The sequence below is a fragment of the Hibiscus syriacus genome, unplaced genomic scaffold, assembly GCF_006381635.1.
Source record: "Hibiscus syriacus cultivar Baekdansim isolate YM2019G1 unplaced genomic scaffold, ASM638163v2 tig00010533_pilon, whole genome shotgun sequence".
NCBI lineage: Eukaryota > Viridiplantae > Streptophyta > Magnoliopsida > Malvales > Malvaceae > Hibiscus > Hibiscus syriacus.
The window spans coordinates 607,904-674,227 of NW_024062223.1; the positions used below are offsets into that span (position 1 = coordinate 607,904).

The following is a 66,324-nucleotide window of genomic DNA, read 5'->3' on the forward strand; positions in this document are numbered from 1 at the left end:
TATTAAAATAAGAATATTATTATAATATTAAAAATTATAGTATTAAAATAGAAATGTTATATTTTAACTATTTAATAATTTAATAATATTATATTTATGATATTAGTAAAATATTAGTTTTATTAATAGTTTTATATATTATCAAAATGAGAGTATAATATCATATATTGTTATAATATATTATTTTAAGATAATAGAATATTATATTATTAAAATTATTAATAAATAAATTTTAATAATCAATATTTTTATTAAATTTAATAAAATATTATATTAATATTAAATAAATCAAATAATTTTGTTTTGAGTATTTATGTTTTTAAACGAAAAATTTAGAAAATGACTTATAGAAAATCAATTCATAAGTATTTTTTAAAAAAAAATTAAAGGAAATTATTTCGTCAACCAAACACTAGAAATGAGGAAATGTTTTCAAAAAATCAATTACAGTGAAACAAACGAACCCTCAATATTTTTTCATAATTTTCTTATTTAATTTACAATGAATGCACACACACTACATACATATTTACTTGAATTTGAGACTTTTAAAGAGAACAACACTCTATTTTATCATTGAGATTGTTCAGTCAAAGTGAAAATGTCATTGTACTACTTGAGCAGTTTTTTTTTTTGCCCAAGAGGGCAAACGAGCTAAAATATTAGCTTTATATTGTTTGGAGAATATTATTTAGGGATCTACGATAAATGCTACAGTGTTCGTGGAACTCATCACGCTGACATGAAGAGTTCCACAAGAAAAATATTTTATTGGATCCAACGTCTAGGTCCAATATTTTAATATTTCTCATGGAATTCGTCTTGTCGACGTGACAAGATCCTTTAAAATATTATTTTTAATTTAGAGTGTTTTTTCAAAATATAGAAAAAAATATTATAACTCCTCATGCTGACATGACGAGTTCGAGCAATCATATTTATATTTTTATTGAATACAAAGTATTAAGTTACACACATATTACAAACATTAACTCCTACATTACATTACATTACATTACAATACAATAGAAACATTAAGTTACCCACACATCTTAGTCTTCATACTCTGCTGACTCGTCATATGTTAAGTTAAGTTCTTCAATCCTCCATTCTTTCTCTCTTTTTTTTCTTCTATATATAGTTTAAGTTCTTTAAGTTCATCTTCTATATTGTCAAATACTTCAAGAGATTTTGTTTTTGATGTGGAAGAAGTTGCGGCTTGCTTGTGATACTCGACAAATAAGCCAACATTACTCTCAGAATTGGTAATGTATGTGTCAATCATTGTTCGAAGAGCATCATCATTGTTCAAATAACCCATTGATGAATTTTGTGGAACCAAAGAGATTGGAAACTTGAAGTGCAGTAAAGAAAGTATTGAATCTTCAGTAGCTCCAATCTTTTTTGAAATTTTCGTCATCAAGTCGAATATGCGAATGTCTCCCTCGAAAGAGATAGTGGAAGATTTTCCCTCACAATAAATTGTTGTTGAAATTGTTGCCATGGAAATTTTTGGAATATGAACTTGAATAATGAAAAAGTAATGGTTATATATAGCACTCAAAAAGTAATGGTGAATTATGATAGGGTATGATGAGTTATTAAATATGGGTAAAAATATCATTCAATTGTTTGATATATTATTGAAATGAAGTCATATATCACTAAAATGTTTCTAAAGTAAAGTGATTGGACACTGAAAAGTTTTTGTTATTGTGTATTAAATGGTTTATGAGAAAATAATGTTTTTTTAATGAAATGATATATCATTGAAAAGTTTATGAAATAAACTGATATATATATCACTGAAAAGGAAATCGATGACACTATTGTACAGTGATTGTGATCAGTCGTATAATGAGTTTCCACATATATTTCACGCAATGGAATTTTTCATCCCTGGAACCATTGTACGATCTTTTACTCGTCCTAAGACCACATTTGATGGGGAAGTTATCTCAAGGAAGAGAGTTTCCATAGGTTTGTTCTAGGATTTCAAGTTATATATTGGAGGTTTTCGCTATTGCAAATATATAGTTCAAGTGGATATGACTTTTCTGTATAACATATACAAACACGTCCTGGTGATAGTTGTTGCACAAGATAGTGACAAAAATATTTTCCTCATTGCCTTCTCCATTTTTAAAAATAAATCGGAGGAAATATGGAATTTCTTTCTCTCCAACTTGCATTCTCATTTTGTCACTCAAAATGGGATATATATGATATAAGACCATGCACTTGGGTTGTTAGTCACGATTGATAAACTAAGAAGTAGGTGGTCGCCTCTCTATGCATATCTGACGTATTACATACGTCATATTGCTTTCAATGGTATGACGAGGTTTAAGAACAAAAAGATTAAAAAAAAGAGATTATCAACATGAGTAACTTATTCTTTTTTCGTTCATGATTTTTTGCTTCATTTATGTTCTTCATTTATTATTATTCTGAAATCCAATTTTTTCAGGATATGTTTTACTACAACCGAACTTCAGTGCAATGATTGAAAATTTGAGAAAATATGGAGAAGATCTTTATAAATTTGTAGTTGAAATATCTCAGGAAAGCTGGTCCTAGGCATATGATGATCAGGGTCGACGTTATAACCATATTACAACCAATCTTGTCAAATGTATCAATTCAATGTTTAAAGGAACTAGTCATTTTCTGTAGCAAGTATTTTTTAGGGAGACTTACTTTAGATTAGGTAAAGTTTGGACAGACAAAGATGCATAAATAGAGGCAATGATCAACGATGACAAAAATTGGGCTCCATACTTAGAGAAGACAATGAACAAATATCAAACACACGTAACATTAATGTTTGTTCATAATTTCATCAAACTTGATTCTGATAACGTTTTCCAAGCATTTGTTTGACCACGTGAGGGTGGTAATCCTACCAAATACACCAGTAATCTCAATAGAAGATTGTGTGATTGTAATCGATTTTAAGATTTTAGATACCAATGCGCTCACGCTATTGTTGCATGTATGCATGTTAATGTAGACTCATACTAATATGCTAATGATTATTATAGCCTACATATTATGCGCAACATATACAGTTGTGAGTTTAAGTATCTCCTAAACGATGCTTATTGGCTAAAACAGTTTCTAAAGAATGGTTGTCAAATCCACAATTACGAAGGAAGTTGAAGGGTCAACTTGAATTTAGTTGAATTCGTACTGATATGGATTATCCTCAACAAGAGCAATATCTACCAAAGCTTTGTGGCCATTGCAAAGGTGAAGGCCACAATAGGAAGCACTGTCTACATCTTCCAAAATATCGGTCAGGTAGATTAAACCTTTGTAATTCTATTCCCATGTTGTTTATTGTACCTTTTTTTTGGATTTTTTTAATATCATTAGCCATCTTTATTTTTAACTTTTCATATATAATTGTAAACTATTCATAAATAACTTTTAACTAAACACAAATTCATACATATATTTAAAATATTTTTTCAACATAAAAATCAATTTTTCGTCTTTTTCTTAATTTCTACACTATTATTTTTCTTTTTTTACATTCATATCTGTAAGTCATTTGCTATGTCGGATTGGCAAGTCTTCATTCTTCTTCTTCTCCTTCTTCTTCTCGATTTTCATCTCATTATTCCTTTCTTCAAGTTTACTTCTCTCTTTGTTTTGATCAAGTATCGACTTTATTGCCTCTTTTTCCCACTCCCCATCTAAAGACGAGCTTGAATACGAATTGTTGAAGTCAGAGTAATCAAACCCAAATAGACCGTTCGAAAAGTTTTTGCAATATTCTTCCCACAAATGCTAGATTTGATTCTCATATAAACTCTATCAACTCACCTCACTCCTATTTATATTGAAAAATTATCGAAATGACCATTGGAACTCGTCATGCCCACAAGACGAGTTCCATCAATTCAAAATTATGTCATTAGCCAACAACTATAAACGACTAGTTATTTAAACCCAGGGGAGCTCGTCACCACGAAATGACGAGTTCCTTTATTTTTAAAAAAATTCAAAATAAACATGCTAACATTAAAAAATATTATTTTAATAGAACTCATCACCTTGACATGACGAGTTCCAAGAAAAAGAATTAAATATAAATCAGACGAATCAATCGAATAAAATACATTTTTCATTTAAACTCATCACATCGACGTGACGAGTTCCATGCGTACTATAATAAATACCGTAGATCTTAAAATAAACTTTTATATGCCTTATTTAACTAATTATTTCTTCCATTTATCCTATTGGGCAAAAAAAACCCTACTTGAGCCGTTTTAGGTATTAAGCCTTCTTTTAAGATTAGCAATAAAAAAAATCCACCAAAATCCAAACTACAATAATTTGCATAGTTCAGGCATATGAAACAGATTTTTTTAGATTTTGATCTAAAATTTTATGGACTAAAATAGTAAAATTAAATATTTTATCTTACTTAAAATTTTATCCTAACTTTACTTTAGAATAACCCGAATTTTACATTAAAATATGATATATATATAGTGGCGGATTTAAAATTTTAATATTAGAGTTTAAAATTTTTATAATATTATTTAAAAAAATGAATATGTAATTTTTTAATTTAGTTTTCTTTCCTTCAACATATTAAACTAAATTTAATAATTTTCCAAAAAAATAGGGTATATAATTGAGCACTCCAAGATTTCATGCATCCGCCATGAATTTGGACCAAGTATTGTCATCAACAGAAACCCCATATCTGACCAAATACAACACTGTGATGTCCATGATTGATCGAAGCATCGAAAAGTTTGAGAGCTGAATATAATGCCTACGTCCGGGTGCAGGTTGTGTGTACTTGTTGACTGATTTGATTGATGAGTTTGAGTATCCAACAGTCAAAACCCTCACAATTCATTGCACTATAAATAATGACAGGGAAGCACTGAATGGAAGCCAATAAAGCTGATTTAATGACTTCTCTTCAGATAATACAATCAAAACATCATTTGCATTCAAGTACAGAGCTTTGCTTGGATTTTAGCAAAAAATTGAACCAAGGAAGGTGTCTATGAAGTCCCCCCATGTTATGGTATTAAAGACTTTGCCTTTAGTTCTGCATTGGGTATCTTGCACCAGCAGCTAGCACTCTTTGCTGCTGTATCTGATTCATTTATGATGATTGAAAAATGGTTAGTGACCTATTAATGGTCATGAAATTGGTTTTTTTTTCAGAAATGGTACCTGGAAGAGTTCATGCAATTTATTCTTGAGGAAACAATACTCATGTTCTAGCAGCTCTAATGCTTTCAGGCACCTGCATCCAATGCCAAAACATCTAGTTAGCACACAATTGTCGCTAAATCGGGACTTACATGATGGTTTATATACAAACATTTAATGACGGTGTAAAAAGATATGATTATCGAACTATAGATTTAACTCTGACATATCAAATTAACGTGACGTGGTTATGTAATGGATTATTGCCTGTGGGGAGATATAAAGCTTTAAAAAATTTAAGAAACTCCGAAGATCTCGAAAGAGAGGATTAATATAACACTAGAGTAGGGGTAGGGGGGCCTAGAAGGCACAAAAGTAGAGGAGTAAGGGTGTAATGCAGCATGCATACCCAGCACGGTTGTTCTGCTCAGAAGCGGCTCGAAACGCGACGCAGACATTTCTTATCCTTTTAGCACCAATGCTCGAGCTGCTCCCCATGAACTGATTCAAATGGATTCCCATCTTACTGTAATCCGAGAACTCTCTATCCATCCTACACCATACATTGTCGAAATCAACAAATCATCCCAAAAAGAAAAGAAATGAAATAATTCCTTTTCGTTGAGAAAATTAAACAAGCATTTACAGCAATGATCTGAGGTTCCTCAGGAGCTTCTCCGATTCGTGGAAATAAATGTTGACGACTTCCGACACGAAGTTTGGCGACGATTCATCTTGCAGTTGTTGGAGCCGCAAGAATTGCTCGTCGAGTATCCCCTGGTGGAAGAGGAATGCGAGCAGACGGTTCGCGTCTGCTAGCAACCGATCGGCGGCCAACCCCAACATCCACACCGGCAGACCCGTTTTGGCTGCTGGGATCGTTGAAATTGTTCCAGTTTGAGTAAAATTTGACTCGAGAACGAAGATGGGTCGGATTTTGTTATAGGAGAAGATACTTCTCTTTCTCTGTTTGTAGGCCTCGAACTTGCCAGGGTTTAGGGTTTTCCTTTGTTTTTCTGGGCTTAAGCAAGAATGTCAAGTTCAACAGCTATTTAAAGTGTGAGAGGTTGGACACCAACTCCAACACTCAAAACCATAAAATACCAGTTGTGGACCCTAGTTATTAGAGGTGGGTAAAATTCGATTCGACTCGAAAAATTCGAATTGATTCGTAAAAGTTTTAAGTTCAAATCGAGTTGTAAAATACGAGTTGATTAACTCGAAATTTTTAATAATTAATATATTTATTTCCAAGTTTGAGTCGAAGTTTGAGTTGAGTATCTCGACTTTGTATGGTATATATAAATCACATATGAAAAAATACGAACAAATATATGTATTGTATATGTTTATAAAATATAATTTAAATTGGAATCAAATAATGTCATAATATTGTAAATATTTACAATTAAATTTAAATAGAAACTTAAAAATTTGACTCGACTCGACTCGACTCAATATTTTATAAACTCGACTCAACTCGAGAAAATTTCAAGTCAACCCCGACTAATTAAATAAGACTCGTCAACTCGAATAACTCAATTTTTTTACTCTATTTGACTAGATCAAACACTCACCCCTACTTGCTATATTTTAAAAAAATATGATACAATGAATGATAAGAACGAGTAGAATTTAGGATGAAAAATATATGATCCGGTACAATAGTATAACTGTCCATGTATATTTAGAGATCATTACTATAACACCCCTTTCTTAATCATCGACAACATATATTCAATAGATATAGTTTGAATTCAAATCTTTAAAAAGAACAACATTATCTTCTACGACTGAGAACGATCGAAAGTTAGATGTGATTATTGGCAAAACTTTCGAGATAATGTTCTGGAAGAAATTAATTCACGAGATAATGCACTCCCCAGATTAATTGCTCAAATAGGATGAAATCCACAGTGTTGATCGTAGGTCCCCATGCCTTCCGGGCGACATACTACGTGGCCAGCTTCCCGACAAACTCACAGAGAGAATGAACTTATTGCATGACACATGCACATCCCAACACATAGGTCGTCATGCCCTCCGGACGACCTTATAGGTCGCCATGCCCTCCGGGCGACCTTATAGGTCGCCATGCACTCCGGGCGACCTACCCTTGCTCGCTCGCTCGCTCGGATGCCCTCACATAGCTCACTCGGTTGCCCTCGGATTCCCTCGCATAGCTCGCTCGGATGGCCTCGGATGCTCTTGCATAGCTCGGTCGGATGACCTCGAATGCTCAGCGTGTTGGGACGTGCATGGCACATGCAATCTCTCGTAGCTCGCCGGGAAGACATGGCGACTTACGGCCAACACTGTGAATTTCACCATATTTGAGCAATTAATCTTGAGAGTACATTATCTCGTGAATTAATTTCTTCCAAAACATTATATCGAAAGTTTTGCCTGCTATTATTGGATATCAAGGAATTTTAAACAATAAAAAAAAGGGAGTGTGAGGTTGTGGCAGCTCGCGTGCACTGGTGCCTGTGTGGCCATGCTATGGCAAATGCGGCTTGGCCGACAACTGTCTGCACCCGCCTCGCCGACAACTGTCTGCACCCGCCTCGCCAACAACAAAACTAAACAAAAGGAAACCAAAAGGCTAAATAAAACGAAGCCCAACTTTTTAACCTACGGATAAATTTATTTCACCTTTTTCCCACACATGCTGCCAAAAATCAACAGATAAAACAGCGCACACACTGGTTTCCTGCTGCACTTTTCTCATCTCCTTTCTCGAGAGAATGGTTTGAGGTTTACATTGAGATAATTACTGCAGACTGCGTTGTTTTTTTTTAAATTTACTGCAGACTGCATTGAAGAATGGGGGAGAGGGTTAAAGGAAAAGAAAACGCCCGCTAAACAAGGCAAAGAAAAAAATTGGAAGAGAGGACACGTGGCGAAATGGGTATGTTTCGGGGTTTTTTTTATGTATGTTATGGATGATGATCATGATATACTTTCCAAAGAGAGTGGATGGTAATCAATGGAACCTGAAAAGTGTGTTTATATTTACTCAATAATGAAAAGCTCAAAAATATAGGTGGTGATTCTCTCATTCTTATATGGGACCATGATCAATTAATCTCTACTTATTTGGTTAACCCTCTAATATTTTCTCGTTTATTTTTTAATATCATTGATAATTGATTTATCGATCGATTATTTGGATTGAGTTATACAAAAATTTATCATGTCTGAGTTATATGATCCAAATTCTTTCTTGATGGAACAAGAGGTGATTAAGAAGAAATTCACTTAAATAGAGGTTAAAACGAAGATATACGATGGTAGGAGAAGTTCAATCTGTATATAATCTTACTTTCTTTCTTCCATTTACAAGCTGACGAAGAATAAAAAACTCAGTTTGAGTAGATTTATTTCTATGCAAATTTCTTTTGTAAACAAGAAACGCATCCCTATAAATAGATACTAGAGATTAGAGTTTAAAGATAATTTGGGTAAATTCTAAATTTTGTTTAGACGTTCATCTTCTTATATATTTTTGCTATAATAAATCCTTTCTCTTCTTCTGCCAATGATTTTTCGGAAGGATTTTTCATGTTAAATCTTGGTGTTCTTTATTTTGTGACGGTTTTACATTCGTTATTATCATACTATCATTATTACAAGAACGATTCTCTCGATTTGATTTTCTCTATTCGCAATGTCGGGATTTAAACTTAGGGCAATTTCATAAGGGACTTAAGGTATCATTCTACTATATAGTTGATAGCCAATATGTTCAAATTAAGGTTTACTAGTGAGATTTTGTATTATCTTTTACATAGATAGCTCAAAAATTACTCTGAAACTTGGACTTCAATTCCTACCTTTTTTTTCTCATGAGCAGAGGAATTCTAACATTCGGTTTTTTGATCTAATAATAATTTAGATTCTTATAAGTTAAATATTAAATAAATTAATACTTACCCTCAAAATTTAAATTTAAATACCTAATTATTGTGTTTTTTAAATTAAATAATTTCTCTTCCAATATTTAATTTCAATTCGGTCCTTAATCAAGTTTGTCAGTTAAACCCTAATCTAAGATTCAAACTTTGGATAACTCTCACATATACTAGAGAGCGATCAAAGACTGAGTTTATGTACTAGTGACTAATAATAGGATTAAAGAATAAGTACCAACGAGGTTGGTACAAGTGGTAAGTAATTTGATATCAGTTAAACTTGTCTCGACTTCGAGTCATTCTGTATGCACAAAATTCTCGCTAAGAGACTCACCACCAAAACCAGGTGTGCAATGTGACAACAACAACAACAACAACAACAAAACCCTGATTCCCATATGCAATGGGGTAAGGGGGAGGTAGGGTAGTAGGCTGACCCCAACGCCAGGTTGAGAGCAGCTTCTGTGGAAGACCTCTGGCAGTCAGAAAATTAAAAATAAAGATAAGATGCAAATGCGTTTATAAATAAATAAATAAATACATAGATGATCAGTCTTCATATGCAGTCTTGATATGTGCGTCCGTAATGGGGAGTAATCCCTGTAAATAATTCCCTGCAAAATAATTCCCTACATAGAAATCTCTGCATATAGACTGAAAATGTAAGCCCCAGCTAAATTTAAAAAGAGGAAACATGAATAGAAATGATACACATAAGTCAATAATAGCAAGCTACGAGAAGGAATAAATTCAAATGAGTTAATTCTTAAACTAAGGCAACACTACTCCGATACCCTAGTTCTAAGTCTTCATACATTTCAATGACAGAAACATATATAAAGTAGAAGTCATGGGAAGTACTACAAAGACATTAAAAAGAAGACAGAGATGTTACACCCTATGGCTGTGAACCGCACTACTCAACTACCCTGGTCTTAAGTCTCCATACTTTCCTATCAGAGGTCATGTCATCGGTAAGGGCTAATTCCTTCAAATCAGATCTCAAGCAGTCTTCCCACTTCCGTCTTGGTCATCCTCTCCTTTTGACACCGTCGACTGTAATCGACTCTACCCTCCTGACCGCATCCGACGGTTGTCGCCTAAGGACATGCCCAAACCACCGTAGTCTTCCCTCCCTCAATTTTTCAGATACAGGCACCACCCCCAAGTACATCCTAATAGCAGAGTTATGTGTCATGTCCCACAGGTGTGCAATGTGAGTCGGTTTGAATTAATCAACCACAAAACCCCGCAGAAAATCGGAAGGGAAAAAAATTAAAGAATAAGTGACTTTGTCTGATAAATCAGAGAAACCGTGGGGGCAAAAACCAAAGAAACACATTTACATTGGAGAAGATGAAGTGAGTAATTAATGGCAGCTATGGAAATATAAAATAAATATGGTTGAGGGATGAATTATGGCAGCCTCCAAGTCAGGAGTGTGATGGGTTTAAGCATTATTTTATCTGGTTTTAATTGTAGAAACAAAGCATGTTCTTTTCTTTACATAAACCCTAGACAGTCGACATTGCATGCTCACTTGAAAACCATGCTTTCTTTTGACGTAAGCAAATGTCTTCTGTCTTTGTCTCCTAATTAACTATTACTTTTAGTTCTAAACCCTTGAATCCAACATTGTTGCGAGTTTAAGTATACTAAGACGTCGTGCAACTTTTTAAATATTAGGGTAAATTACGCGATCAGTATCTAAACTATCAGTTTTGGTCTGTTTTAGTACCTAAACTTTCAATTTTTTCAAAACCATGCCTAACGTTTATTTTTGTTTCGTTTTAGTACGTACATGTCGTTAAAAACTTAACGAATGAGCTGACGGGGTATAGCTCTGGTGAACGAACGACCAATCCGAACGGTGAACCACGAGAGAATGACGAGTCGACCAACATAGTCCAATTTTAGGCCCATCAGAAAGTTGACGAGGGAGACCAATGACTGTAGACGCGGCGATTGGCTTTAAGTTTTTAACTACGAGTACTAAAATAAAACAAAAACTAAATATTATGTATAGTTTTGAAAAAAAAAATTAAGTACTAAAACAAACTGAAGTTGATAGTTTAGGTACTACACACATAATTTACCCTAAATATTATAACAATAATGAGATGAAATTCGATCGATTAATTTATGAATTATTTGTTCTTAGTTTAATGGTAAAAGTAGTTATTTATCAACTTATTAAATAATTTCAATGATTAAATGAAATGTTATTTTATCTAGAAGTTCTTTATTTAAACAACAACGTCTATGTATACAGTTATTGTCAATTAGTGCGGGTCACATCCATAGGGTGTATCATCTCTTTATTCTTTTAATGCCTTTGTAGTAATTTACATGACTTCTACTTTTTATACGTTTCTGTCATTGGAATTTATGAAGGCTTAGAACTAGGGTAGCGGAATAGTGTTGTCTTAGTTTAGGTTTTAACTCATTTGACTTTATTCCTTCTCGCAGCTTGCTATCGTTGACTTCTGTGTATCATTTTCTTCATGTTTCCTCTTTTAAATTTAGTCGAGTCTTACGTTTCTGTCTATATGCAGATTTTTTACGCAGGGATTTATTTGCAGGGATTACTTCCCATTACAGACGCGCATATGAAAACTGCATATGAAGACTGTTCAACTATGTATTTATTTATTTATTTATACATGCATTGCATTTTATCTTTATTTCTAATTTTCTGGCTGTCGAAGGTCTCCCACGGAAGCTCTCTAAACCTGGCGTTGGGGACAGCCTACTACCCTATCTCCCCCTTACCCCATTGCATATGGGAATAGGGTCTTGTTGTTGTTGTTGTTGTTGTTGTTGTAGTTAAGAGAATTTTGAACACATGTTATATTATAATTATCTCATACTAATATCATTCTGAAAATATAATATTTTTTATTAACATGGGATGATTATAAGTGATAGCTTTTATTTTGAATATTATCAATTATCTAACAATGAACGCTTAAATACCTTACTATTACTGATGCTCGAATATGAGATCTCATAACAATCGTCTATTTAACCACTGAGATCGTTTAGTTCATACTCTCTAAAAATATAATCTTTTATCGTTAAAGATTTTAATTGATTATATAATCAAAAGATTTTTCAATAAATTTAATATAAAAGGTTCAAAAAAGAATGTTAGTGGACCCGAGAATAAAAGAACATGTTTTTTAACTTTTAATGTAACTTTTTTTCTTGTAAATGTTAATTTACGACAGCGTTGCATGCGTAAAATTGGCACGTGTGTCGTTTCTAATAAGAGAAATAAATGTTTAGGAAAGGAAATGTAAAAGGAAAGCATGCTGATTAATTAATTAATTAATATAAGAGATATATTATTGAATAATGAACCTAAAAACTTGTGTTTAAAGGAAACACTTTTCAAGTAGCTTATAGCAATATTTAAGTTATTTATTTTTTTAAAATATAAATTTGAACTCATTGAGCGATGTTAATGGTTGTAAGTAGGTGTATATTCGGCTCGGTTTGGTTCGGTTTTTTAATAAAAGTTATACCGAACCACAATAAATGATTTTTTAAAATTAAAACTGAAATTGAATGGTATAAAAACCGAAATATGTGAAACCGAATTTTTCGGTTCGGCTCGGTAATGCGGTTTTTGATATACCGAAAATATTTTTGTATTTACTTTAATTGGGCTAAATATTAGGCCATTAGGGGTAAGTGGGTAACCGGCTGGTCCTCCGACTATAGGACATTACTTTGTTGAGCCCTCGAATATTAAAAGTTACAAAATGGTCACCCAACTATTCATATATTCTAAACTTATACTTTTATGTTAAAAAATTGAAGGCCTTCTGGGGTTGGACGTTGACTTATTGACTGAGATATGATAAAATATGATCTCAGAACCATTTGAGGTATAGGTTTTGGATCGAGTCTCCTTTTATATTATGTCGTCGAGTCAGCGCTTAAAACATTATATCGTCACGCCAGTTCTTGAAAGCAACAACGATGCTAGTAGACATTAATAATATATTTTTTTCATATCCCAATCAACAAGTTGATGCCCAACTTAAACGACAATCTATCTTTCAATAAAAAAAGGACGAGTTTAGAACATATAAATAGTCGATTGACTATTTTATAACTTTTTAATAGTCGAGGGACTCAACAAAGTAACACCCTATAATCGGATGACCATTTGTGTACTTTACCCTTGTATTTTGTACATCGAATACAAAATTATTATTTTGCTTAATTAATATTCTTAAAAATATCTTTCTCAAAATATATATATAATCAAATTCATTCATTAATTTCAATTCAATTTTGAATTATTGAATTGGTTGTGTATCCCACTTTAGATATATAGTAATCATTTAAGTGTTATAATGTGACAAATAAGAACTATAAAAATCTTATTAAAAATATATTTTTCCTTTTTTTAATAGTTGTGACGATTATAAAATAATATTTATTCAGTTTTCTTTTAATTTATTAGCAACGTACACACATTATATAGACACGGTTACTCGAATCTGAATCATCTAAAAGATATATTATTTCATTTTATCACCGAAATCATTTAATAAATTCATAAACAACAATTTATAAATATAAGTTTCATGGTCAAAAGAATTGACTTTGAACAATTGGTGATGTGATAAGAATGGGAAGTCTCACGTGCAACAACTTAATATACAGTTAAGAAAAGACGTTATGGTAAAAAATTACCTAAAACATTATTATTTCTACCGGAAATGTTGTTATTGGATGCTTTACCGGGTTTGTTAACATATCCGATAAAACGTTATCTAAAACATTATTTTTTCTACTAGATATATTAATATTGGACACTTTACCGAAAATATTAAAAATACATTAATATTTTAAGTAAAAAAATAATGTTTTATATAACTTTTTATAAAAAAATATTAAAAAATAATAATATTTTCGATAACATCTTTTGTTAAGAATATTAAGGTTTACATACGACAAAACTTCACACGAAGAGAATGCTTATTCCTCAATAGGATTTTTTTATGGGGTTCCCTATTTTTGCGTTATGAAATGATATTATCCTCAAAATCAAAGAAAAGGACAAATAAGAGGTGATAAGGTGATCATGTGGAGATTAGAGTTTTTGAGATGAAATGAAATCCAGATATTTCTGTGCCATCTTTTTGTTTTAGCCCTTCAGTTTCCTAAATGATCTTCCCCCGTCATCTTCATGGATTAGATATTATTTTCCCAGATTTTCTCTCTATATACTAATTCAATTCCTTCACCTTTTCTAACCAAAAGTTCTCTCCTTTTTCGCCATTGTTTCTTGGGAGCAAAAGGGTATTCTCCGTTGGAGGAAAATGGCAGCTGCTGCACCAATCTTTACATCTCCAACTCAACCCTTCTCATCATCCAATCGATTAAGAGGTACAACGTTTATGTTCAGGGATTGATCCAGGGGAGTTCGGGACGACGCTATTGAAATTTTTATATAATTTAGTTATTATCTTTATGATTTTATTGATGATTTAATTTCCTCCTCTTAAAATTTATGATTGGTATGTAGAATAAAACCATGTGTCCATCTCTGTTTTTGTTGTTTCTTTTCATGTTTCTAATTGATTTTGAGAAAACATGGTGTGAAGGATGAAGCTAGGCGAGATCGGGCGGGGAATCGTCCCTTAAAATTTTAAAATTATCATTTAGATATTTTTCATTTCTTGAAATTTTATAAATTTAACATAAAATCTTGGTATGTCCCTAGTAAAGATCACTAGGGTTCTAAAGTTTTGTGCTTTTCAATGCAGCTAGTGGCTTTATGGGTGCCTCATTGCCCAGTAATTCTCCACAGTTCAAAAGATCAGTCAATATTAGAGGGAGAATTAGTGCTGCTGCCACTGTTACAAAAGGTCCCATGGAAGATATTAAAGAGTATGAACTCCTAACTTCCTTCTATTGATTCCTTTTTCATACAGAAGTTGTATGATGAGATTTGAACCCGAGACCTCTATGTTCTCGGGATGTCTTGCTTGTCGTTTACGGCAAGCAAGACCTCGTAGGAGGTGGTAAATGGAGGAATTCATCCTCTCCATGTGTGTAAATGTTGCATGTTGAACTTATATGTGCCTCACAGGTACACTCTTCCGTCGTGGGCGATGTTCGAACTTGGGAAGGCTCCGGTTTATTGGAAGACGATGAACGGTCTTCCTCCGACTTCTGTAAGTGCACCATTGCTGCATTTTGATTTTCATGTTGCTTGAGCTATACTCTCTAGTCTTTTTTTGTATGACAGGGAGAGAAGCTGAAGCTTTTCTACAATCCAGCAGCAAGCAAACTTACTCCAAATGAGGATTTTGGGATTGCTTTTAATGGTAACTTCACATATCCTTGCTCCGTGATGAAACGAACACGAACCCGACAATCAAAGAGTCGAAAACCCAAAATTACTTGAACTTGAAATGACCTGAACCCGAAAAATTCGGAATCCGATATGAGCCTATGACTTGATGAATTTGTAACTCTGCAGGAGGCTTCAATCAGCCTATCATGTGTGGTGGTGAACCGAGACAAATGCTGAGGAAAGCTAGAGGCAAAGCTGATAGTCCAATATACACCATACAAATATGTGTTCCTAAGCATGGTAAGTATGTTTCATAAATTTCAATTTTCTTTCTTGTGCAATTTACGATTTTTTCCCGTTCGATTTACAATCGATTACTTGTCATTATCTTCTCCAATTTCATATGGCAGCTGTGAACTTGATATTCTCATTCACAAATGGAGTCGATTGGGATGGTCCTTACAGACTACAGTTTCAAGTTCCGAAGGCATGGCAAAACAGACCAATCGAATTCTTTAACCAGGTAAATTATGATCGTATTCGATGCATATCTAGATATGGATATAGAAATACGATCTTCTAAGCTCTCAAAATGCATTAAAGTTTGGAAAATTTTGATTCTACTCGTATTCGATTTGAGACACACACCTTGATCCGAATGTTGTGGTAACAGGGGCTAGCAGGGGAGCTGAGTAAAGAAGGTGCATGTGACAAAGCAATATTTCCAGACACAAGTATTGTTGTGGATAGATGTGTCATGATTGGTAACTTGTCCAAGGAAGGAGTAAGTAAAATGAAACGTGTTATTTCATCTGTTTTCTTCCTTGTAAGGTGAAGCATCAACTTCATATGTGAACATTCGTAAATCCGTGACACCGTTTGCAGGGCGATCGTTGCAGTCTTGATCTGGTTCTGGGATGCATGGACACGAACTCACACCTGTATAACCCTCTGGCCAATGTAGACGACGGCTCGTGCCCGATTGATTCCGATGTTGAGGATTAGTTGTTAGTCAGTTGCAACTCTTATGCATCCTAAATTACTCCTAGCAGTTCTAAAGACTAAAATGAAATAGTTGTATAGAATGTAGATGATGGGGCCATCAACAGTGTTACAAAACAACAGAAGATTGGACCGATCAATTGAATTGATAATCGATGTTTTATCCGGTTTGACATGTCCAACAAAGAATCTTCGATTCGGTTAAGAACCGACAAAATCAAACAATGTATTACATAAAAGACGATAAAACTCTCTTCAAGTATCTAATAGAGCGCATCAAAAGTCTTGAACTAAAATCATATCAATAGATGGAGTACTCTTATTTAATAACATTCACCATTTGGAAAATATCATCAAACACAAGTGCACAGCAGCTGATTATAAAAGCAGTGTCTTTTTCTTTAAAATTTGAAGATATAAGAACAAGTTCATTGACAATAACTATTACTAGTTCTCCTCCCTACTTGACTACACTTGAACCCCATTTGCCATTCCTAGTTTTTTAGTCTAACTTCACTGGTACCTCATGCAAGAGCAGTTTTTTTCCTGCTCTCTATATACTTACCCGCGAGTGAATCGAATAAGATCCCGGCACCGATGCCAACCACCAAATCAATCGTGTAGTGACCCCTTGTACCAAGCAATCTCATGGCTTGAAGCACATTGAGTGTGTCGAATAACCATGCCAATTGCCATCTCTGCATTCGCCTCATGTCCAACGATGCAATCACTGATCCAGCGACATGGCCGGAGAAGAAGAGGAAAAACGAGACATTTCCTACGGGGAAATCCATCCCTGACCCTACAAATTCCTGCCATTCATCAAAGTTTCAAATCATAATATTTCAAACCATGAAATTTAACACAAGCAGTTGACCAATCAGATAGTTTCATTTTCCTGCCGGCATAGCATTATGCACACACTACGGTATTGTGCTCTTCGGAATTTGCCACCGAGGTTGGAACCCCAAACCAAACCTTAGGTAGCAAAGCTTTAAGGCACTTGTAACTAGTAAGTGCTCAAACAAGACAATACTGAATCGCGAGCACGTCGCTATGTGATGCTACGGGGAGAATGAAAATACTTGGTCGACTGCAGGGTCGTGCCTGAAATAGATTAAGAATTAACCTGAGGTAATGGGAGCTGCGTCGAGTAACCGAGGATCCCACGACAAGTGAACATGAACAAAGCAGAAATCGTCGCCCTTGGTCGACCCTCAACTAACCAGGTCCCGATTATATACACTGATTGCATCCCAACAAACACCTATCAAACATATAAGCAGAGTTCATCGGACCATTAATCTAGCAAAAATTAACGCCCTTACCTTTTCAGATCTTCATATTTCTACTTAATTTCGTGTTAATTTTTATAGAAAACTTCAGATATTCTTAGCATGCAATTACATCAGACTATCAGAGAATGAAATCAATAAATTAACTTAAAAACAAAACCCACATTTTCTTGTTATTTTTGGTTTGAGATTTCTTGATATCTCATAGTCTCGTGATCTCTGATTATATTCGGAATCGAATCGAGTCTAAACTTTTCGAAAGGAAAAGAAATGAACAGTTGCATACCGTATTAAGAGCAGCTAAAATGGAATTAAGTTCCGGCCACGAAGCCAATGCGCGATGGAAGGAGCGTGTAACGACAAACCCCAGATCATAAGGCGGTGAAGAGTCAGGCACCATCCGGAGCGTGTATTCCACGTAAATGAAAAACAACAGCCCCGCCGCGAAAAAACAGGGTATCCGGTGATATTTCGCGACATAAACGACGTCGTCCAGTGTCCATTTCATGAACGATGCCTTCCCGCGAGAAATGTCACCGTCGGCATGATGACCGCCGGTTTTCTTGCTTGCCGTGACTTTAACGCCGTGTCCTTTTCCATTAGCTCTTCCGGAACGTTTGTAACGGGGGCTGATAAGGATTTTCGTGGCGACGGTTGACTCGGCGGCGGCCATGGCTGCTAACGGTGATCGGAGAAAGTAGAGAGGAGAAATGAAAGCAGAAAGTGACAATGGATAGTGAATGACTTGACAGAAGAAAGAAAATTATAGTGGCGGAGTTTACAAGGAATTACTGACAACATATGTTTTGGCATAATAAAACATTAGCCCCTAAACTATATTTTATTTTCTATTTTAGATATCATATTTTTTTTTGTTCACTATCTTGGCCTTTTTGTTGCAATAAACTAGTGTCACTCTTCTAATCAATTAATGAGTAAATATGGAGGATTAAATTGAAAAATTTTGATTTCGAAATGCTTCAGTTAATGCATTTCAATCTCCAAGCTGGATGTTAACTTGTGGACTAAAATATGATAGTTATTTAAGATTTTGGTATTAGATTTTATCGTATCACAGTCAGCAGGTTAACGTCCAACTTGGGCTGTAATCATTTTTTAACGAAAAATGATGAATTTAGAACATATGAATAGTCAGGTAACTACTTTATAACTTTTAATAGTTGGGGGACTCAATAAAATACCACCTTATCGCCGAGGGACCATTTGTGTACTTTACCCTTATAAAATTAATAGACCTTTAGATTTTAACTAGTCATATTTAAAAGAAAATTAACGGACGATAAAGGTTGGTTAGTCCTGATGAGACTTTCGTACAATAAAATAATAAAAAATATATATAATGCACCAATAAATGTAACAGAGCATCGAATCATAGTCCTATAGAATAACAGAAATCATATAATAAATACTTTTAAAAGTTTTTATTATAAAATATAAAAAATATTTAATATTAAAAACCCTAATATTTAAAGGTGGGGTGTCACATGCCACTTTGTGTCTGCCATGTGCGATACGGCGAAACCTGCCTTGATTTGGTAATAACAATTGATAAAATTACCATATTGGCATCCAACTTTGTTGGTTTGATAATATTAGCCCTTAAACTTTTAGAAATATTTTTAACAGTTTCTACCTAGAGGAGGAGAACAATAATTGCGTCATTAAAATATTAACTAATTCATCCTTAATGAAAAGTTGGTTTTAATTTTATTTTTTAAAAAAGGGTAAATTATGTGTTTAGTACTTAAACTATCAATTTTGATCCGATTTAGTACTTAACTTTTAGTTTTTTAAAACCATACCTAAAATTTAATATTTATTTCATTTTAGTACCACTTTCAAAATTTAACATTAATTTTGGAAAAAAAATTAAAAGTTTAGGTATTAAAATGAATCAATACTGATAATTTAAGTATTAAATGTATAATTTACTCTTTAAAAATATATATTTCTAAAATTTGATGATGTAGTGAAAACGATAACATAGTTGATGTCAGTATTTCAATAAATATTATATTATATTATATTATATTATATTATATTATATTATATTATATTATATTATATTATATTATATTATATTATATTATATTATATTATATATATATTTATATATTATATTATATTATATTATATATTATATTATTAGCTAAAAAATTTAATTCGTAAATTTAAGGGACCAGAAAGGTCATTCTGCCATAAAATAAAAACAATGGTCATAAATTCCATTTTCGGAGAATCCAAAGTGTAATTTCCCCAGATTTTCGAGGACTAAAGGTCTAACTTTCTCACTTTTCTGTTAATTTATTTTATTTGATTTTTCATTTGAAGACTTCAATTTTTTTATTCGTTTGATATAATAAATAAATGTATATAAACATAAAATGGTTAATTAATTAACTAAAATATTTCAAAATATATATATAATTTTTTCAAACGTTGATTATCATTAATACTAGGGTTAACTATGAGTTTAGTACTTAAACTATAGTCTTAGTTTGTTTTAGTACTTAATTTTTTATTTTTTTTTTCAAAAACATATTTAATGTTTAATTTTTGTTTCATTTTAGTGCCCGCCGTTAAAATTTAATGTGTTCAGTACCTAAACTATCAATTTTTGTCCATTTTAGTACCTAAACTGTAAAAAAAATTAAAACTTAACGTTAAGTTTCTAACATGTACTAAAATGAAATAAAAACTAAACTTTAGGTTTGCTTTTAAAAATATTAAAAGTTACTAAAATAGATCAAAACTGATAGTTTAGATAATAAACATAGTGAAATTAATCTATCTTATATTTGAATTATCACAATATATCGATCCGTTTTCAATTACCCTTATTATCAAAAAATCTTTTTTTATTGAACAAGATAATCGTGTCTTGATCAATAACTTGATAATCGAACAACTCGGTATATTTGAATGTCCAAAGATACCTTTACCCCTGCTGACGCTTGATGTGATTTATCTTAATTCGAATCAACATGAAAAAATGGATTATAAATATTAACACGAACATGAACACGAACACGAACAAAAACTAAAGTCTTGTAGGTGTATATTTTATAGAAAAAGTACAAATAAAGTTTAATATAAAATGTAATTGAATTTGAAAATCTCAAAAAACGGATAATATATTATATGGATATGCAGACAAAATGTATTTTATTTAAATTTAATACTTTTAATTTTAAGGAAGACCAATTTTTAGTAACTAATAAAGATTAAATTTATTAAATTAAAATAAATAAGTAATGAGAATTGAATACAAAATTATACTAATTTTATTAACAGTCAAATCAATTATTTCTTTAATATTAATAATACATAACACGATTTAATTAGCATTATAAAAAGAGAAAATAACCTCAGTGACCAAAAATCCCATATAATATACGATTTTAACCAACTTTTTCCGGATTTGTCAAAATAACCAACAAAATCGCAATGCGATCGCTAATTCGCAATGCGATCTCCATTATCGCAAATCAATTTCCAGATTCGCAACTCGATTATTACTATCGCAATGCGATTTTCCAATTTCGCGTTGCGATTTTCCCAATTCGCAATGCGAATAAGTAAATCGCAATGCGAATTTGGAAAATCGCAATGCGATACTTACTATCGCAACGCGATAATACAAAATCGCAACGCAATACTGACTTTCGCAACGCGTACTGACTTTCGCAACGCGATTCTGACTTTCGCAACGAGATTCTGACTTTCGCAACGAGATAATACAGAATCGCAATGCGATTTTCAAAGTTCGCAACAGGTTTTAGTTTCGCAACACAATTTTTTTGTGTATATATCTACGCAACAGCAACAACTCATAACCTAAATCCCTAAATCGCAACTCATTCAATCTCCATCTATCACTCTCTCCGGCGACATCCGTACCTATATCCAACGACATCATTCCCTATCCGGCAACAGGTCTTAGTTACGTGTTTCAAAGAAATTGAATTTAGAGCCCCTAAGTGGATTTAGGCTATCTTATCAGAGAAATGGTAAAGTTTATTTGTTAACCGACAATGAAAATGTTGAACGATTCATTGCTTACATTAGTGTTTCAAGTGATGATGTTACATTGTATGTTATTGAACCTAGAAGTAGTATTGTTGGGTCAGTAGCGGGTAGTAATCAACTAAGTTTTTCTCAAAACCCATAACCTTTCTCTAATCCAAATCCCAATCAGCTTTCAGCACCAAATTCCGATTTTCGTATTGACCAATTAGACGATGATGAGCCAAGAGAAAAAATTGTGAGTACTAGTCAGTATTCGAAATTTGATCTTGGTCAATACCCAGACTTTGATATTGGTCAATACTCAGATTTTGATGATGTTTCAGAATAAGAAACAGACCCTGCGTGTAATGATTTTGATATTGGTCAATACCCGAATTTTGATGATGAAACAGCCGTTGCCGAGGAAGATGTTGTTGATGATAATGAGGAGGAAGTTACGATTGTGAATGAACATGTTGAACATCCATTCTATAATTCATATAATCCTGAATAAGAAAAAGAAGAAGAAAAAGTCCTCGAAGAAAAGAAAATGACACAGGAGTATAACTGGAATATGCCAGAATTACTTCAGCTACCGGAAGAAGAGTTGGTAAAGAAAGCAGTTGATTGTTACACAAAAGTTATTCGTATCAAGAAAGATGATTGTTTTGATACAAAGGAAGACTTGAAGATAGCTTTGTATACAAAATGTGTGGAAGATGGCTATCAACTAAAAGTTAACAAATCAAGCAAAGATCATTTCGAAACAAGGTGTATGATTGACAAAAACTGTACGTGGCGTATGATTGCAAAGAGGATAAAAGATTGCGAAATGTTTCAAGTTAGGACTTTTATTGATAAACATACATGTTCAAGAACCCAAGTTTTTCCTCATCATAGACAGGCAAACAAAAAAGGTGTTGGGTGGTTTTCTGGCTGAGTTAATGTTTTTGAATGGCAGGGTATATCGGGGACATGAAATTATGACTGACATGAATGCTCGGTTCAAGATTAGTATATCATATTCTCAAGCTTGGAGAGCCAAATGTTATGCCTTGGAATTGTTGAGGGGGTCGCCAGAAGCATCGTTTGCCCAACTGCCGGCTTATTGTCACAATTTAAAGCTAAAAAATCCTGGGTCGGTAACTCATATCAAAACAGATAGAGATGGACGCTTTCAGTTGCTGTTTATCGCCATTGGTGTTGCGGTTAGTAAATCAATATAATTATGTTGACTCATTTTTGTTAGTTACATGCATTTCACATTTAAATTATTATATTTCTTGTGTATATTATTTTGTAGATTCGTTCGTTTATTACTTGCATGCGTCCAATTATTATAGTTGACAGAGCACATTTGAAAGGTCGATACCTTGGAGTAAACTTATTAGCAGTAGCCATGGATGCTAACAATGGGATATTGCCAATAGCTTACGGGGTTGGCAAATCTGAAACCTCTGATTCATGGACATGGTTTATGGGGCATCTTAGGGATTGCATAGGTCATATTAGCAATCTGATAATCATATCCGATAGGGCAAACTTAATTGACAACACTGTTAGAAGGTGTTTCCCAGATGCTTTTCATGGACTTTGTGGTGTTCATTTGTATAGAAATCTAAAATCAAGGTCTGCTGGTATAAAAAATCACAAATGGACATATTGGAAGGCTGTAAAATCTTATCGGGAAGTGGATTTTAATAAGCATATAAACATTTTAAGATGTGTTTTGCCTCAGTGTGCTCAAACACTAGAAGATTTCGGGTTTGAAAGATGGTCAAGAGTACATCAACTTGGAGCAAGATATGATTTCATGACGTCTAATAGTGCAGAATCAATCAACGCTCTAAGTCGTCATTCCGGGAAATTACCCATTATTATGTTAATGGAGTTTTTTTGAGCCTCTATTCAACAGTGGTACTACAAGAAAAGAAACCATGCATGTATTATTTCTTTAAATTCGTAACTTATCATATATTTTACTAAGTATTATTTATTTAAATTTACAGGAACATTGGAACATCGTGTTACACCATGGACAGAAAAAAAGATAACGAAACGTGTTGTGAAGTCAACGTCATGGAGAGTTGAACCATGTTCGAACACTTTGTTTGAAGTACTGGATAATAACTTAAATGGGCTTGTCGATCTAAATGCAAAGACGTGTAGTTGTATGAAATGGCAAACATCTGGTTATCCGTGTGGCCATGTTATAAAAGTTTCTCTTCGTCTAAACCAAGATGATTCAAGCGCATACGCTATGGATTGCTACACTACAGAAGTATATCGACAGACTTATGGCGAGATTGTCTACCCTATTCCACATCCTTCTGAGTAGGACATACCAGATGACTTACAAACAGTTTTGCCACCAGCCATGGACAGAAGGCTACCTGGCCGACCAAAAAGTCACGATCGTATACCGTCTAAAGGTGAAGAGAAGAAGAGATCGATATGTAGTCGGTGCAAGGAAATTGGTCATACAAGGTTGACATGTGGATCACCAGTGCCATCACAATCATCTTTTCCTCTACCAAAATATGGATCCTCATCAAAATCCAAAGCTCATATGGTGTCAAGAAAAAGGCAATCAAAATCGCAATCATCTTTAAAATCCTAATCACAACTGGCTTCACCTTTTGGGACTGTTAACTTAGGTGATTTTTAAATACAAACGTTGTATTATGTAGATTTTATGTGTGAACTTTTAACATTTTCAGTTAGGCATGTATTAGTAACTTGAGTTTGAAAATTGCTATGATCTGTTCAGTTGTTATCACTTATTAGACAATCATTTGACTATCGCAACACGGAAATGACGTTCGCAATCATCTTAATGTCTATCGCAACGCGGAAATGACTATCGCAATGCGAAATGAAAATCGCAACGAGGGAATCGTAAAGCGAAATGAAAATCATAACGCGAATTTAGTTTCGCGTTGCGATTTTCATTTCGCATTGCGATTCTCTCGTTGCGATTTTCATTTCGCATTGCGATAGTCATTTCCGCGTTCAACATAATGTATATTGAAATAAACAAAATTAACCATTACATTTCAATCAATTAAACAAGCACAAATAAGAATTATGTTCACATCAATTAAACAAATTAACTTTTACAAATCATCTTTTACAAATCAATTAAACAATCAAAAAATAAGCAATAATTCTTATTTCCTCATCTACTATTGAATCAAGTTTTGCAGCCATACATCATTTTCACGCAGCTCACTTCTGAGATTAACCTGCATAAACCAAACATTTGCTCAAACAACACTTTCTACACATCTAAAACCGACAAACAGCAAATTATTGAATTCTAAGTACTTAACCAAACATTTTCAAGCCACAACCCTATAAACTTACCAATTGTTTATGGACATTTTTATAATGCGGATGCAGGTAGGCAGTGTCTCGTATATATCGATCTAGCCATATAATGCCGAAACCACAAGCCTACTGCAGCTCTATCTCTATCGGTGGGAGGTAGATATTTTATACTTCCTGTGATCAAACGCTCCAACGCCAAGCATACGAGAGGACCACAATCCCCTCTGGGTCCTTTCGTTTGTTGTGGTGCAGTCTCGTCTCTGCTAACTGTAATATTGAGCTTCTTTGGCTTCTTGTTTCCAGAACGAGTCCAATAATTTATCGCATCCAAGAATTTAGCCAAATGGGAGCTCTATCCCTTAATAATATCTCTTAAATCAGCCAATGATATGTAATTTATCATGCTTTCATATACTATTGCCTTAAGGGATGGGAGCTGAAGCTCGACGAGAAGCCAATGTTTACGTTCCAAAACAGGGATAAACACCTGCAATCATAAGTAATAATTCATTCATTTGCGCACTTATTTATGAATACCTTTAAACTCAATCTAAAATAAATACTAACCTTATCGACCTCCCACCATGCAGGATAAAGTTTAGCTTGTCCATTACCCAAAGCAAATGATTCATCTCGTTGATTCTTCAAGTGAACGGCGTTAAAAGACGTCGGCATTATTGTATATCGTGTATTTCTTTTATTTTCCTTAAGTTTCCTAATTATTAGAAGACGTGACACCCACGCATCGATATGCTGTTTTACAAAAAAAAGACATATATTAGTAACTTACATAAATTTAAAAAAAATAATCAAATTAAAATATAAGAAAAATATAAGACTTACCCCTCCATCGAAATAGTCATTATCTTCGACCCCTAATAATACGCCCCACCAAGACCGATCAAGCAACAAATAGATATCATCATTGAACTTGCATATGTCAATGAAACACCCCTGGCTCCGCTCATGTAGATAAAAATCAACTGCGGTCTTAGCCCAAAGGGTGTTATCCAGAATTGTGTCCGGTAGTTTTCTCCTCTCCACTTCAGATACCGGTATGATACTGGCCGATAACTCATACGAGAGCCAACTTGAATCCATCATGTCCGGCACGTCAGAGGGTTTCTCAAGAATCCTACATATGACGCCATGTGAATCGGGCTCTTGAATGGTGGGAGGGACATCTTCAACGATGACAGTGGCCTCTTGAACGGTGGGAGGGGACTCTCGAGGAATGATAAGGGCCTCTTCAACGATAGGAGTGGACTCTTGAGGGATGACAGGCGAGTTGGGCTTTTTCTTGCGGTGTCTTCGCACTATTGGGGTGTACGGAGACTTAATAGCACGTGCACGCCGTCTGATGCGTGAACTCTGTCGTGCAATAAAAACCCGACGTAAAGCATCCACCTTATCGGTCCGCTAAATAATTAAATACAAATATCAGTAAATAAACAGACATGATATTTAAACAGTGAAAACAAAGACAAATATGTTTCAAACTTGCATTGAATTCACCCAAGTCATTATTCTATCATAGTTCACAAAATGCATCAGATAACAAAGGCAAATATGTTTCAAACTTGCAACACTGTCAACTTAGTAATTGTCTTTGTCTATTGGTTGAAGTAATGCAATTCATTCAAGTTTCAATTTGCAGAAGAAGAATAGTTTCAATTGGCAGCAAACGAGTAAATTTATCATCAAGTTAAATATGGAAAATCTTAAACTTACCTCGTTGCGTAGAGTATGAACCTCATTTTGCAATGATACTACCATCTCACGTAGAGCGGTAACCTCACCACGTAAAGTATACACCTCCACACGCCATGCACCATCGTTATCGCGTAGAGTATCAATCTCCTCACGCAAGGCATTGACCTCATCACGTAACTCCCTTGACTCATCCCGTGGAGGTGGAGAACAGGGAGATAGAAGTTGTGGCATCTTTGTCGGTCACCTATCATGAGGTGATGGTGGAGAAGAGGCTCGATGATGTGACGGGATAGGTGATGGCTCTCGTTGTAGAGGTGTATAGTCGGGTCGATCAGGTGATGACTTTGGGTGAGGTGATGGCTCTCGAAGTGGAGGAAGTGAAGGCTGCTCATCATTCGTGCCATCAAAAAAACACTGATTAGTTTGCCACCAATCAGTGGCAAGCTCAGCCTCCGTGGGTGTCAGTCTCATTAATGGAGTGTTGGCCTCCTAAAAATATAAAAACTCAAACAAAGTTAAACGTCTACTATTAATAACTTGTTTATATATGATAGTATTTGTGTTAACTTACATTATTTATTGTCGCATATGGTATTAAGTCTTCCCAATCCAACAGACGTTTCCTCTTCCAGGAAATAGCCCTAGGAATATCATTTGAGGATTTTAATGCATATGTTCGCATGCTGGGGAAAGCCTCGAATATCCAAATCTACAAACAATATAATAACAAACATTAGTAATTGTTAAATAATTAATTATAATTTTGAAAACATTATATAGAAATTCTTACCTTAAAGGCCTAAACAAAGCCTGACAAAGTGTATTTCGACCCATCGGCCCGCAAACTTTTGCGTTCATCAAAGGCAGACGACAACTTAGTCCAGGTAGCTTTCCATATATACGAACCCCACAGAAATAGATTCCATGTATTTAGGTCCTCTACCAATAATATTAGCTCCTGAGGAATAGGTTGTCTGGCCTCTCTGCCTAAAAAGCCGGCATACAAAAGTAATAGAAGGCATACTCGGATAACATTGACGTCATTCATCCGAGTAAAACCATCTTTCTTATTAAACAATTTCTTCATGTCGTCGACGTGTAAGTTCGGCTTCTCTATTGACTCATCAGGAAAAACCCTGGATAACCATGATGGGCGGGTGATATGACGAGTGTATCGGCCTACATCATTGTGTCCGAATCGTAGACCAGTGATTAAGCAGAACTCCTTCCGCCCAAAACAAGTATACGCCGGTGGAAAATGAAACCATATCTCTTCCTCACCACGTTGTATACTGTCGGGTAGATCGCTAGTCATGGTCTGAAGCCACAAATGGGTCAAATTAGCATCTCCACCCGAATGCTGTACTCTCAGCCATGGCCCGAAGCAGGTTTCCTCAAACAATTTTCTTTGTGCAGGTGAAAGCTTCGAAGCAATTGTAGTGGCTAGGCTAACTTTATTCCTTAATGTCAAGGAAGCCGAAAAAAATTTCTACAAAAACAATAAACATACCAAGTTAGATATACCAAAAACTACACTGTGAAGATATACCAAAAACAATAAACATAAATAGTAGTTTATTCTTGAAACTAAAATTTGCAACACTGTTTTGTCTTTTGGTTGAAATGAAAATCGCAACGAGAGAATGAAAATCGCAACGAGATAATCGCAACGCGAAATGAAAATCGCAATGCGATTTTGGTTTCGCGTTGCGATTCTCTCGTTGAGATAATCATTTCCGCGTTGCGATTTTCATTCTCGAAACTATTCTTCTTCTGCATTACTTCAACAAAAAGACAAAACAAAGACAAATACTAACTTCACAAGGTTAAATACTAAACAGTTTAGCAGTATTGGCAGCAATCGAATGAATTTAATAAGAAATCTAAGTGAAATGGTTAATCTATTATTGAAATTACCAGTAAACTTATCATCAATTTCAATCTGAAAAATCTAAAATAATGCAAAAATTTTAAAATAAAAATAATTAAAAAAACTAACCCTCGGAGGTTGATTTTCCATTTCTGAATGATTATGAGGGATTTCTGACCGTGAATGGTTGTGAGGGATTTCGCCGGCGATGGGGACGGAAATCTTCGGAGATGGGGATAGATTTCACCGTAGAGAGTGAGAGATGGAGATGGGACTGAGTGTTGTTGTAACACCCCCAACCCGTACCCGACCCGGATACGAGTCCGACGTGTCACATTGACTTTTCAAATCTTGACTCTTAAGAAAAATCCCGGGAAATTTAAAACTTTATTTAAAACAAAATACAGACTTGATCAGAGTGCTTGTACTTAATGACTTATTACATGCCAACACTTTATACATAACCAAATACATACTTTGTCAAATACTTCTGATCTGATCTTTTAGTAGTGATACTGTCTTTGCCACTTCTATTCTTTCACTTCTCGTTCTTGGTACCTACGTGTAAATCACTTACACGCTAAGTCATAGACTTAGTGAGGCATATAAAACATATAATATAACCATATATCATTTCATATAAATAAAAGACATACATATACAAACACTATCAATAATCCTTTCCACTTACCATATACTCATCATATAACACATATAATCCATGTATGTGCATTCATATCATGGAATCACTACATATCAATATGCATGAATCTATGGTATGATAACAATATACAATCAGGTCATGCACACATGCAACTTACCTTCTTTTATCACTTTCACTTTCATTTGTCTTTCAATTTCATTGCCCATGTATATTATTGAGAATAGAGGTATGTGAGTACATTGAGGTTATGCACTAATGCTGTCACCACAGCTCGTATAAATGTCCCGAAGGACCTATCCAGAGGTCACACAGACCCCGGTAACTATCCAGAGGTCATAAAGATCCTCGGTAACTGTCCAGAGGTCATAAAGATCCTCAGTAACTGTCCAGAGGTCATAAAGATCCTCGGTAAACTGTCCATATGTTCCTTAGAACATAGGTATACTGTCCATATGTCTCGAAAGACATAGGTAAAACCCTCGACTATTGGCATGCCAACTATACCTATAGCTCTCGTATCATATATTATGGGCATTTATTTATATCTTTCGTATCACTTGTTCTTTCTCTTCTGTCACATACCACATGTATGTGTAACAATATATCTCATATCATATCACATGTATTATATATATATACATGTATTCATGTAAATCATTTCATGTAATTCATATCACATATATCACATGTGCATATAAGCTTATAGCTTCTTTCACATATACATGTAGTCACATAGCTTTCTTTCATGTAACCATGCATGTCATGTCAAATAACATATATCATATGTTGCATTTTCACTTAAGCATATAATTCATATAACATAGCATCCATATATTTCTATGTATTAATGCATACATGGTAATCACATAATAATTTAGAAGTTACTTCTTACCATAGTAACTCCATCACTGGCTCATCACAAGCCAATGTTAATAAAATAAGTACAAAATAAATTGCACTCACCTTAGATTTGCTTTGATTCGATTATAATCCTTTGATTATTCCGGAACTTGTTTAGGCTCAATATCTACATAAATATATCATTTCAAAACAACTATCAGAAGCCTAAACTTTAAACTTGATGTTAATAACTTAAACCGGTTTAATGAATCAAATTCTATATTTTCATTTAGGGGGGAATCGGTTCCCTCCTGTGGGGGTATCGGTTCCCCTCTGGCATTCTGGAATTCTATGTTCGTTTGAGGGGGTATCGGTTCCCCTTGAATGGGTACCGATTCCCCTTGCCCAGAATCACATTTTTGAGCTCGAAATTCACTTCATTTCAGCTCCATACCTCATACTTCACTTCCATTAATATTCCTAACCTTCATATACATACTTAAACTTATTTCTATTCCATAATCACTTCTTTAACTTCAAATCTAGTCATTCCTATGTAATTGTAAAAATTATACTAGTTTTGCAACATGTTCAAATTCCTATTCTAACACTTCCTATCCCTTAATTAACTTGATGACAAGTCAAATTCAACTTTCAATTCTCAATATAAACTTTATTTCGATATTTCATTCAAAAACTTCAAATCTTTAAATCCTCATAAACTCTTCACTTTGTTGTTTTAAAGCAAATTAATCATTCCTTAATCTTACTTAGCATCTAATAATCAAAACTAAACTTAAATTTCAGCACATACTCAGCTCAAGAGAAAACTCACCTTTGCTTGGCTTCACACGTGGAGAAGAGAAATGAAGAAGAAAAGAGAGAAGAGATTTTTCTGGAAAATCTCCCATCCTTATCCATATATATATCATTTAATTATAATTTTCAAGTCTAATGACCATTTTGCCCTTTAATTCTTTGGATAATTACTATAAACTTTTAGGAAATATTTCCGAACAAATCATTAAACTATTAAACTATTATACTTTAATCACCATATTCTAAAATTTTACAATTTTGGTCACTAACCCGTATTTTAGGATGTTACAGTTGTGATTTTAGGTTTGAGGTTATGAGTTGCGATTACTGTGGACGGTTCAGTTTTCGATATATTAAGAAAAAATTCGTGTTTGGAATTTGAAAAAAAAAATACGCGTTAATACGAATGGCGCTATGTAAATCGCATTGCGATAGTCAGATTCGCATTGCGATTTACGTATTCGCATTGCGATTTTCCTAATTCGCATTGCGATTTACTTAATCGCGTTGCGATTTTCCTAATTTGCATTGCGATTTACTTAATCGCGTTGCGATTTACGTATTCGCATTGCGAATTGGGAAAATCACAATGCGAAATTGGAAAATCGCATTGCGATAGTAATAATCGCGTTGCGAATCTGGAAACTGATTTGCGATAGTGGAGATCTCGTTGCGAATTAGCGATCGCATTGCGATTTTGTTGGTCATTTTGGCAAATCCGGAAAAAGTTGGTTAAAATCGTATATTATATGGGATTTTTGGTCACTGAGGTTATTTTCTCTTATAAAAACTAATACTTAAATTAGAATATCATAATTTTTTTGAAAATAAGTCGTTAATTTTATTAGAATGTAAAAATATTTAAATTGATAGTAAGGGTCTACAACTAATATTGTAAACTAAATACATAACTTGGACATTTTCATGTAATAGTGAAACAAGAAACTAATTACTTTAGATCATATAAGGATCATACATGAAAAATGTTAAAAAAAACAATCAAAAGGCTCAAACGATACATAAATACTAGTAAATGTGATTGGATCGATGAACGGACCATAAAATGAGATTAAGTTATTAAAAGATCAATGAAAACCACAAATCAGAACCTAACATAATGAGAAAATATCCACGAACGTAAAATAACATATTCAAATTCAGTATGAGGTTCTAGAGTATGGAAGATTAGTAGGATTACAAATAAGCGCCATCTTGATCAGTCGTGACGTTGTCAAATTCTAGCATGAAAAAAACATGAAACAAAAAGAAGATCAAATGACCGACAAAGACGAAGAAAAAATGTCACAAAGACATAATTATTCTTATTAAAGGCTAAAAAAATAAAATAAAAATCTGACAATCGACAACTAATATAACAATTCGTGTCGTCGCTTGCTAAACAAAATTTAAGAAAAAAAATAATCTAATCTATAGAAAGTGGCACAAACTCTAACAAGAAAGAGAAAGAGAGAGCGAGGTTTGTTTCTAAGGAAACCCCTTGGAGAAGAGAGAGCAAATCGTCATAATTAAATAGGGTAAATTTTGTATTTAGTACATAAACTATTAATTTTGGTATGTTTTAGTACTTAAACTTTTAATCTTTTCAAAATCATACCTAACGTTTAGTTTTTATTTCATTTTAATATCTCGCGGTCAAAAACTTAATACATTTAATACCTAAGCTATCAGTTTTTGTCCGTTTTAGTACCTAAGCTATCAGTTTTGGTCCGTTTTAATACCTAAACCTCCAAATTTTTTCAAAACTTGATGTTAAATTTTGAATGGGTATTAAAATGAAATAAAAACTAAATGTTAGGTATAGTTTTGAAAAATTAAAAAGTTTATATACTAAAATGGATCAAAACTGATAGTTTAGGCACTAAATACACAATTTACCCAATTAAATAATCACAATTATGTTTTGCCCTATTGAGAAAATACATAAACATACATGCAAAAACGGCGGATCTTCATGGAAATTGAGGGACGTGGTAGGTGGGAAGGGTTATTATTATTATTATTATTATTTTAAAGTATTATTTATTAATGAAAACGACAGCTTTTCCCATGAATGAATAAATAAAATTTCCTCCGAAAAATAAAATAATAAAAAAGTGGGATGGTGCTAGGTAGGGTTAAGAACCCATGTAGCATTAATTACTCCTCGTTTTATTTTTAATTTATTTTATTTTTAAAAGGAGAGGTCATTTTAAAAATGGACATACGTAGCTTTCTAATGTTTAAAATTAGGGTAAACTGTAAATTTCATCACTCAATTTTAACCCATTCATGTTTTGATCACTAAATATTTAGAAAAGTTAATTTGACCACTCAACTTTGATGTTAGTTTTGTTTTAGTCAATCCATCGTTAAATCACAAACAGTATGATGGCATGGTATATTTCTTTCTAAGTTCTAACATATAAGGTACGCGTTGATCACTAACTTATGGTTAAGAAAATGAAGCGTTCAATGTTAGATTTGTGAAACTTAGGATGATTTCCGGTTAAATGAGCACCAGATTTGTCTTCAAGAAGACGGAATAAGTGTGATGGAAAGTTCGGAACTCATCGACTGTGGCCGGTGATGGCCAACGCCGTAGTCAGTCGCACCGGATCAGGTGAGAAGGGTTGTATCCTCAAATTTTTTTTATATTAATAATATTTAAAGTCTTTATTATTTAAAATATTAATTAAATAATGTATATATATTTCTTATATTTCTAAATACAAATATTTAATAATTTTTAATTAATCTAAATATTTAATTCTAACTTCCTTCTTGATTATAAGTTTTTTTTAATAAAAAATCATTTATATTAGTTGGAGTTGAACCAAAATATTATCTTTTTGGTGGGGTTCGAGAGATATATTAAGCATAGCCAAATTTAATTTGGACCACCATTATCTTATATTATGTTTATCCCTTAAATTTTGCATTAAATATATGCTACATAGTCCATCAATGCATTAAAATGAATCAAAGCAGTAATTAAGAACTTTTTACTGTTTGTAAATCCATAAATACAGTAATTGTAATTTAATCAATGTTGAGTGTTAGTGCACTTTATCAATGTTGTGCAGTCATGGCAATCAATAGTAACTAATTGAGTTACTATTTATTGTTATAAAAAACAATTTCTTATTATCGACGGATTGGTTCAAGTAGTAGATAATTTGATGTCATTTGAGTAGGCATCGAGTTCGAGATCTTATGTATGCAGAAAATCATCGTTAGGAGACTCACCTACTCAAACTAAATATATGACACGAATCGATCCAGATTAATCATGACTCAACTCAGTAACTGTAATTATCCTTATTTAATTTATTGACTAACTAATTCAAATAAGATATTATGTAAATTTATTATGGATTTGTCTCTCTCAATCCCATTTTTTATTCATAATATCGATTTAAAACCCTGACTTTATTTAAACGACCTATTGTCTCTGTCTTACTCTAGATAAGAGTGTTTGTAGTAAAATATATAAGACTGATTTTTAGCATAAGAAAAAAAAAGGAAATGGTGTCAATTTAAGGTAAAATTGGCCTAATAGATCATATGGATAAAAAAATTAATTTAAAATCTATGAAATTTGTTACACTTATTTATAATTTTTTACGTCAACGTGAAGAGTTTGAATAAAAAATATTATTTAAATAAACTCGTCATATGAGCGTGACGAATTTATCATATACTGTAACATTTATCGTAGATCCCAAATTTATCATGATTTTAATCTTTTAATAATTAAGTTGGGTCGATTTCAATTTTTTTATAATTTTTATAGTATTTTCATTTTTAATAATATTTTGATCTAATTATATAATATGATGGAATTTCTATATTTATCTGACATTTACATCAATTGAAATATATAATAATCTATTACACCATTCTCTTGCATCAATCATTGTTAGGTCTACCGACCAAAGCAAAAAAAAGTATCCAAAATTAATTGCATAAATTATGGTGATTAGTGATATTCTAACTTCCATTAATATTTTTAATTAAAATTTAAAAATTAATTATTAATCCGAGGTAAGTACAAGACAATATCTGGTCAAAGATAATTCTAAACCGTTTGACATTGAACGCTCACACCACTAGCATTCATGGTGTTCGAACTCGGGACCTCAAATAATAACAATAATTCTTTTACCACTGAGATCATTTGGTTCGTGTTTATAAAACTTAATTATTAATCAAACTGAAACTTACTATTGATAAATGATAAAATAAATTGATTAAGATAATTTTAATTAATGATATATATATATATAGGATTAGGATCCACATACACTATATAAAACTAATAAGTTTTATACTAATTTATAGCTATTACATTTAAATAAATAAATGATTTAGATTTAATTAAAATTTACAACTCATAAATGAATATCTCTTTAACTCGTAGTAAACTAATATTTTTTCTTTTTAAGGTTAGAGTTTAGGTTTAAGATTTAAGTTTTATGGTTTAGGGTTTAGAATTTTATGACTTGGCATTTAAGGTTTAGTGTTTAGGTGTTATGATTTGGGGTTTGATGTAGGTTTTTAAGATTTGTAATTTTGGGGTTTGGGTTCGAGATTTAGAATTAGGGTAAAAAAATATAATATTATTTTATTATGAGTTAAAAGATATTTATTTATGAGTTATAAATTAAAATTAAATATAAACTATTTATTTATTTAAATCTAATGACTATAAATTAGTGTAAAACTTAGTTTTATACAGTGGAAGTGAATTCTTCCTCATATATATATATATATATAATAGACTAGGGTTAAAATATATTAACAAAATACATACATTTTACATTGATTTAAAATCATTTAATAAATAAAAATAGATTGTTATGATTAACAATAAAAAATATATTAAGTAAAAAAAATTAATCTTCACTCATCCAATATAATCATATCAAAATAAAACTAAAAGGATTTACATCAGGTAAATATATATATATATATATATATATATATATATATATATATATATATATATGTATATAGCAATGGTGCAAATTTCATGAATGTTTTTGAAATGGATGGAATGAATTAATTAGCATAGGTTTGTTGTTATTAGATTAGTTGCAATCACGTGCAAAGAAAAAGAGGGAAGCACGAAAAGGCATCTTTCAAACCTTCCAAATCTAATTTAATTTATTATTATTATTATTTATATTCTCGTGTTACATCAATGCTTTTGATTAGGTATTGTAACAACCCTAACTATTCCTACCACGTTGGATGTTTTATATTGAGAATTTTATAAACCCAAAATTATGGTATTTTTCCTTTTTTTTAATGTTTTTTTTGATTGTTTGATCGTTATCTTAAGTTGATTTAACACTGTCACGATTCGTTAAGATGACGATTATTATTATATTGTTGACATTTCTTGTTTTTTATCGTCGGATTGGATTTAGATATACATTATACGTTTGTAGATAGTTTTTTTACATCGTTAGAGTCTGATTTATGATTTGTCAGAGGTATTTTAGTAGTTTGATCTTATTTTATGGTTCGTTTACCGATAAAATCAAATTTGTGTGTATCTATATTTGTTCGAGTTTTTTTAGTTATAATTTAATATTTTATTGTATGATATGTGATCTAAAATTGCTAGTTTTGTTTCAATGATTTTAAAAAATTGAAGTTTAATTTATGACGGTTATTATTATATTGTTGACATTTCTTGTTTTGGATTGTCGGATTGGATTTGGATACACATTATACGTTTGTCAATAGTTTTTTTACATCGCTAGAGTCTGATTTGTGATTTGTCAGAGGTCTTTTAGTAGTTTGATCTTATTTTATGGTTCGTTTACCGATAGAATCAAATTTGTGTGTATCTATATTTGTTCGAGTTTTTTTAGTTATGATTTAATATTTTCTTGTATGATACGTGATCTTTAATTGCTAGTTTTGTTTCAATGATTTTAAAAAAATTAAAGTTTAATTTATGATAGTTATTATTATATTGTTGACATTTATTATTTTGGATCGTCAGATTGGATTTGGATACACTTTATACGTTTGTCAATAGTTTTTTTACATCGCTAGAGTCTGATTTGTGATTTGTCGGAGGTCTTTTAGTAGTTTGATCTTATTTTATGGTTCGTTTACCGATGAATCAAATTTGTGTGTATCTATATTTGTTCGAGTTTTTTTAGTTACGATTTAATATTTTCTTGTATGTTATGTGATCTTAAATTGCTAGTTGTTTCAATGATTTTAAAAAATTGAAGTTTAATTTATGACGGTTCTTATTATATTGTTGACATTTCTTGTTTTGGATTGTCGGATTGGATTTGAATACACATTATACGTTTGTCGATAGTTTTTTTACATAGTTAGAGTCTGATTTGTAATTTGTCGGAGGTCTTTTAGTAGTTTGATCTTATTTTATGGTTCGTTTACCGATGAATCAAATTTGTGTGTATCTATATTTGTTCGAGTTTTTTTAGTTATGATTTAATATTTTATTGTATGATATGTGATCTTATATTGCTAGTTGTTTCAATGATTTTAAAAAATTGAAGTTTAATTTATGACGGTTATTATTATATTGTTGACATTTCTTGTTTTGGATTGTCGAATTGGATTTGAATACACATTATACGTTTGTCAATAGTTTTTTTACATCGTTAGAGTCTGATTTGTGATTTGTCGGATGTCTTTTAGTAGTTTGATCTTATTTTATGGTTCGTTTACCGATGAATCAAATTTGTGTGTATCTATATTTGTTCGAGTTTTTTTAGTTACGATTTAATATTTTCTTGTATGTTATGTGATCTTAAATTGCTAGTTGTTTCAATGATTTTAAAAAATTGAAGTTTAATTTATGACGGTTATTATTATATTGTTGACATTTCTTGTTTTGGATTGTCGGATTGGATTTGGATACACATTATACGTTTGTCGATAGTTTTTTTACATCGTTAGAGTCTGATTTGTGATTTGTCGGAGGTCTTTTAGTAGTTTGATCTTATTTTATGGTTCGTTTACTATTGAAATCAAATTTGTGTGTATCTATATTTGTTCGAGTTTTTTTAGTTATGATTTAATATTTTCTTGTATGATATGTGATCTTAAATTGCTAGTTTTGTTTCAATAATTTTAAAATTTTGAAGTTTAATTTATGATTATTATGGTAAATATTCTTTATAATTTAATATACTTATTATTTTGAATAAAATTAGTGAATTTTATAAAAAATAAATAAATAAAATAACACAAATATTTAATAAAACAAAATTTAAATTTTAAAAACAATAGATACAAATTTTTAAAATATTTGAGAGATGAATAGGACTAAATGAATAATGAAATTAAATAAGGAGAAAATAGTTGGAAAATGGGACCCAAGTGGGTGCAAATTTGAAAAGTTGAAAAAACAAAACAGCTAGAGCTAGTGACATTGACAAACCCACCATTGTTTTCTTCCTCTTCTTCTTCTTCTTTTGTTTTCGATTTTTAACCCAAGTTTCTGCAACATTCTCTTGCAAGCAAAAGAAAACCCACGAATTATAATAGTTAAAAAGAAAACCCCATAAAGAAAATCATGTTCTTCTGTAGCAATTCACTGCTCAAAAGCGTTCCCTTTGGCATCGTTTAAGAATCTGCTGATTAGCTGCAGTTGAAAAAAAAAACAGTCTTTGAAAGTAAAAGGTACTGGTTTTCTTTGAGAGAGAAGCAGAGAGGGTGTGGGATTTTTTTATTTATATTATTTTGGGGTTGCTAATGGCGTTTTGCTCTATGCTTTGTTGTGGGAAAGGCGTGGATCGGTAAGTTCATCGTTGATTTACTGGCTATTGTCGCTGTTTTATTGGTTTTGTTGGGCTTTTTTTAGTGAACTTTTGGTTTTGGATTCTTTATAGGGATCGTTAGGGTTTAAGAAATCTGGGATTTGTTTAGCTTTTGGAAATATAATCTGGGTCTTGATCAGAATTTGATTTCCTTTTGTTGAAGAAGATACAAGTTTTGAACTTTCTTCCCCTTTTGGAACTGTGATTTGGGAAAGAGAAATAGAAAATTGCTTATGTAAGCTTAATTTAGCTGCTCGGTTTTCATTTAGGCATAATTTTTCATACTTAGGACTGAAATTAACAAGGAGTTATTGATATCAGTCTAGTAAGAAAAGGGTCCTTCGGCAGTCAAATTAGTGTTCTTTTCGATATCGATTCGAAAATTTGGATTTGAATTTCAATTTCTATATAAATTTTAGGAATGAAATGCATACAAACTTAAGTTTTTCCAATCCTCAAGTACTTTAGGATTTGTAAATTCACTACCAAATAGGTATATAATTAATCCCTGAATCATGCACACTCGATCGTACAATCCACACTATTGTTGAAATACTGTTTTCGAACTCTTATCTTAATGATCATTTGTGTGTTTCTCATCATGGTTTTGATGTTTAAAGAATAATTTTGCAGGAAGGAGAAAGGAAAGAAGCAGCCGACATGGAGGATATTTTCATTGAAGGAACTGCATTCAGCTACCAATAATTTTAATTACGATAACAAGATCGGAGAAGGGGGATTTGGCAGTGTTTATTGGGGTCAGCTATGGGATGGATCACAGGTATGAGTATTCCCCCCCCCCCTTTTCTGGTTCTTTTAACAAGTGATTTACTGTATTTCGGCATCCTTAGTTTTTAGTTTTCAATGATTGGTTGGTTATGCATTGTTATGTTGTATATGGTTTTCTCTTGCAGATGGTATTAAAGCTCTCAACATTTACAATTTTCAGGTTTCTCGCTGGATTCCACCCCCTATGGATTTTTTGAAGATGAATGTCGATGGAGCTGTTAGACTTGATGGCTCAAATGGAGGTATAGGAGGTATTTTGAGAGATTGGAATAGCAACTCCCTTCTGACTTTTTCAGAAAATGTAGGTCAGGGTCCCCCGCCGGTTGCTGAGTTAAAGGCTATTAAGAGAGGCATTGAAATCTATATGTCTTCTTGTTGGGTTAAGGTTGGAAGGTTGATTGTGGAAAGTGACTGTAAGTCGGCTGTGGAATGGGTCCATACACCAGCTATGGCCCCAGTTTTTATCCTCCCATTAGTTAAAGAGATTTCATCTTTTATCACGGACAGGGTGCACTCTATTAGACTGATTCCAAGGGTGTGTAATGGGGAGGCTGATAGTTTAGCAAAGATGGGAATTGGTTGATGTTTAGTCGTTTCCAGTGCGTTTTATCGTTTGAGTTTAGGTTTTCGGTTATGTTGAGTAGCTTAGTCTGTTGTGTTTTTTCAGTATGGTGTCTACGTTAAATCTTATGTAATTTCGGAGGAGTAATAAAGTTTCTAAGGCACTCTTTTCCTCCTTCTTTGATCAAGAAGGAGGTTTTTAAGGAGGCCTGTCATTCTTATCAAAAAAAAATGTTGTATATGGTTTTTTTCTTCCTTACGTAGGATCGGTATCTTCCTTTTCGGGATTTGAGTTAATAGATTCTGTTGTTGTTCTGGAAATTTTCGGTAGTGAATGCTCTTTTGGGAATTTTTCTTTAGGTTTTAATCTAGTTTACCATTTGTGAGAACTGCTGTAGTGGAGTAGTCTCGTTGCAATTTGGACTTCTGTAGGATTGGATATGCATTGATAGTAGTCGGGAATTACATACTACACCGATCGATCATTGGCTTATAGGGAGGACTCTCTTTGTTTACCATTGAAATTGTCAAATGGATGAGTGTCATCAATTGTTGAATGGTCACCTCAGTGCTTGATGGAATTTTAGGTCTTCGTAATAGTATCGATCTCTCTCTAAATGCATACATGCATGTAGGAGTGTCTTTATCTACATGGCATCTATAAATAGTCATTTTGATGAAACTTTCGTAATTCTGTATGTGTTTCTCTTTCTAATGGAAGGGCCTTGAAGGTTTTCTATGGCTTCATTTTGATTTCACTCTCGTTCTCACCACGAAAGTATATACTTGCAGATAGCAGTTAAGAGATTGAAGGTGTGGAGCAACAAAGCCGAAGTGGAATTTTCTGTTGAGGTTGAGATATTAGCGAGAGTTCGACATAAGAATCTGCTGAGTTTACGTGGCTACTGTGCCGAAGGTCAAGAACGTCTGATTGTATATGACTACATGCCCAATTTGAGCTTGCAATCACATCTTCATGGGCAGCATTCATCGGAATGCCTTCTTGATTGGACCCGAAGGATGAATATTGCAATTGGCTCTGCCGAGGGAATTGCGTAAGTGTTGGACCGGATTTTATTTTCCGTATTTTAACTTGTTCCAACATGTACGCTAACCTCAACCTGTTTCTATTGATTGCTTCAGGTATCTGCATCACCATTCAACCCCACACTTAATTCACAGAGACGTCAAAGCTAGTAACGTGTTGCTGGATTCGGAATTCCAGCCTCAGGTTGCTGATTTTGGGTTTGCCAAGTTTATCCCCGATGGTGCAACTCATGTGACTACTCGAGTCAAGGGTACCCTCGGCTATCTTGCCCCGGAATATGCTATGCTAGGAAAAGCCTCGGAGAGTTGTGATGTGTACAGCTTCGGCATTCTTTTACTAGAGCTAGCAAGTGGCAAGAAACCCCTCGAGAAACTGAGTACAACAGTAAAGCGATCGATTGTGGAATGGGCACTGCCACCAGCTTCCGAGGGGAAGTTCAGTGAGATGGCAGACCCGAAGCTGGACGGGAAGTACGTGGAAGAGGAGTTGAAAAGGGTTGTCCTCGTCGCACTTGTTTGTGCCGATAATCAACCCAAGAAAAGACCCAACATGCTCGAAGTCCTCGAGCTGCTCAAGGGAGAGTCCAAAGACAAATTAGCTGAACTACAAAACAATGAGCTCTTCAAGACCCCACAGTCCCCCGTCTCGTACGACGAGATATCGTCCGCCGGAGGGAACTCAAACATAATTAAGGAAGAGAAGGTTCCAAAACCGGCGAACGATACTCGAGACGGTTAATATTTAGATGTAAAATTATAGAATCCCTGTGATTTGTATCGAGTTTTTTTGCCTTTTGTACTCATCAGGAGGTGGCAATGGATGTCCATCATTAGAATTGGCAGCTACATTGTTCATATGGTAATATGGGAAGATTGTTGCTTGTGATACAAGGTACTCGGACTTGGAGTGGGAGAAATGATTCGGATTTAGTTCGAGTCTATGATATCAAATAGTATAGAGATCTTTAACATATTTAAACCGACACTTAACGTTAGGTACGCTTTCGATTGATTCGATCATCATTCGATTTTATATATCAAAGTCGAATGACCAAATCAAATTTCTTCTAAATAGAGAACAGACTCGACACATTTAAACCAACGTTTTCTTTCTTACAGTGTTCTAAGAGAACAAGTACAAAACAAGTAAAAGTGTTAGGCCAACTTGATCCGTCTTTTTCAGAAAAAGTGTAAATTACGTATTTAAATTAGAGAAAATCGCCTCAGTGACCAAAAAAAAGTTATAATATACGATTTTAACCAACTTTTTTTGGATTTGCGAAAATGACCAACAAAATCGCAACGCGAAATAAAAATCGCAACGCGATTTAGAAAATCGCAACGTTGAAAAGAAAATCGCAACGGTCAAAAGAAAATCGCAACGCGATATTCCAAGAATCGCAATGCGATTAAGAGAATCGCAACGCGATCTTCCAAGAATCGCAATGCGATTCAGAAAATCGCAACGCGATTCCAAGAATCGCAACGCGATTAAGAAAATCGCAACGCGATTCCAAGAATCGCAACGCGATTAAGAAAATCGCAACGCGATTCCAAGAATCGCAACGCGATTCAGAAAATCGCAACGCGATTAAGAAAATCGCAACGCGATTCAGAAAATGAGTAAATTCTTTCAAAAGCTATTGTATTTGTTTCTTTCTTAAGAATTTTCTCTAAAAAGATAGTATCCGCGCGGACGTGTCGAAGACACGTATTACCACGACCACGACCACGACCACGACCACGACCACGACCACGACCACGACCACGACCACGACCACGACCACGACCACGACCACGACCACGACCACGACCACGACCACGACCACGACCACGACCACGACCACGACCACGACCACGACCACGACCACGACCCGAGACGAGACGAGACGGCGGCGGCGGCGCGCGAGAGTCCCCCTTGTTCTCTTTCACTCAACAAGGAAATGGGAAATCCAAGCCTTAAATACTCTTCCCAATAGTGTTTCCAATACTATGTGGGATTGAGCATTACTCAACACTTCAAAGAAAATATAGCAATTTTTGTAGCATGTTTCCCGCTTAATCCATATTTAAAAATATTAAAACATTTTATCATATTAAAACTATATGTATAAGTTTGAATTGAAATGTAGATATCTACAACTCTTTTAATTCTCTTGATAAAATGTTTTAATATTTTTAGATATGGATTAAGTGGGAAAATACTACAAAAATTGCTATATTTTCTTTGAAGTGTTGAGTAATGCTCAATCCCACATAGTATTGGAAACACTATTGGGAAGTGTATTTAAGGCTTGGATTTCCCATTTCCTTGTTGAGTGAAAGAGAACAAGGGGGACTCTCGCGCGCCGCCGCCGCCGTCTCGTCTCGTCTCGGGTCGGGTCGGGTCGGGGTCGTGGTCGTGGTCGTGGTCGTGGTCGTGGTCGTGGTCGTGGTCGTGGTCGTGGTCGTGGTCGTGGTCGTGGTCGTGGTCGTGGTCGTGGTCGTGGTCGTGGTCGTGGTCGTGGTCGTGGTCGTGGTAATACGTGTCTTCGACACGTCCGCGCGGATACTATCTTTTTAGAGAAAATTCTTAAGAAAGAAACAAATACAATAGCTTTTGAAAGAATTTACTTATTTTCTTAATCGCGTTGCGATTCTTGGAATCGCGTTGCGATTTTCTGAATCGCATGCGATTCTTGGAAGATCGCGTTGCGATTCTCTTAATCGCATTGCGATTCTTGGAATATCGCGTTGCGATTTTCTTTTGACCGTTGCGATTTTCTTTTCAACGTTGCGATTTTCTAAATCGCATTGCGATTCTTGGAATATCGCGTTGCGATTTTCTTTTGACCGTTGCGATTTTCTTTTCAACGTTGCGATTTTCTAAATCGCGTTGCGATTTTTATTTCGCGTTGCGATTTTGTTGGTCATTTTCGCAAATCCAAAAAAAGTTGGTTAAAATCGTATATTATAACTTTTTTTTGGTCACTGAGCCGATTTTCTCTTTAAATTATCAGTTTTTATCCGTTTTAGTATTTAAATTTTAAATTTTTTTAAAATATATCTAATGTTTAGTGGTACATTTTAATTTTATTTTTTTTATTTTTTTAAAAACTTAACATTAAATTTTAAACATTGATACTAAAATGAAACAAAAATTAAACGTTAAATATGATTTAAAAAAATTAAAATTTTAAGTATTAAAACGAATCAAAACTGATACTTTAAGTACTAAACGCTCACTTTACCCGTAAAAATACCAGAAACTTGGGCAACTAAGATGATAATTAAACCAGAAAAAGTTGAAACAAAAACAAAATTCTGGAAAATGAAGTGTTACCGTTACCTCCACGTATCTTTCTCCGGAGGAACAATGCGGCACACGTGGCGCAAGGAGGCTCATCTTCCAAAGGTCCAGATGACGTGGCAAGCAGATGAAGCATGCAGCACCCAATATTCCGTGTTTCCAGCAGTGACGGAGTAACCAAAACTCTCCTCGTCTTTCCCTTCAACTAAAAATCAAAATTTGTCAAATTGCAAAAGCTTCGGTTTCACTTTTTCTAATCTTTGTTTATTGTGTTGATCTTTTCAGCTTTTTGTAGTTTCGAAGTTTGCTTTTGGGGAGAGCCTGAAAGGCCCTTTTCTCTTTCATCTCTTGCTGTTGACCGGTGAGGTTTGTTTCCCCTTGTTTGTTTCCCGAGAAACTGTAGGAAAAACTGCTTGTATCTTTCCATTTGAAAACCGTTTGTTTCCAGGAAGATCGAAATCAGGTAAAGAACTTATTTTTTCGCAATGGGTCGTTTACAAAAATGATTTTTTTTTAAAAAATTATCTTTGCGATAATATGTTTCATGCAAGTGGATATTAAAAACTGGAATTTGAGGGTTTATACACACACAAGCATACATATGTTTTGCTTAATTTGTTGGGTTTGTGTTCTTTTTTTAGTTGAAATAAGGAGATAATTGAAGTAAAAGATGATATTGTTGATTTTCTTTCCTGCAAATTGATTCATTGATTGTTAATTATAGTGATTGCATGAGTAATCATAATCTTAATGAAAATGAAAATGAAGGGTTATATATATATATATATATATATATATCTACTTACACAATGCAAAACTATTTAGTTATCAGGACCTTTGATGATTGAAAGTAGATGGTTGTGATTGACTTTGTTTTTTCTTCCGATTAATATATTCACATTCACTCATCTAATGTTCCTATATTTTTTACATTGTGTAACAGGATCTTATCCATATATATTGCTAGCTTTTCTTATTGTGAAATTGATCTGGGTCATCAAATAGGTTTAAGCCCCAAAAATGTATGCTATTAGGTTATTTGGTATAATTATGATTAATATTTAAACTATTCTTTGTTTTTAATTTTTGTTATACTATCTCTGTAGGAGAATGTCTCAGCAGATTAAGGCACCCCAGCAGGTCCCTTCATTTGAATATGAGCTTTTAGAAGGAGACCCTGACCAACTTAGGACAGTTGTGGCCACACCAACTCAGGCTGCACCATGGATTAACCCTTCGTCGCTGAAACTTAAGCATAGGATCGGTCGAGGCCCTTTCGGTGATGTTTGGCTGGCTACTCATCATCAGTCCGGTTTCGATTTTCAAGAGTATCATGAAGTTGCTGTTAAGATGTTGCATCCATTGAAGAAGGAGCATATGCAAAAGTTCATTGATAAGTTTGAAGAGTTATTCTTGCAGTTTAGAGAGCTCCCTTGTGTTTGCTGGTTGCATGGTGTCTCTGTTCTAAATGAAAAGGTGACTCTGTGCTGTACTTTTCAATGCCTTTTTCATCTTATATATCGTATATGTATGTTCTAACTCAACATAGATGTCCTATGTCTTTGGTACCCTCATGAAACAGTTCCTTGAGAGTTTAGAGGTGTTAATTTTCTAGTCAAGGGTTCGACTTGGGTTTTCCTTTCGGTCGGTGAAATTGAAAGTTCGATCTAAATGGATAGTATTTGATGACAAGATTGATTTGTTTTCGCTTGATTTTACAGATTTGCATTGCTATGGGGTTTTATGAAGGATCTTTGGGTGATCAAATGGCTCAGTCAAAAGGTGGGAAGCTCTCATTGTCTGAAACCTTAAGGTGATAAGTTGTTATACGTTTTCTTCTTTTTGAAGCGTAAAGTGATTTTAGTTGAATCCTCGGAGATCTTTTGAGAAACTCGCCGATATTTACAGGTATGGGATCCAGTTAGCAAGAGGGCTCATGCAGTTGCACTCAATAGGGCTGTTGGTTCTCAACCTGAAGCCTTCCAATTTCCTTATAAGTGATCGTGATCAACTACTTCTTGGGGATTTCGGAATCACGTATCTACTTCTCGGGGTTCCGTTGTCCGACTCTGATATTTATTTTAGGCTTGGAACCCCTAACTACATGGCTCCAGAACAGTGGGACCCTGAAGTTAGAGGTCCTTTATCCTTGGAGACCGACGTTTGGGGATTTGGGTGTAGCATAGTGGAGATGTTGACTGGTGTTCAGCCATGGTTTGAGAAATCAATTGAAGAAATCTACCAATCGGTTGTGATTAAGAAAGAAAAACCACAGATACCGAGTGGCTTGCCTCCGGCAGTTGAGAATGTTATTAACGGTTGCTTCGAGTATGATCTCAGAAATAGACCGTTAGTTTCAGACATTTTACTTGCCTTCGAAAGGTGGTTGCTTTGGCCTTTCTTTCTACCCTTGGCTTCTTATACTTTGTTTCATTAGATGCATGTTGCCTTCGACCATTAGATAGTTTGTTTGTGTTTGTGGTTGTTAACTGGTTTCCATGCATTCCCTGTTTCGTACCGTCCCGATTGTCTTGCTGTAGTTTTATCGGTGTTTGTGTTTGCATGGATCAATGATAGTTTCAAACTGTATTTGCAGCTCACAAAACGCTATTCATGGCGATGGGGGATGGATTGGCAGTGGAAGCCGACTGTTAAAAGAAAAATCAGTTATTGGCGGTTACACCACTTGGTATCTCTCCAAGGATCGTCTTCAAGTGGGCGATACGGTTCGGTCAAGAACCTCTCTGAATTCCCGCAGACCTCAAACCGTGGATGTTCGGGAAGGAACTGTTGTTGGTTTAGATGGCGATGCTGATAAGAATACATTTGTTCTGGTGAAAGTTCCCGGAATGCATAATGCTCTCCGAGTTCAGGAGTCGACACTCGAGAGGGTCACATCTGGCTTGGCAGCGGGCGACTGGGTGCGCTTGAAACAAGAAACCAACACTCATTCTCCCGTGGGAATTCTGCATTCGGTGCAGCGTGACGGAACCGTGGCAGCGGGATTCATAGGATTAGAGAAACTCTGGACAGGCAAATACCACCAGCTTCAAATGGCTAAACCGCATTACATCGGTCAGTTCGTGAGGCTCAAGGCAACCGTACTTTCACCCAGGTTCGAATGGCCACGGAAGAGAGGAGCATGGTCCAGCGGAAGAATCTCCGAGATACTTCCAAACGGGTGCCTTGTCGTAGAGTTCCCAGGTATATTTGTTTTCGGAAATGAACCCAACAAGTTTCTGGCCGACCCCGCCGAAGTAGAAACGGTGTCTTTCGATACTTGTCCTGGCATAGACAAGAAATACCAACATCTCGAGGATTTCCATTGGGCTGTTAGGCCACTGGCAATTGCCTTTAGTCTATTAACAGCCATGAAACTCACCATATCGGTCGGTCGCGGTATAAACGCGAGACTGAAGAAAGACCGGCCAAACAGCAAGGACGGCGCCAGACGGAATTCGGGTTGGAGGAGGATGATATTTAAAGATGGTGGTTCCACCAAGTAAATTAGGACACAGCTTTGCGCTAAGGTGAAGGTAAATAAGGTTGTGAATAATTAGCAGACAAAGGTGTAAATATTTATGTACTGAAGTCTGAATATATTTGGTTGAATTTGTTGCTTCATATTACATAAAGCATTATCCATGTCCAATACTGCTCTGAGCCTTCTCTGCTTAACAATTATGGTGAACTACGTCTATTTTAGTACGTCTATTTTAGTATCGAAACTTTTAATTTTTTTAAAATCATACTTAAACTTTTATTCTTTTTCAAATCAAAATTATGCTTAAATTTTTAATAATTATATTTATCGTTTAATTTTTATTTCATTTTAATATCTCGTCATTTTATTTTTTCTTTAATTATACATCGTTTAACTTTATTTTATTTTTATTTCATTTTACTTTAATACCTCGTCACTTCACTCACTTCAATACTTTCATTTTATATTTAAATTTTATTTAAATTTTTATTTTTTTTAAATTTAACATTAATTTTTTAAAAAATTAAGTAAAATTTAAACATTGAATTATAAAATTAAAATTTTAAAAGTATAATATCAAAATAATACAAAAATTAAATTTTAAATATGAATTTAAAAAAGTTAAATATTAAAAAAATCAAAATTAATAATTTAGATACTAAACATATACTTTACCTACATTTATCTTTCATTTTAACTATTTAATTTTACAATTAAGATTAAAATAATTTTGGGTCTACTAATAAATTTTAACAAAAAAATAGTGAATTATATAAAATTAAAATAGAAAAAAAATAACATTAGATGTTTAGTAGAGTAAACGTAAAGGGACTAGAATCAAAATTAGACCTATTATTTTCTCATATCGTGTTAACGTTATAAAAGTCACCGCCAACTTCGCAGCTCTGAGAATCTTACCACACGCGCCAATCATCCCATTCTAAAAAAGTACACTACACATTTAATACTTAAATTATTAATTTTAATTATTTTAATATTTAAACTTTTAATTTTTTTAAAAACATATCTAACGATTAGCTTTCATTCTAATTTGATACTCCATTGATAAAAATTTAACCTTCTTTGCTTAACATTATATAAAGCATTATCCATGGCGAATTTTGCTCTAAGCTTTCTTTGCTTAATATTTATCCTCCATAGGGATTGGTATAGAATGTTTTTAAAATTTAGGGATTAATTTAAATTAAATAATTTGGGGAGTGATTTAGAATGTTCTAAAGTTTACGGATCAATGTAGAATGAATGTCATAGTTTAGGAACCTATTGTGAAGTTAACTCTTAATGTTAGACAGGTCAAGGTTTTTTGTTTCTTATTCGAATTTGTCTTGATATTGTAATATTTCTCGACTTAATAAAAAAACTATAAAAAATTAAATAATATAGAATTAAAATAGAAATAAATATTATATTTTAATATACCAAACGAAAAGGGACTAATATTAGAATTAGAACTACTTTTAACTCAGATCGCGTTAACGTTATAAAAATCTTCGCCAGCTTCGCAGTTCTGAATATCTTACCCCACGCGCCAATAATCCCATTCAAAAGGGTAAATTATAAATTTGGTAACTAAATTTTACTCTATTTTATTTCACTCAATATATTTAAATCTTTTCAATTTTCTCACTGAATTTAATACATTGGATTTTTTGTCATTCGGTCGTTAAATAGTTGAGCGACTATTCATTATGTTCCAGGTTTGTCCTTTTATTTTAAAAAATTGACGGTTGTTTAAGTTGGATATTAACATGATGACTGAGATATGATAGTCATTTGAGATTGTAAGAATGAATTTTATCATGTCACAATCAACAAGTTAATGTTCAGCTTAGAATATCGCGCGGTTTTTAACAAAAAAGGACGAGTTTGGAACATAACGAATAGTCAGGTGATCATTTTGTAACTTTTAATAGTCAATGGACTTAGCAAAGCAACACTCTATAGTCGAATGATCATTTTATAACTTTTAATAGTTAAAGGACTTAATGAAGTAATATCCTATAATTGAGGGACAATTTGTGTTCTTTACCCTTAATTTTTTTATCTAGTTAGATATAGGTTTAGTTTAATATTTAACTTTTTTATAAAATTAATTAGATGAGATTTGAATTCAAAGAATAACTTGTTTTAATCGATATAAAATAATTACGAATATATCAAAGTGAGATAGCGTGACGTCGATTATTACAGAGTAATTATGAATATAATTATATGATATTTTATAAAATTATCGAGTGATTTCAGTGGTTAAAACAAATATTATTTTTAATATATATTTTAAATAAAGGTTTTCTTGAAGGGAATGCACGTATTCATGGAGGCGGAACATGACGAGTTAAGGGGAGTCTTAGCCTCCGTCAATTATTTTTTAAAATATTAATTAATATTATATATATATTTGAAAAATAAATTAAGAAAAATTATCCGCGCTCTCAATTAAAAAATTGTATTTATAAAAAATAAAAAATATTTTAACATCTACTATAATAAATTCTTATTTCCGTTCCCGAGTATTCCTACAAGACAGGTGCACCTAACTTACAATTAGGGGATATTGTTGGATAGATTTATCTACCAAAATATATATTTTGGAAAAATAATTTTCTTAATTTGTCAATAAATATATGTGAAATATAAAAGGTGAGGTTACTTTTGTCATTTCGATTAACAATAATTTTTGGGAAATATTCTCCATCGTTCAAAATTAATTAAAATATTGGAAATATCGAAATTATAATATAAGATAAGGACAAATTTAATTCCACAATTAAAATGATTAAATGAAGCACTAATTACCAAATAAAATGACTTTATCAAGGTCAAGACTGCCATCATCTTTAGACAATTAAAAATAATAAATAATTACCAGATTTTGTCTTTATGTAAAAAGTTTTGGATGGAGTACACTAAAGGTCCCTAGGTTATTCTAAAATGATCTTTTTAGTCATTGCACTTTTAAAGTGATCATCATGATGTTTTTATAATTAGAGTTTGGTAAATACAATGACCATTTTGTAACAATTTGATAAAAATAATGATCATCTTGTAGTAATTTAATAATTTAATAATCATTTATAACGTGGTGATGATATCTTATAATAGTTAATAAATTTAATGATCATTTTAAAATGTTACGTGAAGCCTCTGTATTTTAAAAAACTCAATGTGGCCCTCATACTATTTTTTCTCTCCATGTGACCCTCTAACTAAAAAAAAATAACTCAATGTTGTTTTTTGGTCACATTTTCCGTCATTGATTAATATTAGTGTAAGTCCTTCACCTTTAGGATGCTCTAAGTCAACCATTAATTTATGCAAAAACAATATCCATGATTCTTTTCCGTCCTCTTCAACAACTGCTCATGCAATTGGAAACTGATTATTTCTATCTCGACCAACGGTCAAAAACAGTATTTCCTTCGTAGCAAATTTGAGAAACCATCCATGTCATCATTAGGAATTAACGAATTCGTTAATTTAGTGACTGTGATATGATAAAATATGATTTCAAAATCTCGAACGACTATTATATTTCAGTCATCATTGTTAACGGTCAATTTAGACAACTACCAACAAAAAAATTAATAATTGCCTTACCAAATCAGACATCTTCATGTACGAAACCGGAGGCTACAAAACCTGATGAAACAGAAAAATTACAAAATATTTCTCAGATTATAGAATATTATTCTATTAAGATTTTCGAATATTAAAAATTATAAAATAGTCACCCAACTATATTAATATGTTCTAAATTTGTCCCTTTCGATCACAAAATTAACAATCGTCTGAGTTAAGTATTAACATGTCGATTGAAATATTTTAAAATTTGATCCTCCAATCATTTAAAATATATTTTATGAATTAATATTTTATTTATATTATAACTTTTAATAGTAAAATACTCAATAAAATAACTTTTATAATCAAGAATATATTTTACCCATAAAGTAATGGTATCGTTTATGTAATATATACGGTTGATTGTTAACATCTTATCCACTAATGATGAGGTTGAGACTATGGAGGCAGCAAGTGGAGGAGTTATCCGGGATCACACCGGGGCTTGGGTTGCTGGTTTTAGCAGAAGCTTGAGTTATCCCGAATCCCACCAGAGGCTCTCCGATCTCCTCTCCCAGTTCCTAGCCGAGACTCTCGTTCAAGAAAACGTCTTCGACGACACCCCAACCTCCGCCCTCGCCGCCGCCAACTCCGCCCTCCGCCTCCGCTTCTACAACCTCGACTCCCATTCCGTCATCTCCCTCAAATCCAAGCCCAAACTCTCCCAAGGCGTTAGCCGAGTCGAAGAACATGAAAAACCCATCGACCCATCACTCGCCCGCTCCTTTTTAACCGACCCGAACGGCCTGCTGGAGTTGAGAAACGATTCCCGGATCATGGAAAGGGTGAGGTGAATTTGGGGTTAATGAGCTGATCTGCTTGGGAGGGTTTAAGAGCGTCCGAGGGGTTTACGATTGGTAAGGGCTGAAATTGGAGCTCGATGAATCCGTTTACGATTTTGGTGTTAGTTATGAGATTGAATGCGAGAGTAGAGAGGCCGAACGTGATAAGAAATTGATCGAAGAGTTCTTGAAGGAAAATGGGATTGATTTTAAGTACTCTGATATCAACAAATTTGCTGTGTTCTTGTCCGGAAAGTTGCCTACTTGAGTGTGGTGACAAGAAAATGCTGCATTTTTTGGATGATATGTTTTTAATGATAAATTTTGAGAATTTCTGATGTTTTTCGATCACGTTTTATATTCACGAACAATTTCGCTTATAGTCTTGTTTATGAAAATGATTGATCTTTCATATATCGACTTGTCGAATCAAGGTAACTTCGGTCCATTTGCCTTGCATACAAAATATGTTAAAATCTACATCTTGGGATGTTTGTTCTTAGAGTTCACATATCTTTGATTGTCAAGCTGCAAATTTTAGAAGGAAAAATAAAAGATTGGTTAAATAAAATCCGATCGGACGCTGCAGCGTTTCGGTCGGTCGAGCAAACGTAAGGGGGGGGGGTTATCCTGCTGTTGTAACAAGCATACCTAAATTAGGTATCATCTCTGGGCTTGTTCTGATCCTGGTGCTCCAACCGAAGGTGTTGCTGCCATACTGCTAGCTGAGCCGTTTTCAACCGGTGGAGGCACACCCCATTTGTTTTCGGATTCGAGAGGCTCAAATACATGAACCCCGCCATCCGATAGTCCCAATGCGAATTCATTTGCCTCGGACGGATGTGCGGCGATTACAAGCGGGTGAATGCCGGAGCTGCAACATAGAGGGAAATATCATGTTTGAATTCAAATGGTTAGAACTATAATGTGCAAATACAAGAAACGATCTTAGCCATATGAAATCGATACCCAAGTCGAGAAGATCCGGGGAAATACCTGACACTAGCCGGAAGATATGCAGTAGGATTTATACGACATCGCAACCTGAGGTTTGCAGCATTAAACACACAAACGGATGCATCCGAAAAGCTGGCATATACTAGCTGGCTATCGCAAGAGAACGTCGCGTGCGTTATCGGAGCAGAAGAATCGCGTGGGGCCCACTAAACAATATAAAGTTAACATTAGGAGTAGAACAAATGTTGTTTTGTAACGAATCAGACAAGAAGAAAACATTACCTGCTTCACGCAGTCTAGCATCGTTGTTTCGAATATGGCAAGCTGAGTCTCGTGCACGACAAGAAAATGTATCTGGTCTTGATGGAATTGTACACGAGTGTCCGACAGTGCTGTTGGTGTTCTCCCTGCTGGAACCTGCAAGAATCTACTCTTCTGCTTTTCCCATCCGTCGGTGTTCCACACGCAAAGCTAGAGAAAGAACGGTACTACGATCAATGAACCGAAAGCAATTTGTTTTCATCGATGAGAATGCTTTTATCTTCCGAGATTGAATGGTTGATTAGCTAAGAAATCCAGAAGCAGCAACAAATTCTTTGCTCTTTTATTGTCGGAATATTTATAAAAGCTAAAATACTTTCCAAACTATTTGCACCATTGGACAATGGCCGAGTCACTATGAAGTAGATTACATCTCGGATGAAGCTTATTCACCGTACCATGTACGTAGAAAGAAAAGTAGAAAAAGGAATACCTGAGAATCGGCTCCGGATGAGACGAGCACATTCAGTACATGCGAAAAGGCGAGGCCAGTTATCCGTTTGGAGTGGCCTTTAAGTTTACTCTTCACCTGGAAGATTAAACTTGTATATAAGAGTGCTACGTCTTCAAAATACGAGTTACATGTATGATTCTCCGCGAAATGTATCATACCTCATCCACACGGACATTATATATCTGAATTGTCGAATCGTCCATGCCTATAGCGATAATATTATTGTCCTGAGGGTGGAATGCAAGCGAAGTTGCCGCTGGTGGCGGTGGCATGAAAGTTGCCATTGTCTGCAAGGCATCCACAAAAATCATCAATGCTTAAAGCTTATATATAAAAATCATCGACAAACGGAGGGTAGAACAGACGGACATAAAAATCGAAGAAGAATAGTTATTCCATAAACGATGAGTTACCTTAAACGTCATCATATTAAACAAGGAAATCTTTCCTCCGGATGCCGACATTACATAAGAATCATTCTTCGACAAAGCAAAGCACGGTACAGCCTCTTCCGGATTTGTATCAGCAACGTCATTGGTCATAAGAATCCCACTTGATGGTTGCCACAACTGAGGGGATACGCTCGCAGTTGCCTACACAATGATGCAACAAATATAATATTGCGTAACATGTCGTTTACAGGTATTCTTTTATTATCGAAGAAGTTCCCAAATGATGAGAAGATTGTACCTTGCCATTCGAGTTGCGATCACTTCGCTGCCACTTCCACAGCAAGTGAATAGCATTCGATGCCAATGCCAAAATAGCATTACCTGAATTTGTAAAGATCAACCTCGATATCTGCAATAATCACAGTGAAATGTGATAAGTTAGCCTAACGGCAAATAGAAAATCCATGAATCATAAAGGTATGAGAACTTTTTTATACCTTGTTCACCCTCAAGTTTTCGGGGAGCCTCAAGGATCGACACTGAGATGGTTTGTTGATTTCAGTGAGCTTCCAAATCTTTGATTTATCACTGGATTCTTCTGTTATTCTGGGTTTTACATCCGCCATATTCCGAGCATCCCCGTTCTGAAAAGGACATAACACACGAGCCATAAAATTCATGCATATGAGCTACACTACTAAACCAATAGACGACGATTACATAACCATAACAACAAAATAAACACTATCAAACAGACCATTGCGGCAATAGCAGTCACAGAGGCACTTCTCTCTGCAAGCCCAGCACTACTAGCAGCTGCAGCAGAGATTGGATTTATCGTAGGCTGAAGAAAACAACAATTATGAGCAAAGATTATATTAACATGCAAAACCAGTAAAGCAACGTGCTAAAGGAATTAAATGAGATAATAATACTACCTTCGGGGCTTCGGCTGTTCTCGAGGCATCATAAGAAAGATTCTCCAAAGTGCGCAACAATCGCATGCCATCTATATTTGCCAAAATCTTAAGCCCGTTATCATTGGTGGAAACAGCCAAGAGAGAGCCATCCTTGTTAAAGCGGATGCGTGGGCTTGCCTAACGATTAGGAAAGAAAAATGTAAGCAGCTACTAGCTTAGAAATGGTACGAAACTTTATTGAACATAATTGACTTACCGGAAGTCCTCCTTCAGCATCAAAACTGGTCAAAGGTTGAACGTTGTCCATATCCCAGAATTTGATCGAGAAATCGTCACCAGCGGCCAAGTATCTGTTCTTGGTTGTGTCAAACTGCACAACACCTAAAGAACGTTTGCGGAACCCTTGATAGGTTCGCTTCACAGCCCCTTCACTTTCATTCCATTCTACGATAGAAGACTCCCCCTCTTTACTGGTGCCACAAGAAAAGAGCCTACAACACCAACCATCAATTTGAGAAAAGTCAGTCGAAAATTGAAGCAAAACCCTATCCTGATAATTCTCGACAACTAACAGAACATGAATACGAGATATAGTGCAAGCAAACTAACCTTGTACCATCAGCACTGTAGGCCATGGTTGTGCACCAACGACCAGGAGCTTCATAGTCAACCCGTGAACCCATATTATCATACAACCATGCCTTTATCTTTCCATCAACAGCAGTTGAAAAGATAAACTGAGGAAAAAAAAGTCGAAAGTAAGCACATCAGGAACACACAGATAGGATATGGAGATATGGCCTCCAAGCATCCTCCAAAAACACGGAAAAACACAAACATATGACCATACTCGTGTCAGATACATATCCGTATTTGACACCCACACCCGAGTCCAAATAACATATGGCCATAGAACAGTGAGGAGTGCACGACACCTGCAGCAATAAAGAATTATCCTCACCTGAATGTTCTCTTTATAGTGCGGGCAGACAGAATAAACAGGAGCCTCGTGGCCTTCGAAGGTGTACTGCTTTGTACCATTAGTAGCATCCCACACCTAAATCAAGTCATGAAATTAGCGAGGACGAGCAATTTTTTCTTGTAAACTAATAACCAACCAACTAAAATGATAAAACGAACCTTAATTGTCTTGTCATCACCGCAAGTTATTACACAGAGTTGCTTATTTGGATGAGAGAATGCAATATCATTTACACCACCAATATGAGCATCAATCTAGATCGGAATTTTCAATATGATTTCAGTCAGGCAAAAATCAGGAAGAGGATTAGAGGGAAAAAACACACACACAACCCAATGGAACTAGCTTCAATATATACCTCGAGATGTTGTCGAACCTCCTCGCCACCATGATAAGAATATATTTGCACAATGTGCCTCGAGTAAGCAACGCCTGTTTTCGGAAAAGTATGACATGTCAATCACCGTTGCCACTTCATTACTACAAATATATGCATAGGTTTATTCTCACCAAATAAAGAACCGTCAGGGCTCCAAATTACACGGTTTACAGAGACAGCAGGATCTTTGACTAGAGCAGACTGGATGTACATAAATTCCGTTTAGCTTGTCAGAATAAACATGGTGCTAATGAGTATGCTAAACAGTCGACGCCACAAACCTGAAGAGTCATTGAACAGGCACTAACATCCCAAACTTTGAAGTTTTTGGAAACCAGCCGCTCCCGAGAGCCAACTTCCCACAATGCTACGTCTCCAACATTGGTACCAACTGATTCATCGAATTCGGAATATGTGAAGATAGAATCACCAGCTGGACAAAAACAGAAAACCACAAGCAACTATGATAAAACAAGGCATAAGTATACCATACCTAGAAGTAGAGTCTGTTGAACAGGATGGAAATCCATGCTCATAGGAGATGAACCCTGGTTGAGAACTCTTGCGACAGCCCTCGGCAGATCATCGGGTGCACTGAAAGCCGGACTGTGACCATGGCCCTGAAATGGTACCGGCAACACATTGACAGGAAGATTTACCTGCATAAAACGGGCAAAGATCAGTAAAATAACCTTAGGCAGAAAGAAACACGATCACACACGGATTACATATCAAATAAGTCAATTAAAATAAAACTGCAGTACTTCATCAGATATCCCCATCGGCCTTGTCCTTTTGGCAACATGATCAGAGTCCCCAGATGGGTAGTCTACAGATGGGTTTGTTGGAGGAGTCCTTGGATGCTTCAATGCGGCTATAAGTCAATAATGAAACATGCCATTAAAACGAAAAAGAACTAGACGGAACGATATCGTCATTATGCCAAAAACAAAACCTAGAGAGGAAGTGATCACAGAAGAAAAAAATTGATAAATAAAGAGGAAGAAACAACTACCTGGTATTGAAGAAGGGCCAAGACCGATTGCTCCACCAGAAACAGCTGGATGAGTTACAGCTGAAGGATTTGACATCCAACCTGCAAGGGGTGCCGGAACTTGTGCAGGCGTAGGTTGAAAAGGCTGAAGACATAAACCGAGGACATTAAGAACAGGATAATGAAAGAGAATTTAGAATAGTTCTATCGAGCTGGACACACCCCATGGGCCCCTAGGGGAGGAAAACCTCCAGCTTTAGGTAAGGATCCAAGAAGTGGATTGCTTCCAGGTGATGGTGCTCGGGCACCATTTGGCTGTCCACATGAGTGATCCACAAAGAGAGTTTTTATATCTGGGTTTGACCTCGGGTTTTTACAAAGCTGATGCTGCCAATTCAAGCTGCAATCACAAGAGAAATCAGTTTTCTCTCAAAGGCCACAACTAATACAACTCTGGTTCATTTGAAACAACAACGCTAGGAAGAACTCAAGATGAATGCCATGCCGTATGCTTTGACTTCATCGAAAAAGTCGAGGCAATAAAATATATACCCTAAATGTCATTCCATATTGGTACGAGTTCATTGCATAAATAAAATGTTCATCGGAAACTAGAACCCGCCCCCTCCCAACCCCAATGTCTACAAAGCAGCTAATGCATTGGTGATGCTAATCTAATGATGTAAGAAGATTACCTCTGGTTAATGAGGGTGCGTAACCTCGAGTTTTTAAGGTTAGGGAACTGCAATTTGTCTCGGAATAAAGGATTCGCCTCAATAAGCTTCTTGAGTTCAACTAACATGATTGCTCTAGCGGATTTCGTATCTCCATACTTCGACAACTGTTCGTTCTCTCTGTCACGAAAGTCATGCATTCTTCAGTACTCATGCTGTCATTTATTTATTTATCAAGACACAAACCTGGAAACTCGAGCGGCATACCTGAAATTCTCCAATGTCAAGAGCTGAGTGATTTCCTTAAAAAGTTCCTCATTGAACGTAGCAAAAACTTTCAAATCCTTCACTAGTATCTCCACGGCCTTCGACCGGTCATGCCTAAATCGAATTCGAACATTTGAAATCAAAGCCCCAAACTTGCAACGATTAATAGAACAAAATCGGAATCAAAGAATGCAAAAGCTTACTTATCCAATGCCTCAAGATACTTCTGCTTCCTGATCTCGAAAAAGATTTTCATCGAATATCGATTATCATCGACCTTGGTGAAACCAGACAGATACTTCTCAACCTCATCCCAATTCCCATTATGAACTTCATCCTCAAAATATTTCATGTTAAAGAAAAACCCAGATTCCTGCTCGAGCCTGTTTAAAATTCAAGCAAATAATGGTCCATTAATAAGTCGAAAACTCGGCACATTCCGAAATCATCAGCTAACAACAACTACTAATCAAGCTCAAACGGCACTTCACTGAATCAAAAATCTTACTTGTGAACAGTTTCTTTGAACTTTTCTTCATCCAGAAACTGTAAGATCAAGAACACTAGCTCTCTACTCAGAGACGACATCGTATCCGGCCGACTTCGCTTGGACGAAATTCAAAATCTCTGGAAACAAACACTAGATCTGCAAGAAAAACGCCAAAATGAATCAGAAAATGAAGATAAATTCAGCTCAAAACACAATAAAACCCCCAAATAAAACCTAGAAAGATCGTTCAACCATTTCCAACCGAAAATTAGGGTTTTTATCATTAAAAAAACCAACAGCTATATACCATGTATAAATCCAAGATGCAATTTTGCAACAAATGGAAAACAAAGCAGAAAGAAAGAAAAAAAAAGACATGGAAAAAGCAAAAAGAAGAAAGAGAAAAGGTACATATTTTTTAAAATAACAGATTCTTTTAAACACAAAAATCATGAACAAAAGTAAACAGATTTGTATGAAACTTACCATCTGAGATCGATTTTCAGACATGTATAAAACAAACAGATTTCCAAGATTAAAACTTTCAAAAAAAAAAACTCACGATTTTTTTTTAAAAAATTAAGGAAAAAAAACCCAGAGTAGCTAGAGATTCCCTTTCTCTCTCTCTAGAAAACAATTTGTATTCCTTTTTATATAAACCCACCCCTTTTTGTTTTGAACTAAATAAAACCCAACCTTAAAACCTTGCAGAAATGGCGATTTTTATAGGAAAGGAGAGACAGATAAAGAAGATGATAAGTTGTCTTATCTATCAAATTCAGCTTATCAAAACGGATAAGTTATTGTGATAAACAAAATAACTTATTTATAAGTACAGTTAAATGATAGCCCCTATTTAGCCGGCTAAACCTTGTCGAGTCTATCGGTGCGGAATCTCCAGCTGACAGCTATTCTACTTTCGAGAAATAATCCCCTGTAACAGATCATATTCAGTTTTTCATTTCAAGCCGTCGACCTAAATTTTGATTTTTCTTGTGATTTTAGTTTACGGTGCGTGATGGATGTTAGGGTGAGCGTGAGGAGTAGGGGAAAATCGCCTGTAAAGCGATCTTTACTATTCTCAGATCTACCGAAGAAAAACGAGTCTTTTTTATTTGAAGGTTTGACCCTGGATTTCGCTAAATATTACGGGACCTGCCATTGGCATAATATCACGTAAAAGTCGATGATTCTTCAATTTATCGCGATATGTCGGGAAACGAGAAGTTATGAAAGCGAAAGAACCAACAATATATATATTGAAAACCCAACATGATTGATACATACATGTATCTCTATATTTAATAATTTTGTGGTGTTAACGTTCACACGCTTTAAATAAATGTTAAGGATAAAGATAAATAAATTATTACTAAAATAGTTTAATAAAGATTTAAAATATATAAATTTGTATTTAGAAAAATATAGATAGAATTAGGAATCCGCATGGGTCGGGTGGGATCAAATTTTCAGTTCACCCGATTTGATCCGAAAATTATACATCTTTCATCCAACTTGAAGACTCGAAAAATTTACACTTTCTATCTGATCCAAACTCGACAATAATTAATACCACGACACGATTACATGATTTATTTTTATTTATTTTCTATTATTCAGTCAGTGTTAAAACTTTGTTTTACATCGATTGTTTTTATGGACAATAATATGTATATATAGTAGGAATTTTTTTTTCTACGAATGAATTTAATCAATCATAACTAGGGAAGGGAACGGGACGGGGCGGGGCGGGTTTTTGGCCGCCTCGACCTTGTCTCAATTTTTAGATTAAAACATTGATTCTGATTTGATTCGACTAAAATGTATTAATATTTTAAAATAATATATTTATAATTATTTATTATATTTAAATTACTAAAATAGTATATCATATAATATTTTTTATATTTAATAATTAAATAATATATTTTAAAAATATAAAAATAAAAATTCTTAAAATATATTATGTAAATATAAAGAAAATTCATAATTTAAACCAGGTCGAGTTCGGTCATTTTTTTCACCTTAAATCCAATTCCGACCCGTTCAAAATTTATCTATCATAGAACCCATCCCACTCTACCCCAAAATTTTAAAAAAATGACTTTATAAGGTCGAATCGAATCGAGACCCGTCGAGTTCGTACTTTTTGACCCTCCCTGATCGTAACGTGTCATTAAGAGTTTAATTAAGATATTGCTTTTTATGTTGTTTTTTTACAACTAGATTTGGGCTTTCTTTATTTGTACACCGAATTCAATTAAGAAGCGTGTGCTTATAGTGATGATTTAAGGGGTAAAAAAGTCAATTCCGTGATTGATTATATTCTAATATGCTAAGACCATAATTAGAATAATTAATTAATGAAAATGATTTTCTTGAAGAGAAAAATAAAAAACAAACATCGTAAGATCAAAGCAGCCCCAAACACTTAAATCTTTTATTCAAATCAAACTAAAATATTATTTTAATTATATTTTTGTTTGGGTAAATTACGCGTTTTGTTCATAAAATATTAGTTTTATCCGTTTTAATACCTAAACTTTTATTTTTTTCAAAATCATGTCTAAAATTTAGATTTTTTTTCATTTTAGTACTAGCCGTTAAAAACTTATGTTTTTTTTTATTTTAGTATATCGTTCAAAATTTAACGTTAAATTTTGAAAAATTAAAAGTTTAGCTACTAAAGCGGACAAAAACTAATAGTTTAGGTCTAAATGCTTAAATTTTTTAACATCGGTGTATTAAAATGAAATGAAAACTAAACATTATATGTGATTTTGAAGAAAAAAATCAAATCTTTAGGTACTAAAACGGATCAAAATTGATAGTTTAAATATTAAATCCGGAATTTAACCTTTTTATTTTTAATATCATTAATTTTCTTTTATAATATTTGTTGAACTCGTGAAATTTTAGTATTTTTGTTTTTAAATACTTATTTATTTAAATAAAATATCTAGAATTTTAAAATAATATATTTCAAAACACTAACATTTTAGAAAATATTTCTATTTTAAAACTCATTAAAAAAACACTTTATAGAAAAATAAAAAATAAATACTTCTCTGAATGTGTAAAAGTTCTAAAGAAGTGTCCAACCTTAAAATAGGAAAGAAAATGACACATATATAAAGTCAAAAGGTAATCAATATTAACTCTTAATTTGTATTTTCATATTATAATTATTTATGTGTATAATTATATAAAAATTAATTATTTTTTAAAATTACAAGTGCAATCATAGTATGAATTATAAACGATAATTTTATCATGCTCGTCGGGATGGACGTAGGATTTTATATTAGAGAGATGAACTTTTTTATAAAATTCTAGGAGAGAAAACGAATTTTAATAGAAAATACATTAAAAATATAAAAATATAATAATTTTAAATTTTTAGGATGGGTGACCGCTCCACCTGCCCCATTTAGGTCCATCCTTAATGCTCACTGTAGTCTACAGGAGCGAAATAATTTTTATATAAAAATATATTTATAAAATTTTATTTTGTAAATAATTATCAAAGGAATGATAGAATATTTATTTATAAAGTTATTAGTCTTAAGCTAAAATATTAGTTAAAATTTTCACTTATTTTATTTAAAGTCCAAAATAATATTTTATTACTATTAAAACATATTTTTGATCTCTTATAAACTTAGTTGATGCTTGAGGGATTAATAATATATATATATATATATATATATATATATATATATATATTCAAATAATCATAAAAAATATATTTAAGTTAATTATTAAAATATATAGACTTAAATCAAAATAAAGCTAAAGTTTGCCTACATGTGACACCATTAATATGTCAAGGTCAAAAAAGTAATTTAAAAAATAAAAGAAGCTTTTTTGTAAAAAGAAATAATGAAAAATCTAGCACCAATGAGTTGAGTCCAATTATTTTGAGAATTTAATATTTAAAACTTAAATGGCCACATCAGGAAAGTCTCATGTATCCCGTACGAAAGTTTTAATATAAGGTTAAAGAAACGAGTTACAGGTTTTATTATTATTATTTTTAATAAAACCGGTTAAAATTTATCAGAAATATTAATATTTCTACCGATTTTATTATTATTGGGCGCTTTACCGGTTTTGTTAACATATCATGTAAAATGCTACCGGTTTTGTTATTTTTTCTATTGGTTTTGTTATTATTTGATATTTTACAGAAAATATTTAAAAAAACATTAATATTTTAAGTAATTTTTTACTGATTTTGTTAAAATAATAATAACAAAATCAGTGATACAAGTTCAAAGAACCACATAATTGTTGAGATAAAAGCATCCACTACAAAATAATAAATAATTTTGTAAAATAATCCAAATAAATATTTATTTTAGGACCCCCTAAGGTTGCCTTAAATTGCATAAATTTTTCAAAATTTTGAATTAGTCAAAGGTCTTTCATTTAATAAATAAATTAGTCAAGGTCTTTAAATAGGGATGGTTAACTTCCAAAAGAGTGACACGTGTAGAAGTTAGTAAAAAAAAGGAAAAACTACACGTCTAATACTTCGATCATTATTTTTATTTCATTTTAGTCAATCAATTATTTTTTAAAAAATTAAACTTAACGTTTAATTTTTAAAATCAAGGCATAGTAACAAAATTACCCCCTAACATTTACAAAAATGATCACTTTGCCTCCTATCTTTTTTCTGGAGCATTTTACCCTAATGTTCTATTTTAGAACAAAATGTCTCATGATTGGATAAAAATCGTTTGTTGACTAACGGTCACGCTTCCTATTACGTGACAAGCCTACATGTAATGGCACGTCATAAAATTTTTATTTTTAAGCTACTTTTAAATATGTTTTTATAAGTGTATATGTAATTAATTACGATTATAGTTTACTCTAAAACTATTTCTTGCTGACGTGACATAACATGTGAACCTATCACGTCAATAGGAAGCATTAGTCGTCAGTTAACTAATGATTTTCATCCAATCAGGTTTGTCGAAACCATCTTTCGGTTGAGCTTCGAATTTGGGCTTCGACTTGGATTAAACGAATTGGAGTCGTCACCAATCATTTATTTTAAAACAAATGGGTTGATCGGATACCCTATTTCTTACATGATATGTGTCTTTCCAAAGATGTGTCGGATTCGGGAGTCGGTTACAGTCAAAGAAGGGTTAGCACTCTTGAACTGTCCTTTCGTACTATGCAATTTCCAGTTGTCTTAAATTAAGAAAAATTGTAATTTAAAATAAAAAAGTAAAAATACGATCTCAATTACTTACCTTAGATAGTTTTAAAGGTGTGCCCTTAATAATGTCAAGAAACCATGTTAGATAAAAAGGTAAGAAATAAATAAATTAATTAATTAAAATGAAGAAAAAAAATTAAATAAAAGATAAGATAAAGAAAGCAAAAATAAAATAGTAAATAAAATAAATAAAAATATAAAAAATATAAAAAATAAAGAAAAAGAAGAAAAAATATATAAATAAAACAAATAAATAAAACAATAATAAAAAGTAAAAATAATATATATATATATAATAATAAATAAAAACATAAAAAATAGTATATATATATATATATATATAAATTAATAAAACATATAATAAAAAATAACATATATATATATAATCTAAAAAAAATAAAAATATATACCAAAGTAAAAATGAAAATGCATAAAATGTAAAAAAAAATATTACATGAAAAAGAAAAAAAAGAAAAATAACAAAGCAATTAAATAAAATGAATAATAAGGGAAATGTGCTTATAAATATAGTTGAATAAATAAAATAATAATAATAAAGACGTAAATGTAAGAGACCGAATCAAAAGGAAAAACAAATCGATGGGCAAATTTTGAAGAAAAAAAAATTGATTTAGGGGGGAGAATTAAATATTTAAAATCAGGAACACGCCTCGGAGTAGATCTAGGTTCGAAACTTCAAAACCCCACCCCTTTTTGGTTATTGGCGCAACCCACGTTTTGGGTTATTCGAACCAAATATCAAGAAAAATAACATGTACATGCGAGAAATGAACGAATCAAGGTAAAAAAATGCTACCTTTTATTTCTTTTTCTAATCTTTTACAATATCTTTGCCTTTGTATTTTTTCGTGTTTTCCTCTGTATTTTATATGTAAATCGTGTCTGTTACAATAATGAGTTACAATGGCTATTTATAATGCTTCTGGATCCTATTTTTAGGAGTTTGAATCATAATATAACTCTATCATATTTTTAGGAGTTTGAATCATAGTAAAACTCTATCCTATTTTTAGGAGTTTGAATCGTACTAAAATTCTAACGTTTGTTTTTTGAATCCCACTAAATCAGAGTTGTTGAGAGCGTTGTATCCGGACAAAAAGATGTGTTGACAAGGTTCATTTTACACCAAAATGAAACGTTGGGTAAATTGATTTAAAAAAAAATTTGAGGGCAAAATGACTATTTGTGCAAACATTGAGGGGTAATTTTGTTATTATGCCTAAAATAATGAAAAAGGAAAATCAATTTTAATTATATTTACTATTCTATCACGTGCGGTGGAGCAATTGCAGTACTATATCTCTATACTATTATATAATTATTCTGACATTGCATTAATTACCTTGAAAATAATTAGGTGTACCTTTTAATTATTTTATAATATATATTTTTTGTTAAATTAAAAGTTTTAATGATGAGATCAGATGACAATAATTAGTTTTATAATTTTTTCCTTTTAATTTTAATTTAAAGGTCTATTATTAGAATTCGAATTTTCAGGATTTGATGGCTAAAAAATTATTGAATATATATTATTTTATAATTATTTTAAATTATTAAATAATTTATTATTAATATTTTAATTGAAATTTGTTACTCATTTAACTGGCAAAACTTTCGAGATAATGTTCTGGAAAAAATTAATTCACGAGATAAAGCACTCCCAAGATTATTTGCTTAAATAAGGTGAAATCCACAGTGTTGACCGTAGGTCGCCATGTTTTCCCGGCGAGCTACAAGAGAGCTGGGCATCCGAGGCCATCCGACCGAGGCCATCCGAGAGTATCCGAGGCCATCCGACCGAGCTATGCGAGAGTATCCGAGGGCAACCGAGCGAGCTATGCGAG

The 66,324-nt window shown here is 33.5% G+C and overlaps 6 protein-coding genes, 1 long non-coding RNA gene and 1 pseudogene across 10 annotated transcripts; 4 read left to right on the forward strand and 4 right to left on the reverse strand.

Annotated features, from left to right (window-relative positions):
* Positions 1 to 5,074: 5,074 nt before the first annotated feature.
* On the reverse strand, positions 5,075 to 6,060 carry LOC120204062 (pseudo histidine-containing phosphotransfer protein 6-like). Its single transcript, XM_039204153.1, has 4 exons — positions 5,834 to 6,060; positions 5,597 to 5,740; positions 5,209 to 5,281; positions 5,075 to 5,128 (listed from the first exon to the last, which is right to left on the reverse strand). The coding sequence occupies exons 1-4, from the start codon at positions 6,031 to 6,033 to the stop codon at positions 5,075 to 5,077; spliced, it is 471 nt and encodes a 156-aa protein (XP_039060084.1). The 5' UTR covers positions 6,034 to 6,060.
* Positions 6,061 to 14,303: 8,243 nt separating this feature from the next.
* LOC120204112 lies at positions 14,304 to 16,593 on the forward strand. 2 transcript variants are annotated; one of them, XM_039204200.1, is made up of 8 exons: positions 14,304 to 14,507; positions 14,888 to 15,016; positions 15,219 to 15,298; positions 15,373 to 15,451; positions 15,607 to 15,720; positions 15,831 to 15,943; positions 16,094 to 16,204; positions 16,306 to 16,593. In XM_039204200.1, exons 1-8 carry the CDS (start codon positions 14,441 to 14,443, stop codon positions 16,423 to 16,425), a joined length of 813 nt encoding a protein of 270 aa, XP_039060131.1. In that variant the 5' UTR covers positions 14,304 to 14,440; the 3' UTR covers positions 16,426 to 16,593. The 2 variants fall into 2 exon arrangements, with proteins under 2 accessions (XP_039060131.1, XP_039060130.1); XM_039204199.1 differs by having other exon boundaries at positions 14,888 to 15,011; positions 15,214 to 15,298.
* LOC120204113 lies at positions 15,265 to 15,493 on the reverse strand. Its single transcript, XR_005523914.1, has 2 exons — positions 15,371 to 15,493; positions 15,265 to 15,296 (listed from the first exon to the last, which is right to left on the reverse strand). It is a non-coding gene; the product is annotated as an uncharacterized LOC120204113 (long non-coding RNA).
* Positions 16,594 to 16,797: 204 nt separating the features above from the next.
* Positions 16,798 to 18,830, reverse strand: LOC120203982 (phosphatidylcholine:diacylglycerol cholinephosphotransferase 1-like). The gene is made up of 4 exons (XM_039204101.1): positions 18,809 to 18,830; positions 18,004 to 18,461; positions 17,552 to 17,689; positions 16,798 to 17,234 (listed from the first exon to the last, which is right to left on the reverse strand). The coding sequence occupies exons 1-4, from the start codon at positions 18,828 to 18,830 to the stop codon at positions 16,947 to 16,949; spliced, it is 906 nt and encodes a 301-aa protein (XP_039060032.1). The 3' UTR covers positions 16,798 to 16,946.
* Positions 18,831 to 38,459: 19,629 nt separating this feature from the next.
* LOC120204114 (PTI1-like tyrosine-protein kinase At3g15890) lies at positions 38,460 to 42,081 on the forward strand. Its single transcript, XM_039204201.1, has 4 exons — positions 38,460 to 38,775; positions 39,430 to 39,577; positions 40,939 to 41,201; positions 41,290 to 42,081. Exons 1-4 carry the CDS (start codon positions 38,732 to 38,734, stop codon positions 41,930 to 41,932), a joined length of 1,098 nt encoding a protein of 365 aa, XP_039060132.1. The 5' UTR covers positions 38,460 to 38,731; the 3' UTR covers positions 41,933 to 42,081.
* A 2,616-nt stretch (positions 42,082 to 44,697) lies between these two features.
* Positions 44,698 to 48,106, forward strand: LOC120204115 (E3 ubiquitin-protein ligase KEG-like). Of its 3 annotated transcripts, none has more exons than XM_039204202.1 (5): positions 44,698 to 44,848; positions 45,589 to 45,958; positions 46,204 to 46,295; positions 46,391 to 46,864; positions 47,079 to 48,106. In XM_039204202.1, exons 2-5 carry the CDS (start codon positions 45,593 to 45,595, stop codon positions 47,986 to 47,988), a joined length of 1,842 nt encoding a protein of 613 aa, XP_039060133.1. In that variant the 5' UTR covers positions 44,698 to 44,848; positions 45,589 to 45,592; the 3' UTR covers positions 47,989 to 48,106. The 3 variants fall into 3 exon arrangements, with proteins under 3 accessions (XP_039060133.1, XP_039060135.1, XP_039060134.1); XM_039204204.1 differs by having other exon boundaries at positions 44,698 to 44,843; XM_039204203.1 differs by lacking the exon at positions 44,698 to 44,848 and adding an exon at positions 44,853 to 44,945.
* Positions 48,107 to 52,005: 3,899 nt separating this feature from the next.
* LOC120204118 lies at positions 52,006 to 52,740 on the forward strand (annotated as a pseudogene).
* Positions 52,741 to 52,814: 74 nt separating this feature from the next.
* Positions 52,815 to 59,798, reverse strand: LOC120204117 (topless-related protein 1). The gene is made up of 26 exons (XM_039204205.1): positions 59,707 to 59,798; positions 59,239 to 59,376; positions 58,934 to 59,113; positions 58,731 to 58,844; positions 58,485 to 58,643; positions 58,012 to 58,189; positions 57,811 to 57,934; positions 57,560 to 57,669; positions 57,289 to 57,454; positions 57,077 to 57,186; positions 56,927 to 56,996; positions 56,775 to 56,848; positions 56,575 to 56,670; positions 56,396 to 56,491; positions 56,044 to 56,171; positions 55,691 to 55,925; positions 55,453 to 55,611; positions 55,272 to 55,358; positions 55,012 to 55,158; positions 54,813 to 54,923; positions 54,536 to 54,715; positions 54,281 to 54,409; positions 54,102 to 54,197; positions 53,630 to 53,818; positions 53,387 to 53,553; positions 52,815 to 53,264 (listed from the first exon to the last, which is right to left on the reverse strand). The coding sequence occupies exons 2-26, from the start codon at positions 59,316 to 59,318 to the stop codon at positions 53,054 to 53,056; spliced, it is 3,396 nt and encodes a 1,131-aa protein (XP_039060136.1). The 5' UTR covers positions 59,319 to 59,376; positions 59,707 to 59,798; the 3' UTR covers positions 52,815 to 53,053.
* Between the last annotated feature and the right edge of the window lie 6,526 nt (positions 59,799 to 66,324).

Coding starts and splice junctions, on each gene's coding strand:
- LOC120204117 (XM_039204205.1), bottom strand. CDS start 59,318: ATGTCGTCTCTGAGTAGAGAGCTAGTGTTCTTGATCTTACAGTTTCTG. Junction 58,644..58,730: donor TTGACATTGGAGAATTTCAG/GTATGCCGCTCG, acceptor CTTTCGTGACAG/AGAGAACGAACAGTTGTCGA. Junction 55,926..56,043: donor TACAGTGCTGATGGTACAAG/GTTAGTTTGCTT, acceptor TTGGTGTTGTAG/GCTCTTTTCTTGTGGCACCA.
- LOC120204062 (XM_039204153.1), bottom strand. CDS start 6,033: ATGTTGGGGTTGGCCGCCGATCGGTTGCTAGCAGACGCGAACCGTCTG. Junction 5,741..5,833: donor AGGAACCTCAGATCATTGCT/GTAAATGCTTGT, acceptor TGTATGGTGTAG/GATGGATAGAGAGTTCTCGG. Junction 5,129..5,208: donor AATTGCATGAACTCTTCCAG/GTACCATTTCTG, acceptor TAAATGAATCAG/ATACAGCAGCAAAGAGTGCT.
- LOC120204114 (XM_039204201.1), top strand. CDS start 38,732: ATGGCGTTTTGCTCTATGCTTTGTTGTGGGAAAGGCGTGGATCG. Junction 38,776..39,429: donor TGTGGGAAAGGCGTGGATCG/GTAAGTTCATCG, acceptor ATAATTTTGCAG/GAAGGAGAAAGGAAAGAAGC. Junction 41,202..41,289: donor GGCTCTGCCGAGGGAATTGC/GTAAGTGTTGGA, acceptor TGATTGCTTCAG/GTATCTGCATCACCATTCAA.
- LOC120204115 (XM_039204202.1), top strand. CDS start 45,593: ATGTCTCAGCAGATTAAGGCACCCCAGCAGGTCCCTTCATTTGAATAT. Junction 45,959..46,203: donor TCTCTGTTCTAAATGAAAAG/GTGACTCTGTGC, acceptor TTGATTTTACAG/ATTTGCATTGCTATGGGGTT. Junction 46,865..47,078: donor ATTTTACTTGCCTTCGAAAG/GTGGTTGCTTTG, acceptor CTGTATTTGCAG/CTCACAAAACGCTATTCATG.
- LOC120204112 (XM_039204200.1), top strand. CDS start 14,441: ATGGCAGCTGCTGCACCAATCTTTACATCTCCAACTCAACCCTTCTCA. Junction 15,944..16,093: donor CAATCGAATTCTTTAACCAG/GTAAATTATGAT, acceptor TTGTGGTAACAG/GGGCTAGCAGGGGAGCTGAG. Junction 16,205..16,305: donor GTAACTTGTCCAAGGAAGGA/GTAAGTAAAATG, acceptor CACCGTTTGCAG/GGCGATCGTTGCAGTCTTGA.
- LOC120203982 (XM_039204101.1), bottom strand. CDS start 18,830: ATGATTACAGCCCAAGTTGGAC. Junction 18,462..18,808: donor GATTACAGCCCAAGTTGGAC/GTTAACCTGCTG, acceptor TCTTCTGTCAAG/TCATTCACTATCCATTGTCA. Junction 17,235..17,551: donor CGCAGCTCCCATTACCTCAG/GTTAATTCTTAA, acceptor GATGAATGGCAG/GAATTTGTAGGGTCAGGGAT.